The sequence below is a fragment of the Daktulosphaira vitifoliae genome, unplaced genomic scaffold (assembly GCF_025091365.1).
Source record: "Daktulosphaira vitifoliae isolate Bord-2020 unplaced genomic scaffold, ASM2509136v1 Scaffold_4, whole genome shotgun sequence".
Classification (NCBI taxonomy): Eukaryota; Metazoa; Arthropoda; class Insecta; order Hemiptera; family Phylloxeridae; genus Daktulosphaira; species Daktulosphaira vitifoliae.
The window spans coordinates 14,912,519-14,976,698 of NW_026099575.1; the positions used below are offsets into that span (position 1 = coordinate 14,912,519).

General features: G+C 25.3%; 4 protein-coding genes across 13 annotated transcripts; 2 read left to right on the top strand and 2 right to left on the bottom strand.

Moving 5' to 3' along the window:
- Window positions 1-1,922: 1,922 nt before the first annotated feature.
- LOC126904580 (serine/arginine repetitive matrix protein 1-like) lies at window positions 1,923-21,065 on the bottom strand. Of its 6 annotated transcripts, none has more exons than XR_007703776.1 (20): window positions 20,808-21,065; window positions 19,340-19,429; window positions 17,265-17,390; window positions 16,654-16,824; window positions 13,389-13,477; window positions 10,466-10,639; window positions 10,279-10,413; window positions 9,818-9,969; window positions 9,597-9,724; window positions 9,306-9,535; window positions 8,460-8,523; window positions 7,229-7,321; window positions 6,561-6,634; window positions 6,420-6,503; window positions 6,013-6,349; window positions 5,684-5,788; window positions 5,259-5,389; window positions 4,515-4,717; window positions 4,385-4,416; window positions 1,923-3,239 (listed from the first exon to the last, which is right to left on the bottom strand). XR_007703776.1 is itself a non-coding variant. In XM_050683713.1 (18 exons), the coding sequence occupies exons 1-17, from the start codon at window positions 20,814-20,816 to the stop codon at window positions 5,267-5,269; spliced, it is 2,184 nt and encodes a 727-aa protein (XP_050539670.1). In that variant the 5' UTR covers window positions 20,817-21,065; the 3' UTR covers window positions 1,923-3,239; window positions 5,259-5,266. The 6 variants fall into 6 exon arrangements, 2 of the variants coding, with proteins under 2 accessions (XP_050539670.1, XP_050539671.1); XR_007703775.1 differs by having other exon boundaries at window positions 4,385-4,445; XR_007703774.1 differs by having other exon boundaries at window positions 4,385-4,717.
- A 259-nt stretch (window positions 21,066-21,324) lies between these two features.
- LOC126904590 (peptide methionine sulfoxide reductase MsrB) lies at window positions 21,325-29,596 on the top strand. Of its 2 annotated transcripts, none has more exons than XM_050683731.1 (4): window positions 21,325-21,658; window positions 21,717-21,889; window positions 26,781-26,982; window positions 29,407-29,596. In XM_050683731.1, the coding sequence occupies exons 1-3, from the start codon at window positions 21,489-21,491 to the stop codon at window positions 26,960-26,962; spliced, it is 525 nt and encodes a 174-aa protein (XP_050539688.1). In that variant the 5' UTR covers window positions 21,325-21,488; the 3' UTR covers window positions 26,963-26,982; window positions 29,407-29,596. The 2 variants fall into 2 exon arrangements, with proteins under 2 accessions (XP_050539688.1, XP_050539689.1); XM_050683732.1 differs by having other exon boundaries at window positions 21,334-21,658; window positions 26,817-26,982.
- A 423-nt stretch (window positions 29,597-30,019) lies between these two features.
- LOC126904579 (E3 ubiquitin-protein ligase TRIP12) lies at window positions 30,020-56,808 on the bottom strand. Of its 4 annotated transcripts, none has more exons than XM_050683710.1 (34): window positions 56,669-56,808; window positions 56,224-56,326; window positions 56,035-56,151; window positions 55,280-55,373; window positions 55,137-55,191; window positions 53,805-53,960; window positions 53,625-53,733; window positions 52,850-53,076; window positions 52,618-52,785; window positions 50,423-50,610; window positions 44,639-44,827; window positions 44,263-44,547; window positions 44,023-44,193; window positions 43,469-43,705; window positions 43,007-43,209; window positions 42,198-42,345; window positions 41,758-42,031; window positions 38,828-38,969; window positions 38,577-38,761; window positions 37,765-37,913; window positions 36,945-37,178; window positions 36,640-36,828; window positions 35,768-35,950; window positions 35,395-35,586; window positions 35,034-35,233; window positions 34,645-34,766; window positions 34,398-34,585; window positions 33,655-33,764; window positions 32,288-32,558; window positions 31,979-32,224; window positions 31,716-31,904; window positions 31,507-31,647; window positions 30,691-31,012; window positions 30,020-30,307 (listed from the first exon to the last, which is right to left on the bottom strand). In XM_050683710.1, exons 2-34 carry the CDS (start codon window positions 56,274-56,276, stop codon window positions 30,111-30,113), a joined length of 5,934 nt encoding a protein of 1,977 aa, XP_050539667.1. In that variant the 5' UTR covers window positions 56,277-56,326; window positions 56,669-56,808; the 3' UTR covers window positions 30,020-30,110. The 4 variants fall into 4 exon arrangements, with proteins under 4 accessions (XP_050539667.1, XP_050539668.1, XP_050539665.1 ...); XM_050683711.1 differs by having other exon boundaries at window positions 38,828-38,963; window positions 41,758-42,034; XM_050683708.1 differs by having other exon boundaries at window positions 41,758-42,034.
- A 573-nt stretch (window positions 56,809-57,381) lies between these two features.
- Window positions 57,382-59,438, top strand: LOC126904587 (KAT8 regulatory NSL complex subunit 2). The gene is made up of 2 exons (XM_050683728.1): window positions 57,382-57,955; window positions 58,829-59,438. Exons 1-2 carry the CDS (start codon window positions 57,624-57,626, stop codon window positions 59,298-59,300), a joined length of 804 nt encoding a protein of 267 aa, XP_050539685.1. The 5' UTR covers window positions 57,382-57,623; the 3' UTR covers window positions 59,301-59,438.
- Window positions 59,439-64,180: the final 4,742 nt, after the last annotated feature.

Here is a 64,180-nt window from a genome sequence, read left to right on the forward strand (position 1 = left end):
AAACTATCTTACTTAGTTTCAAACTAGTATTTTTTCTTTCATTATATTTTGCAGTTTTCAATTTCATTGTTATGATTTTGCTATTTTGTCATAGTCCAATTTATTTACTATTTCTTTAATTGTTGACAAAAAATGTTTAAAATTTTTATCATCATCTATGTTTAATATCTGTTGTAAATTATCCAAATATCTATATTGCTTGGGTAAACATTTTTATAATTTTTGTTTAAATGTATAAATTATGAACAGTCCACTATGTAAAAATAAATCCCATTAGTATGTGGTTAAAATGTTTTACATATAAGTAAACGGATAATAGTTCTCTATCGTAAGTACTTTATTACTATTGAGTTGCACTTAATTTAACAGAATAAAATGAAATTGGTTTCCACTTACTCTCTTCTTCCTATTCTAAAACACCTACAGCAATATCTGATGCATCCATTCTCAATGCCTGTTTAGAATTACTTTTAAGATATGTCAACAAAGTTGCTTGAATTAATGAATCTTTACGCTTTTCAAATTAATGTAGTATAATTTCAAAGAAATTTTTTACTATCATTAATTTCCCTTTTGGTATAAAAATAAAGGTGCCTATATTTCTGAGTGATTTTGGTAGTGTCAATAAAAATTTATGATATCCAAAAATCTTTTGAACTCTAATTGTTCCTGGTTTTTGTAATCTATGACTTTCACTTTTTCTTTTAAAGGAGTTGTACCTTTACAGTTGATATAGTAACCAAAAAAATCCATTTCTTCAGCTCCTAAAACATTTATTTATATTTAATACTAATCCATGATTACTTAGGTATTCAAATTCTATATGTGTCTCATGTTTGTATCTTAGATTCTGTAGCAATTAGAATGTCATCCAGGTAAGTAAAGCAAAAATCTAATTCAAATATTACATCAAGGATAAATTTCTGAAAAGTTTGTGCAGTGTTTTTTAAACTGTATGGTGTATATACAAATTCAAATAAACCAAATGGTGTGATTACTGCAGTTTTTGGAATTCTGTTTCAGTTATTGGTATTTAATGATAGGCTTTTCTTAAATCAAATTTTGAAAACATATTTCTATTTATAGTAAATGTGTGAGGTATGATTTAGTGTTCTATAATAATCACAAAAATGCCACTCATTACTATTATTTTTATGCACCATATGTTGTAATGGACTGGCCCAAGCACTAATTGATGTCCTGCAAATTCCTTGTTCCATTATCAGTTCCAATTCTTTTTTTGCTGCCAACAACTTAGTTTGTGGAAATTTACGTTTACAAGTAACAGATGAACTATTGACTTCAATGCGGTGTCTAACATCATGGTCAGCATTATTTAATTTTGAAAATGGAGCTGTAACTGATTATTTTTTTAGTAAGTGCTTACGGGGTATATTGTATAGTTTTGATTCTAATTACTGGACTTTTATAGAAAAACGTTCTTTAGAAAGCATAGTAGTATTTACCAATATTCTAAAATGTTGAAGGAAGTCAGCACCTATTATTGGTTTTATTATTTCAGCTGTTGATACAGCCCAATTAAAAAGTCTATGGAAACCTAATTATAATGTTTTTGTACCATAGATCTTAATGTGTGAACCATTTGCTGCATACTATCTGTAATCACCAACTAATAGTTGTTTTTCTCTGTATGGTCGAAATTTCTGCTCCAATAACTATGAGAAATTGTGTTTTACTGACTGAATCTGATATATAAAGATGATATTTAGTTTACCATCTTCTTATACTTGGCGTTTTGTCTACACTAAGTACTTATGCAAATTTTTGCTTTTTCTTCGAATTTCGCATAATAAAAACACAATTGAATTTTTTGTTCTTCTTCGTCCGTTTCTAAACCTAAAATGTGTTTATAGTTTACTCAATCTATATTCTGACTATGTCTTTCAAATTTTTCAATTGNGTTCTTCTTCGTCCGTTTCTAAACCTAAAATGTGTTTATAGTTTACTCAATCTATATTCTGACTATGTCTTTCAAATTTTTCAATTGCCTTTTTGAGCTATTTGCTCTTCAAGTGTTAATTAATTTGTGTTGTTCTTGAAAATACAATTTTTATCAGTCACTAATACTGAGATGGAATAAGTTGGGTTTACTTCATTGATTTTGTCTGTCATTTCTGATAGATTGGAAATCTTTTCTAGTTGCAAGTATTGCTTGCATTTATTTAGGTTAACATTGACACTATAAACTTTTTAATAGATCTTAATTTAACCTTTTACTTCCCAACTTGTGTTTCTCTTAATAAGTTTTTTTATCTCCTAACATAAAATTACACAATAATGTTTTTAATTTAATTTTTCCCGATTCAGACAGTCTACTGATATGTAATTATTTTAGTCACAAGTACTCATTATTTGAATGTGGAATCATAATATTAGTGACATATGACAGTATATTTCTATCTAAAGATTTTACAATATAAATGAATTTTGATACCATCATACACTATTATAAATTGTGATTCTAACTGTAGATCTAACTTGGGATTTTGTGGACAAAAATGTGGTCCCGATAAATTAAGAACCATATGTGATGGTTTTTCATCTAGATTTTTGTTTGACATATTTTATAAATTTACTTCTGTCAAGAAGTCACTAGTTTTATGGCTTAATTATTTATTTCTTTATTACCATATAACAAATTATAACAAAATATAAATTAATAAAATATATCACAACACAATTTTTACTAAAAACTTTAAACTTATAGTAAATTACTAATAATATAATATAAGATGCCACCATAATTATAGTGAGTTCTAAGTAACTTTATTAAAAAACTTAAGGTGTAGATTACTAACTTAATTTTTTTTATGTGAATTAGTTTTATCAAAAAATCAAAAGTGAAATAATTTCAAATTTTGAAAGTGTTAAACAATGTGTTTATTTGATAAACAAATATCAAAATTTAATATTAGCTACAAGAATTTAATATGAAAAAATGTCTTTTAAAAAAGGCATATAAAAATATAAATTAAAATAATATCCATTTTTAATTAGAGTTTTTTTCAACACTAATTGTAAATTGTTCATTAAAGATATTGTTTCATATGAAACAATTTGTTTTAATAGTACAGTGATTATTATACATTTTGTAAAATATATTAAACTTTTGAATGAAGTCATAAATTTTGTTTATCATACGGATTATTATAATATAGATTTCAATAAATTATCATATAATCACGTATTATTACTTGAATAATTCATAGCTGATACATCTGTAACAAAATAAAGTATCAATTATTAAGATATATAAATAAATCTTAAAGCAAATTAAGAATTGAAAAATATAATATATAAAATATTATTAATAGTATTATAAGTTTCAAATATGTTTATTCTGGATAATGAACTCGCTGACAAACTAGCATCATCAGCAGCACAATCCCCTGAGATATAACACATAACATATAAAGATGTAACTCACACTCTCAAATCAAAATGTAAATCACTCTGCAAAAAACAAACATCCAACAACAAATTATGGTAAATCAAACTATCTACAGCTAAATGACCGGAATCCTAAATTATACTAGACACATACCAAGACACTAAAAATAATCAAAGTATGCATTTTCCACATTAGATTGACATATCCTTCTTAACTTATGTTTGATGAACCCGGAACTATTTATGATAAATGTCAATGCAAACTTTCAATTATCCATATTTTTCTCTAATGCCCTACTTACTAACATATCAGATATACTTCAATCATCAGAACAAGTACACTCAAAGACATCCTAACACTAGGACAAGAAACACAAATCATTAATTTTCTCAAGATTAATTAATTTAAATCAAACTAACTACTCCAAATACACAATACAATTAAATCTATGTACTATAAATACTTTGAAATCATTCAACGCTGTAAACTTTTCTTTTTCTGTCTTTTGTTATAACACAACACAATGTAAATTTTAAGAGGCTAAATAACTAGCATTTTAAGCCAATAAATAAATTTAAAAAAAATATACATATATATATATATATGAAATGAAGTGTGCTATTTAAGTAGTACAAATTTTAATAATTCTTTTATGTTTTTAAGCAATTATATAATAATAACTTAAATATCTTAATTTTAATATTATAAAAAGGGTAATAAAAAAATTTCATCATCATAGTAGATAGTATTTTTTCTTAGACTGATAAGTATAAGATTAGATTTTGAATGTATTTTTTAGTTAATTAATAAAATTTTATAAATATCATTTAGATATTTGTTATAATAGCTTTCACATTATAGTTATAGATAATTATGTTTAAACATAAATGGAAAACTTTTTTGTGCCTTAGTTTTTTTAATTACTATTAAAAAATATCAAAATATGTTGTATAAATAAAATAAATAAATTACCTTATGTTATAGACTTCCAGCAATGAATAGTTCTATATTTGTTTAAAATATAAATTTGCACCTTACAATAAATAATTTATGAACACAATAACATTGAATTGATACAAGCATTATGAGTTAAAATACAAACATTGAATAAATTTGTGATTGATGATATCCAGTTTTAATAGAAGTTGATAGTCAGAGTTTAGTAGATTTCAAATAAATTTTGATTGTAAGATAACAAATTTGATAGTGAATCAAAAACCACCAAATAGATTTTGTAATATATTTATAACACAAGCACAACTCCATTATCGTTTTGGTAGCATGAAGACTGGATAGAAGATTAACCTGCCAAATTCTCATTGGTAGAATTACAACAATTTAATTGCTTTTAAAGAAAATAATAGTTTGCCTATAGTAATATTAATAGAATATTATATTCATAGAAAAAGAACAATATAGGTTATAATAAAAAACACATAGCAAGAGTTTATTAGCTAAAAATTTTTTGTAGATAATTATTTTTATTGTTTTTTCCATTAATAAGATTAATTAATTAAAAATATTTATAATAGCAATCAATTTACATACAAGTCGTGAGAATCAAAGATTTCATCTTAGATCATTTTAATTATTTTTAATGTGTCACTAAATTAAGGATACAAATATTTACACAAAATTTTTTTAACCCATATAGTGCTACTTGTTTATTATTAAAAAAAATTGATTTCTGTATTGAATAGAAACTACAGATTATTAAAACGACCCAAAATGTACTTATATATAAAAAAAAAACATGCAAGTATAAATAGTAATGTAGCTAATTAATCATTGTTGAGTTTTCTGATAGCCCATAAATATTTCAAGTTTTTTTGGCCTGATAACTAACCTCTTATATTAATCGCTGCTGTTACTATTAACACTTCCATCTTGTTTTGTTTCATGTTTTCTTTTCATCGAGCGAAGAGCTTTTTCTCTTAAACGTTGTTCTAACTCATCTCCTGATTTGGCTTCTGAACCCTATATTAATAAAGGTAAATATAGTAATTTTCACCCTTCTTACATTTTATAGTAAAGTAATGTTTAAGAGAAAAGTCTGTAATATGAGCTACAATTTAATAGATTTTAACTTTCTGATAACACTATTAAAATTTTAATAAATGGTTGTAACAAAAAATAATTGTAACCCAACCAAAAAAATAATAAATATGATTGTCAAGTGTAAGTATTTTTTAAACTATATGTATCTTTTTTAAATATACCACAACATTTAATATTACACTAATTTAATTGGGTTAGTTTTAAAATAATTACACTATCTTCCATCTTTCGTTTTTTATGTTTTCTATGTTTCTTGTGTTTCTTGTGTTTTTTATGTTTTTTGTCTTTCTTCTTTTTTTTTTCTTCGCCATCAGATACCTGAAATGTAAAAATGATTAATTAATTTTATCCAAAAAAATGAAATATAAAAATATGAAATTAAAAAATAATTCTAATGAGGGTTTAATTAACATTTTTATAACAAATGAAAATTGAACATAAGTATAAAGTACATGAATTTAATGTTAAAATACACAGAAATATATTTTTTTATCAATATTAAACAGTTAAATTGTTATGTTCAAGTAACCTTACTAACTTACATTTTCAGAACTTGAACTAGATGATCTTCTTTTACGTTTCTTTTTCTTTTTAGAATCATCTTCATCAGATGAACAACTTTCCTTCGTTTTCTTTTTTTTGGCTTTGACTTTTTCATCTTCTGAACTTGAATCTTTTTTAAACTTTTTCTTGTGTTTTTTAACCGATTCATCAGATGAGCTAGATGTTTCATCTTTTATTTTGGGTTTTGGCTTTTCAATATCAGACACTAAAATTTCTGATTTTTTTGAACTTTTGGTATGAAGAGTCTTATCTAATTTATTTACTTGTTTGTTTTTATTGTTAACAGGTGATGATGATTTGCGTTTTGACAAACTCCTTAAATTATATTAAAAAACATTACTATACATAATCATATTTATTTAATAATTAAAAATATATTATTTACTGAGATTTTCTTTCAGTACTTCCTAAAGGAGATTGAATTCTCATTTTGTTGATACTTTTAGATTGTATTTCTTCTTTAGCGCTACTGCAAAAAAAATATAAATAAATCATAATAGATTATTAATTTAAATAGATGACTTACAGTTTTTCTTTAGTAGATTTATCAGCACTTTTTTTGAATGGCGAAGGTGTTCGGGACAAACTATCACGAGAAACCTCAAATTGAAGCAAAAAGATTTATTAGTAATTACTTATTTTATAAACAAAATAAAATAATATTCTATTTAACATGTAAAATAAATTATTTATTAAAACAGAATAATAAATATATTAACTTAACAAAATAACTTTTTTTACTATATTTATATTATACATTACCTATATTACTTCTGATTGTAAAATTTTTTTTTGTTACATTTAATTTATTACTTTTATAGCTATTCTTGTGAGTTTTATATAAACTTATACAATAAAGTAATGTTGGTTTTGTATTCAAAAGTATAGTAATTACTCTACGTTTTATTGTGACACAGCTCTCAATTAATTTGGAGCTGTATCACAACATGGTGTTGTGAGTTTTATTGCAATGTTGATAGCCCTGAAGCAATGCCTTACGGTAGTTCCAGGGCAGCCAACATTAGGTCGACTGTTAAAAAAAAAAGTATAGAAATTATTAAATTTTTTAAATTATACTCCAGGCTTTGTCAAAAAAAAAATTTTAATTTATTATTTTATTTGATTAAATAATTTATTTTATCTTAATTTTAACTTAATATCAAATATAAAATTGTTATAGGAGTATATGAATACCTTGATCTTGGATGAATCTTTTTTGATGGGCGAGATTGAGCTGGATTCTTTGATCATATGATCTTTACTGCGAGATCTTACAAAAGGTTTACGCTAAATTGTTAAAGCACAATATAAAAATTAAGTTAAGTTATAATGACTAAAATTAATTTAAATGTTCAAAAATACATTAAAGTCAATCTAGCATTGAAGTAGAATAACTAGTTTAAACGTATTACTTATATTTCATTAGCAATCAAAATTATACATAAATTCAATTTTTTATTATTAATTTATTCTTAATTATGTCTGTTTCAGCTATTAAATTTAGATAAAATTGTCTATTAACACATTAAAATTTTCAAATTATATATAGTCAAAGACTTAACTTCCAAAAGACGAAAAGAAATTCCCATTTGTTTTTTTAATACATACTTAAAAAAAAAAAGACTATCTTTGAGATTAATATATTATGTTTATTTTTACCAATAATTTTCTAAGTAATCAAACTACAGCAAATTTTGTTTGAGTTATATCATTTGATATTTATCTTTCTCTTATTTATCACAAACCAATTAATTAATCCAAAAAAGAAAAATAATATTGAGAATTTTTTATTTGATTTCTTTAAGGTACACGTTTTTCATAATTTTTCAATCATAAACAACGATGTCAACATTATATTTTCAAATGGCAATATATATAATTAACTAGTTTATTTAATTAATAATGATCTAATTAAGAAAATAACTAGTTGCTAACAAATTTTACCAGTATTTTTGATGTTATTAACATTTATATGCATAGATGGAAGGAGTATGACTAATGATAAAAATAGTAGCACTCACTCCTCACCGCCAATCATAACTTTAAATTATTAATAACTTTAGAAATACTGGTCAAAAGTTGTTATCAACCAGCCATTTTTTAACTAGATCATTAGTAAGATAATTATTAATAAGTAAACTAGTTAATTATGTACATTTCCATTTGAACAAATAAAATTGACAACCTTATATGGTAAAAAGAATGAACATAAAAAATACTTTACGATTGAAAATTGAAAACTTTATACATGGAATCATCACTGTAAACATTAAAAATGTTGACCATGTTTTGAAAAAAAATTACCACTTTGTAGTATATAGCATATAAAGTTTACTCATCATTTTAAGAAAAAAAAAATAGTATAGTAATTTAGCTCTATACATATGTAAATTACTTAAATAATTATAAAATAATATATATTTACTTTTGAATTTGAGTGGGACCGTCTACTAGGTGATCTTGATTTTCTTTCAAAACTTCTGGATCTCCTACAAAACAATAATAATAATTACCTTTTTGATTCATCCCTTATATCTTATAAGTCTCAATTTTATTTTTTTAAATGGCAACTTACATATTTAATTAGCCTATAAAATAAATAATGATATAATTAAAAAAAAATTGGTCAATAAAAATTTTTAGACCAGTATCTTGGAAGTAATTAACATTTTCAAATATAGATTAGAGTATGAAATGGATTATATTATTTTTATCATTTCCTATACCTACGTACTTTTTCTCGAATCTACATTTAAAAATAGCTAATTCAATATGTATGTTACCACTAAAGAAAATAAAAAGTTCATACCCTAACGCAGCAAGGGAAAAAGAAGTTTTCAAAATTAAATAACACAAAAAAGAACTTTCATAACGAATTTCTCATTTTATGAGAAATTGAGTGATTAAAAATAAAATAATCACTATATACAAATACAAAAAACAGTTTTAATGAGATTGTTGGTGTATTTACAAAAAATTAAGAAAATAAAACCAAACAAATCATAAGTTTTTTTTGGGATAGACCCTGTTTTATTTTATTTTATTATATTATTATATGCAGCTCAAACTGTACAGCTTAGTTTTATTAGCTAAAGATATAGGCTGAAGTCATAAAAAATATAATAAATTACAAATTTTTTAATTATTGTCAAAAGTCTAGTTATATTCAATGTATTTATTTAAAATATAAACAAAAAGTAACTCATTCAAATCCTACTTATTTAAAAACTATCAAGTTTTGAAAAAAAATTTTTTTTCTTAAAATAGGTACCTTCTTCGAGGAGATGATCGTTCTCTGTCTCTTTGTCTTCGTCTTTCACGTTCACGAAAAGCTCTTTCTCTTTCTCGACGTTCACGTTCTCTATCTCGTCGAATTCTTTCTCTATCACGACGTTCCCTTTCTCTGTAGTAACGATCCCGATTTCTTTCTTGATAACGATTTCTACTATATGCTTGTCTAGATTGATATTTTGAACGAGAATCTGATCGATCTCGTCGATCCTAAAAAAAAAAGTATATATATATAAATAAAGGTATTTTTTTCATCAATCTACAGACATACCCTTTTGTCATAGGATTTGTCTTTTTCTGATTCACTAGCTGAAGAATCATCTTTATTAGTGCGATACTGTCTCTTTTTTTGAACACTATTTTCTTTCTTTTGTATTTCAAAATTATCTTTTTTGTGAACTGAAATAATGGGTAATTATACATAGTATTTTCATAGAATAATAAAAATATTACAAAATGTTGAATAAAAAAAAATATTTTTTAACTAGGTACCAGGACTGCGTGAAGAGTTAGATCGAGATGAACTACGACTTGATGAAGAGGAATGATGTTTTCGTTCTTTACGAGGTATTGATTCTCTTGAAGAAGAACGATCTTTAATTTTGTTATTGGATTCCACTTTTTTGTCAACACTGGGTGATACCCTAATTAAATAATTGAAACATAATATTTTTTTATACAAATTTTTATGATACTATCTCATTAAGTTATCTTATATTAATATTTTAACAGTTATCATATAATTACACAAAATGATGGTTAAAAATAAAATTGGCACAGAAAAAACTAGTGGATAGTTTTTTGTTTCCAGCAACATGTGCCTATTTATAGCTGAAATTTTATATAATAAGTATTTAATAGGTAAATTATCCTACTCTTCCAATTTAGACTTTAAAGCCAAATTTTTTTAATAAGTTTGGTTTTATACAATTCAAACAATATGTTATACATACAAAGTTTTTGAATGTTTATCTGTTATGTTTTCTTCATTTAATTCTTTTCCATTGGGTGTACAGCTTCGACTCTTAGTATTTTTTGGTGAACTATGTCCATTACTTACAATATTCCCTTTAGATTTAGACCTGGAACTAAAAATTACATAATAAGAATAAATATATAATAATAAAATAAAATAATTACTCTCGCTTGTTTTTTTCTTTTGCTTTTTCAAGTTCTTTATCTTTAAATCTGTCTTTATCTCTTCTTTCACGGTGTCTATCTCGAGATCGACTTCTGCGATCTCGTGATCTACTTCTACGATCTCGTGACCTACTACGATGATCACGAGTTCGAGATCTACTACGACTTCTTCGTCTATAAAAAATAGAATGAAATAATTTACTACTGATGTAAATTTCATAAATTTTCATATCTTGATATGAAAATTCATAGAGATGAAAATAAAAATATTTTAAAGTTGGATCAAAGTGATTACATCAAAGATTTACTTCTAAGGCTAAACATGTATGATTGCAAGCCCTGTAAAACTCCACTTGAAGTAAACTTCAAAACTATCATTGAGAATTCAGAAAAAACCAGTAAGCCATATCGAGAAGCTGTTAGTTGCCTTATGTACTTAATGACCCATACACGACCAGATATAAGCTTCACAGTTAATATTTTCAGTCGCTATCAATCTGATGCAAGTTCATTGGTCTTTACTAAAAAGAGTACTTAGATATTTAAAGGGTACTAAAAAACTGTGTTTACATTATTCTCTTAAGAAACACTGTGATACAGTTATTGGATAATTGTGATTCTGACTTTGCTGGCGATACAGAACAAAGAAAATCAACAACCTGATATGTCTTACAACTTTTTGGATCAGCAATTGCCTGGGCAAGCCACAAACAATCCACAGTTGCATTGTTGATGACAGAGGCAGAGTATATAGCTTTGGCAATCTCAGTGAGTGAATGCTCATGGATAAGGGGCATATTAAATGAAATGAAAATATTGAATTTGATTATTCCAACTTCAATCCACAAAGACAATCAATCATGTATAACCGCTGCAAAAGAACCTCGGAAATACCAGAGACTCAAACACATAGACGTGAAATATTGTTTTGTTAGAGAAGCCTGTGATAATAATTCTATTCTTGTCAAATACATACCAACTACTGATCAAATTGGAGACATTTTTACAAAGTCTCTACCACCAAGTACTTTTCAAAATTTTGTTAACTTATTGGGTTTAGCTGAATAATTTAAATTATATATATATATTGTTAATTTTACTATTTATTTTGTTACTATAAATTTATATCCTCTATATTCTCTAGTTTAAAAGGAAGTGTTGTAATCAGTATAAACTGAGAGTATTTTATATTCTCCGGTAACACTGTTTAATGTTTTATTATCATTATTATATTTTTTTCTTTCATTTTTTTATTACAAAATTGTAATATGTAACGAATAACACTTATTAAGTTAAAAGAATCCTAATACATAGAGTAGGTATGGAATGCAGTCAGACTATACTTTCACCATTACCCCAATAAACACCTATCCATACTATATACCCATTTAATGCTTAAATCTTAATAATTACTTGTTCTAACATCTTTGTCTATCCCTCAACATTTTTTTTTGTAATAGCTATAAAATGGGCATTTTGAAATTTTGAAAAAAATTTTTTCAATTTTTTCTTAACGATAAATAATAAAAAAATATGCTCTTACTTAAAAAGGTAATAATTATTTAAAAAAAAAACTCAACAAAATGATAATTGTATTAAAAATATAAATTTTGTCAGTTAGATCTGAGAAATGCTGTATTTACAGGTGATTCTTTCATAATAAATTACCAATTTATTGAAAAATAAAAATATTATTGATCATTTATTTATTGACTTCTTTTAGTTTCATGTTTTTTTAATTTATTAACTATGAATATTTTTATGTTCAACCCTTTTATCTTATTAGTGTTAACATTATTTTTTCAACATGCATATTTAACCAGCTTATTTCTTAACGTTCATAATTAAGAAAATTATTGGTTGATATCAACTTTTTGAACATACTTCAGAAGCTGTTAATATTTTTATACTTAGGTGAAAGGCAACGAAATGTATAGTGATAAAAATAGAAGTATCTTCACGTCATCATCAGTAATTAGATTAAATTAAGGTTCATAATTAATGAATCACTCTGTAAATATAAAACATTAAAAATTCTTAGTCACATTCTTCCTATTAAGAAGAATATAAAAACATTAAAATTTGCGAAATATTTGTCCATAAAATTTTATCAACCAGTAATTTTTTTTATAATCATTTTCCTTTATATGAGCTAATTATATGTGCAAATTTCCAATAATACTCTAATAAAGTATAAGTGACGCATTAATAAATTATAATAATTGAAAAATATAAGACGTTAAAGAAGCCAAAAATAATTAACAAAATTATATTTATTATGTTATTGAGTAGGTTTGATCACCCTGTAATATAATAACTACTCAATAATATTATTAAGTATTATTTTGTTATTTCATAAAAATGTAACCCAAAGATTAAAAAAATATGACTATTCTTGAAAAGTATTTCTTATTAAATAGTTAGAAATCTAAATTACATAAATTTTAAGATAACTTCTCTTTTAAAACAAAACTGTATATACCTGTGATAATTTTTAATAGAGTTGAAAGATTTTTTGAAGTGATCCAAGTAAATTTTATAAATGCATAAAGCATCAAACCCTACTAAGCTTTGAACTTTATTCATTATTATAGCCACAAAACTAAACTTTTATAAGTAATTTTTATTTTTCATCATTAAATAAATTGTATTCAGTATTAAAACCTACATTCAAAATTTATGTTAACCAGTGTTATTATTAATAACAAACATTACCATTAGTATCAACTAATATTAAAATAATTCCTTAAGCAATTATTATAATTATTTTGACAAATTTTAATATTTAAAGAAAATTTGCCATCATTAAAAAAAAAAAAAAAAATTTTATTTACAAAATAATGACTAACCAAACAATTTATTTGATATCAGCTATTCTTAATTAAAATAAAGTTAAGTTTTATAAAATAATGTAAACATTTACCTTTCTCTATCTCTTTTTCGTTCTTTTTCCCTTTCTTCTTTGTCTTTTTCAAATTTTTTTAACATATCACCAACACGCTCTTGATCTTCCTAAAAATTGAAATTTATTTTCTTTAAAAGTGATAATATAATTTAACATTAAAAATTTCTCAGAACATTATTTAAAATTTTTATGTTTGATAATTCAAAGAAATTAGAGATAATATTAAATGAAAAAAATGATTTGATTAAAAAACATTGGAAATGAAATCTATTTTAACTTAAATGTTCATTGGTAAAATTTTAAAATGAAAATCTACACTTCTTTAAACACCAAATTAAAATAAAAAAAATTTAGAAGCAATTTTATTAGGTTTGTAGCTTTTTTTTCACAGTTTTCATTAGAATAATTTTTTTAACAACATGTCAAAAAAAACCCCAAACTGTATCCTAGGGCTGCCACTAGAAATATATTTTAAAATAGAAGCAGTAGAAAATATATATAAAAAAGAGATCATTTAAAAAATGAAAAACTATATACAATTACTTCAAGATAATCACATTATTATTTTATTTAGTGAAAAAAATTAAATTAGAAAATATAGGAACTTTTATATTGCTTAATCTTTAGCTTGGAAATAAAGTTCAAAATAATCTTAAAACTGCGTTAGTATAATATATATTATAATGTGGTAGCTCTTTAATAATCATTAGTAATAAAACTATAAAAAATTAACAAATAAATAAAAGTTAGTAACACACCAAATTGAATTTTATGAAATAGTCAAATAATTAAGAATACAATAAAGATTAATTAGAAACATTGAAAATGTAGTATAAGACAACAAAGAAAGATATTTAATTAACATAACAACTCTGACAATGTAATGTTAAAATTTTATAATAAAATAAAAACAATAATGCTTAAAATATATCCTTTATAAACAAATCTACTTTTCATAGGGTTAATATTTCTTTTTGATCAATTTTTCTTTGTAATTTTTCAACTTGTAACCTCATTTCACATTCATTTTTTTATTTTAACAATTTCCTCAAGAATGATTCACTCTGTATGTAATGTAGCTGTTCTAAGAATATTTTTATCAAGAATATCTTTAAATATTTTTTTCAAGGTATGTTTTAAAAATTTAGTAGAAAATTGGACTAAATTGTTAAGTTTTTTTAGTGATAAGAACAAGTTTTGGCTTGATATGGTACTGGGTCCAGTGGCGTGCCAAGGAATTTTAAATGGGGAGGGATGTCATAACTAATAAGTATTAATATAGCTAAATACATTTAATGATGGTGAGAGAATTAGAAAAGATTAATAAGGGGGCTTTAGAGGTCAAGCCTCATTAAAATATTTATTAATATTTTGTGTTTTGTATGATATGATGTAATGTTGTTATACAAATATACAATGTAATAATTACAACTTTATTCAATTATTGCTGTTAGGTACTCGATACTAGAAAAAAAACACAATGGGGAGAGATATGACCCCTAACCTCTCCCCATGGGCATGCCACTGACTGGGTCAATATATTTTTAATGTACAAGTGGGTATTTAATATTATTAATGACATGGATGTTTTATCATTAGTTAAAACTCTAGCTGAAAGTGAAAATATCATTCAAAATCTGCATTTCTATAAGAAAGTGATAGTATAAATTTAATTACTAAATTTGCTTAAGGAAATTTGTTGTAATTATATTGACCATCTAAACAAATAATTAGTTTCCAAAAAACATTGATTTGTTATACAGTGTTTTCAACTTTATTTCATAGAATAAAGTTTTCTTTTTTCAATTAATTTTTCTATTAAAATTCCATAAATAATATATTATAAATTTTAGTAATATTTTTGGTACTGCAATCTTTAGTATAATAAGTTAACTATGTAAATCTCTAATACCTTAAACATCAATTAATATTTTAAAATAAGTTTTTAACTAATTATTCTTTTTAAAATGTCGGTTTTTCTATTTCATGAACAGTAAATAAAACTTCTTTGTTTTGTCATTAGAAACAATATCTGCAATTGATAATTATTTGGTAAAATAGTTCATCACCATTAAATTTGTAAATCTTAAAGTAAAAATACAACTTTGAATGATATTTGAACTGATATCTTATGGCATTATACAAAATTAAAGTATGTTAAAAGATTACATATAGGGCCGTTAAACATAATATGTTTAATAATATTATTATTATCATTACTTATATTAAAATATGGTAACCAGTACTGTCAGCTTATAACAATATAAAAAATCTATATTAATTCATTGAATTAATATAGTTTTTGATGGTTTTATTAAGATTTCTATATACGAAAAATGGAATTAAAAATTTTTTTTGTATAATTATTATTATTAATGGAGTATATGTTGTACGACAATTTTATGGAAAATGGCTTATGACAAATTAATTGTTAATAGTGATTGTAAAGATAGATCATCTTTGTTAAGATAAAAAAAAATATTTCATGTTTTTTTGTTGGTAATTAATTTGCCCAAGTCAATAAACAAATTTATTATGATTTAATATGTATTAGGTGACATGTATTACTAAGTTATAATTTTTTTTACACTATGGTGATGTGAATTTTATCATAAATGGCCATCTAATTCAATAAGATGAATTTCATGACATTTAATAGAAAGTTGTAGATTAAACAGAGCAGATTTTCAAATATCGTAGATATAGACGAACAGAAGTTAATGTGAAGAGGTGATATAATAGAAGATATGTATGATGGCACTTGTACCAGGGTAAAAAAAAGCGTAAGAGGAGTAACAGAAGGTTTTCGGGTAAGAGTAAAAGTGCACCAAGGTTCTGCTTTAAGCCCTTACTTATTCTCTATAGTGATGGATGAAATTACTAGAGAAATACAAGGAGAGATGCCGTGGTGCATGTTGTTTGCTGACGATATAGTGTTAATAAGAGAAAACAGAGAGGAAATTAATCAAAGGCTAGAGGTATGGATCAGCTTTTGAGAAAAGGGTTTAAGAATAAATAGAGGTAAGACAATAGTGACAATAAAAGAGGACATTATAGGAGAGAAGGAAAAATTTAGGTATTTAGAATCAGTTTTGCAAAAGAACAATGATATTGACGATTACAAAATCATGGTGGATGGGGATTAACTAAATTCCATTTGAAAACAAAAGAGTGAATATTCTTGGGCCTCAGCAATATTTCTTTCCCCTTATTTTCACTTTTTAATAATATATATAGATTTCAATTTCATAACTAAAACTATAATAACCAAATTTACACTTACAATTTTTTTTTTCAGTTCTTCTTTTTTGAGTTCTATAAATTTTGGGGGAATACCAGAAGGAGATTCCTGAGCAGACAAAAGTAACTCCCATAAGTCAGTCATAAACACACGAGCATTTTTGCCATTAAGAAATCCAGTGAGATTTATTTGCATTTTCCTTGGATCAGGACACTAGAAAATCATAAAAAAACAAATTTGGGAAAATAGAAATTAATAATTAACAGTATTTGAATTTAGGTTATTAAGTAATATATGTTTAAAATCAAAGACAAAATTCTATTCAAAATCTATTATCATATTGTATGACACAGAAAATGTTTAATTTTTTGTTGTTATTTTAAACTTCTATATTAACAAAATGATTCAAACATTTAAATTAAAATGTTATAAATAAATCATATTTCAAGAATATTTTATCATAAACACTTTTTTTTTTATCAATTTTATTATTTTTAGAATCAATTATTATGTATAGATAAATTTTTTACTGATTAAATTAGATTCACTCTGTAAATATATATTCAAAGTCATACATGAACTTTTTGCATAATTAGCAACATACAATATTTGTTCAATAAAAAATAATTATTTAATAATAATAAAGTAATTACAGTATCAGCTTCCAATTGATTATTTACAAACTCTTCAACAACATCATCTTCCATACCAAGTAATTCTGTAATACGTTTACCAATCCATGGTTTGATTGTATCCAGTTTAACTTTGTTCATATCAACCTAAAGAAATTTAAATAAAAATTTAGTGATCAATACAACAAAAATATTATACAATATACTTAGGTTTTAAATAATATACTTTCAAAGATCATAAGTGTTTTCTGTAATATTTCATAAAAACAGCAAAAGTGTACATTTCACATTAATTGTATGTGAGATCATTATTTTAGAAAATTCAATGTTACAAATATATTACCATTATAAAATGAAATTAGTCAAATATTTAATTTTTTTTAATTTAATTTTAGAACAAATTATAATAATTTTAAATAAATTTTATAAAAATTATAAAAAAATATTAAACCCTACAATTTATAATTTATTAATTTTCAAGCTAAGTTAAGAATTAATTATGATTTGGCACATTAAAGAAATAAGTTATTAAAATTTGGTTAGAAATTAAATTTTAATAAAATAACTTTTATATAATAACTAAAAATGATGAGTACACTGATCGATACATAATAGTTTAATAATATAAAGGCACCTCAAGTGAACATCAATAAATAAAATTTGAATTTACTACTTCTTTAGTTTCATATCATCGTTTATCAGTAATATTACTACTATCAATAGTTAGAAAAATACTTATAAATTAACATATACATGAATTTTATTTTGGAAATGAGTGTAAGTTTTAGACATATCTCTACAAGTATCTCAATGAGGGAATTTTTTAATGATAAAACAATAAATAATTAAGCACGCCTTTGATAGTACCATGTAAAAGTGTACCACCTTGATCAAAAAGTTCCCGGAATAACCATCGTATGGGGCTCCCATTGTTCCGATTTGAGTTGTTTTTTTTATTAAGTTGGTACATCTGTTGTTAATATTCCCTCTAAATCTTAGCGCCAAAGCTTGACATTTGCAAAAGTTACGTAGCCAAGAGTACATCTATCTCTTTTGAACAAGAAATGTTGGTCAATAACCGCAAATTAACCATCAGATAAATAGCGGAAGACTTGAGCATTGCCTATGGATCCTTCCAAGACATTTTGGTTAATGATTTGGGTTTACGTCGTGTAGCAGCAAAGTTGGTGCCAAAAGACCTCAATTTCATGCAAAAAAGAGACCGTGTTGACGTCGCAAAAGACATGATTTGCGAGGCTGAATCCGATACCACATTCATCAAAAGGATCATTACTGGAGACGAGACGTGGGTTTATGAGTATGACACACAATCAAGACATCAGACAAGTGAATGGCGTTCACCAAATGAGCTGAGACTAAAAAAACCATGTCGTTTTCAGTCAAAAAAGAAGGCTATGCTTAATTCGAAGATTGGATCAAGCGCTGGCATAAGTGTGTTGCAGTCGATGGGGATTACTCTGAAGGGGACAGTATAGATTTAGATGAATAAACTGGTATTTTTAATTTTCTGAATAAATTCCGGGAACTTTTTGATCAAGGTGGTATATCTAGATTAGATTTTTTAGTAAATGGTCTATACTCTACATTAATACAAAATTTTTATTGTTGTATTATTATATATTATACTATTTTAGATATTGAGATATTAGTTAAATATTTTAGATATTTATTTAATCATCATTTGCGGTATTGAAAACTTTTAACTCTACATTAATACTAAAATATCTTCATAAAATAGATATTGTATCAAAATATCAATAACATTTTAGACCTCTACTATTTTTTTATCAAATTGAGAATTTTTTATTAAAAAAAAAAAAAAACTAAAATAAAAAAATTTTAAAAATGCAGATTACCAAATTTTTTATTTAATTTGTTTTTATACTCCTGAAAAAAAGCTAAAATGGACTCATTAGCTTTTGGTTAATTAATGTATTGAAAATTTCAGGTATAAGATATATTTCTTCAAAATTTAATTAAAAAGAACTTTTAAATAATACCATTATAACTACTTATCAAAATTACATAAAAATATATAAGGGCATAAATTATTCAATATTTTTAGGTTTACTTACTTTAGCATTTAATGATTCACTAAATTTCATCTGCTTCAACAACTTTTTTTCTTTGTCACTAAATCTAGTATCTTGATCTGCACTAGTACCCTGAATATTATAATAACCAAATATATAGTTATTCTTAAAATATTAAAAAACAATTTTTTAATAGAATACTTATAAAATTATACAATACTAATATACCAATTAGTAGTTGCCATTTCATATCTTAAAAAAATATTTCTTTTCAAAAGAAATTGGACATAATGATGAAATTTAGTTTTATCTATATATTTATTTTTATATTATTTTAGGTTACAATTAGTATTTTAAGGTTCAACAAAAAGAATTCTTAGTTTATTTACAAAGTTCAATCAGTAGGTTGAATTTATGGTGATAACATTAATTTGATCTTATATAAAAAAGGAAGCTCATTATATTTGTTTTTCGAGATGATATGGTGTATTAAAATGAAATTACTATTTTGTTACTTAACCAGGAGTCTAAATTTGAAATTTTGGCTGAATAAAATTACTGCAATATTACCTATTTTTGTTACTTTTATGTTAGTATTAATGAAAAACTACCAAAATTAACTTGTAAGACATTAAAAATATTTGAATAACTATGTTTTGTAATTAAATATACATTAAGAAAAATAATGATACCAATATATCTTATTTAAATTTGGCCATGAATAGAATGCAGATTTAAATATATATATATATATATATATAAGTTTATTTGAGCCATTTTAAAAAGATCAAAGTTCATGCAAATTTGTGGTTGGAATATGTAGTTGCATAAGTATACTATTTGTTTTATAGAGGAATAAACCTCACCCTCAACATTATTCCAATTAGATAACATAACTAAGAACGCAATTCTACAATACAAATTTTTATTGGCTGATGTTGTATTTGGAATAACTTAAAAAATATATATAGATACATATAAATCTAGACTCTAGCTATCAAATTGTTATAGCTTTGAGAAATTTTATTACAGTTGTTCATAGTATCTTACACTAGCTTGTGTTATTAAGAAAAAGATTAAGAGTTATAATAATTGAGTTAGATTTATTTCATCCTGTATACATATAATTTGGTTATCCATATAATACTTGATTACTCTATAACAATACCAGTTTATTAATATCATATTATGGATATTAATAATTTTCATATAGACATTAAGTTTTCTTTAAATATCCTAAAAAATATTTAGATATACAGCTCAAAAATTAATGCTGTTTAATACCTCTATAGCATAGAAATATATAAATTATTATTATACATATTTTAACATTAAAAACAAAATAAATTATAACATTCATTAAAATTGAACAAATTGTTGTACACTTTTATGTATTTCAGAATATCTCTGACGTTCCAACTCAGATTTCTGAATGTTTATCTATGAAGATAAAATTTTGGAAAATAAGATGAAACACTGTATGTGTATGGGTTAAAAATATTATACTTACAGTGTACATTTTGAATCTGTGAAAATTATGTTTTATCGCCTGATACAAAACAAAAACTTATAAAACTTGCAAATAATAAGTTAATGTTCATGGATTGAGAGCCATGGATCACAGGTCAACACTTGATTAAGAAAACAATCAAGCTTCTAAGTACTAAATTATAGTCTATGAACAATAATTCTAGTCAACGACACTAAATCAAACATGCAGTGTATTGGGCATATTGAAATTTTTGTTGTGTATAACCAACATTTGCCGTACGCGGTTGCGGTATGAAGCGCTTTATACAAGTGGGATCTTAACTAATACAGTACTAACAACATTGACATGCAATCAATAGTTTGATTTTCAAAAACGTAAAGCCTGCTAAATCCGAAATGAGACATAGATAATAAAGAAAAATTATTTAAATCTGTAGAATTATATGTGCTGTTTCAACCTCAGATTACCGTTATCAAACATTTTATTATTTTTAGATAGAAATTTATCATTTGAAAAGGGAAAGTTCTTAATACAAACATTTATATATATGTACAATTCTATATCTAAGCTTACAATATCATACATTCATTGATAAGTATTACTGTATGATACATATTATTTAACATTGAGAATTTATTTATAATTTCGATTTTAAAAAAATGAGATGTAACGTTGTGACCCACATTTTATTTAAAGGCTATGTTTAGCCGTGGTAAATTTTTGATAGATGTTAATTTTATTCGGCGCATAGGTTCTTACACATATACTATTTTAAGAACCATGTCCCAAGGAAATATTTCGAAAGAAGAATTAAAAAAACGATTATCTCCTATTCAATATCACGTTACTCAAGAAAAAGGAACTGAAAGGTAGTTATATGAATGTTTTAATGATTAAGAAGGTAATTTATCTTAATCATTAATTTAGAGCATTCACTGGCAAGTATAATAAAACTACGGATCCTGGTTTGTATACATGCGTTGTTTGTGATGAACCATTATTTACATCAGAGACTAAATTTGATTCTGGTTGTGGATGGCCTGCATTCAATGATGTAATTAATCAAGGCAAAGTAAAATTAACTTCAGATACATCAAATGGTATGTTGAATTTTTTATCAAATAAGCTTTTTTTATTTTGCTATTTATTGTATGTCTGTCTTGGTATTGGAAACGCTGCATTACTTAAAATATTTACTTATGAGCAAGCAACTTACTCTAAAACTGTAAGCAATTCTATTTAAAAATATATTTTTATCAATACTTACTACCTGTTAAATAATTTTTTCTGGCTTAACCTTTTTAGATGAATATTCGTAAGATAAAAAATCATTTTTCTTTTTATTGTTTACTAAATCTCAAGTTCTATAAATAAATTATTATGATTATTACACTTAACTATTAATACTCTTAACTCATAATTTAATTCAATTGTTATTAGTACTCTTAATATATTTCTCATGAGTATTAAAATAATAAAGTTAAGTTCTTATTCAAAATGATCGGTTTATCATAAACCATTTGATTATTTTCAAAATAAATGCAATATGAAACAAATTGTTGATTTCTTTAAATTACATATATTTCTTGATTCATCAATTAATAATAATTTTAAAGAATCAATCCTTATAACTTAAAGGAGTATCAACTTTATTTTTTTAAATGGCAACATATGTATTAAACTAGCTTATAAAATTGATTTTTATAAATTTTATATATTTTTATCATTAAACATCTCCCAGCCCCTCTTCGTCTCACCTTGGTATAAAAATAAGAATAATATCCAAAGTACTGGTCCAAAAGTTATTATCAACTAGTCATTTACTTAATTAAATAATTTTTTATCTTATACGATAGTTAAATATATGTTTATATTTAAAAAAATAGTTTATATTCCTTTATGTTATAAGGAATGATACTAAAGGGTAATTAAAAGTATTAAAATTATTAGTTGATAATTCAAAAAATATATGTAACTAAAAGAAATCAAAATTTTTGTGAATATTGTATTTATTTTGTAAGGAATCGAGTGGTTCATGATAAACCCCTGTATATTGTAAAGAATTTATGTTTCATGTTATTAACTATGAGCCAAACTATGATATCCAATTATAAATTAGCAAATCCACCAAATTTTATTCCCTCTGCTTTTAAAAATATAGTTACACTAATAGTGTACTATTATTTATTATTTATTGGTTGTTATCTAAAAATATATAGCTTTATAAACTTTAGGTAAAAAATTATTTGTTATTAAAAATAATAGTCAATTATTTAATATCAAAATAAAATTGAGTCCTTTTTATTTTTAAAACTATTAAACGTAGTAGAAGATAAGTTTTTTGTTTTAAACAAAACTTGTTCTTTTAGAAAATCTTCCTATATAGTAGCTCTTCCTGATTCTAGTTCTTTCTTCTAAAAAATAACTAGTTTTCTTTACGTTCGTTCAATTTTTTATTAAAAAAAATTTAAAAGACCCGTTATTTAAGACTTGGCAAGTTGATGATTTTTTTAAACTCGTTAAAATTAAGTTAATTTGAAAAAGTATTTAATAAAATTAATCCGTTATTTTTCAAATAAATTATATTCATAGTAGTATTCAAGTTATTTATTGAACGTTTACTTTAGACAATAACGTCGACAGGTATTAATTTGTTCTATTTATAGAATTTATTTACAAAAATACCTTTATGACCTATATATAAAATGTATAAAATTTAAATGTAGTAGACATTTTTTTAAAATATTTTTTTATAAATATAGTGTTTTTTAGTATTTGGAACATTATTTTAAAAATAGGTATTTAACAAAATATACCATACATACATACATACATACATGAATTAGTCATTTAATGAACAAAAAATAAATTAAGTTAAATTTGAGTTTACTTAAAATCAAAATATTTCTGTTCAGCTAATAAAAGTGGCTTTATTATATGTTTAAATTATAATAATTATTTGGTTACTTTTTAGAGTCTTTTAAAATTCTCGTTTGCTGTAAATGGGAAAAATCAGCCAAAAAATTATGATTTTTTAAATCATTAAATTTTGACATTTTTTTAAAATTTTATTTAAAACTGACATAAATTTTAAAAGAAAAATTACTGAAATTTTGAACTAACTTAAATTTTCTTATTTATCTATCAATAAATGTGTTGTAGGGTTGCTGCGTCGGTAAAATAAAGTCTTTCATGGTCGGGGTGACAAACTCTGGTTGTCAAAATTTTTTTTTCGTATTTTTTTTTTTTTTTAATCTTTTTGAGTTAAAAAAGATTCAAAATTCGATAAATTCTTCTCTTATTTAGATTAATTAACTTCACTGAATATCAAGGACCCCATCATTGTAGTTTCCCCATATAAGAAAGAATTTCTTAACTATTCTATTAAGTGGTTTTTTTTTGTGTTTGTCATTCTTTTTTTTCAGCTCTCACTTGATCAATTTTTTTAACGTTACGTCAAATGATCACAACTATTATCTAGTTAAAGGTATTATCTTTAAACATTTTATATATTTTTGTAAACATTAAAATGGTAACTTTTTTACAAAAAATAAACTTTTTCAACTTAACTTTTGAAAATGTTCCGGAAAGACTGACACTTTTATATATACCTTAAATTAAAGCTTATATAATATACTTTAATTTGAAAAAAAAATTTGACCTCTGGATTTGTCTTCATGGTAAAAATGACTACCGTATGCAAAAATATGCTATTTTTTTAAAAAAATTCTTGATATTATATTTTACATTTTTTAACATTATATTGCTGTAACTTTTTAAAAAATGCATGAATTAATTCTATTCTTTAATGATAAATACTTTATATATACCTCTCTCCTTTGACATACTTTTTTTTTTAATCGGAATATTTCCCCTTATACACGTGGTTGCAAACCTTTAAAAATGAGTATAGGAAGTAGAACTTTTTCAACTTAATTTTTGAATGTATTCCAAAAATACTTACACTTTTATATATACCTTAAATTAAATCTAATGTAATATACTTTATATTGAAAAAAAAAAATTGACCTCTAGACTTCATGATGAAAAAACAGTCACCGTATTCAAAAATATGCTGTATTTGTGTTAAAATTCTGGGTTTTATATGTTATTTTATTTTAAAATACATTACAAGGGGAGTAAATATATTTTCATAAATATTATATAAATCTAAATGACAAAACACAAAAAATTAAACTTATTTAAATTTTTTTTTGCATCTTTTAAGTTGAGAAAAATAACTTTGAAATTGGAATTATCTTAAATTGCCATTTTTTTGGTCGACGAACTGTTGTCGAGTCGGTAACACATGAGTCTTATGCGCTTGGAGGACGAGATTCAAACCTGCCAGTGGCTATACATATTTTCCTTTTTTAGTTAGAAAAAAATTTTCAACTCGTTTAAATTCAATAACTTCAATGATTATCAAGGACTCCATCAATGTAGTCTCCTCTAGTTAGAATAAATTACTTATTCATATTAAAATTATTATACTATGTGGTTTTTTTTGAGGCTGTCATTTTTTTCACAATTCTCACTTATATTTTAAAGTATTAACTGTCGAGTTAGGTTTGATATAATAATAGTAATGATAATAATGATATTTCAATTATAAAATTGAATAATTTTACTTTATTATTTTTTAACTCTATTTGTGTATGTATTACCAGTCATTAATATTTCACACAATTAAAATATCTGGTGAAAATTTGATGATGGAGAAATAATTTTAACGCCACTTATAGAACTTACAAAATTTACAATTAACGTATTATGGAAAATCTACAAACTACGTAATTTTCAACATTTTATTCTTATTTTTTGCATTTATTTTACTCAAAAATAAATACTACACACCATTGTAAGCAGCTTATTTTAAAGACTTAATTTTTCAGATATTTTGTATTTTAGATAATTATATTACCAGATATTTTAATTGTCTAAAGGTAAGTATTATGTAAATTTGAAAAAAAAATCGTTCAGTCATTTTTGTGTAATGAGATGATAAAGTTGGCTATTTTCAGCAAACCATGCATGTTCAAGTCCGTAAAACGATACAAAAAAAATTATAAATCGATTCAAATATGATATGGATTAAAAGAACATAACTAAAAGCTTCTGAAAAGAAAAAAAAAATTTTATTAAAATATTTTTTGACTTTCAAATTTTGCTATCAAAATACTGCGAAAGTTAAAAAATTTAAATCAAAATTTCGATGTTAAAAAAATTCAAAATTCATAAACTTAAGAATGAAATTGAAGTACTATTTAATATGAGAATAACAGTACTAGTTCCGCAGTGATAGCGTATTTGTTATAGGCTTAGTTGAAGTTATAGGCTCTAGAACATAAGGTGTTTTTTCATGTTTTTAATTATAAAAAATGCACTATCTGGAAAAAACAATAATTTTTTTTTATTGCTTTTATTAGTTCATTAAGGGCCATAGCGACCTCCCCCTAGGAGGAAGTTTTCTTAACCATTTATACTCCGGGACGGGTGGTTAGTCCGTCGCAATAGAAACAATAGAAACCCGTTTCCTCACTTATTGAACATTCTGTATATCTAGCAAACAAAAAAAAAACTAAAGTAATTTTTATGTCTGCTATTTTCATGTAATTACACAATGTAATTAAAACACATAATTTTTTTTTATGGTATTGAGGATTTTTGGCAAAAAGTTTTTGAACAAATAATTAGTTTAAATATAATAAAAGATTCAATATTAAATTGTAAGTTGTTCATGTTGGTTCGTGTAAAATTTCGTTTTTTTTTTTTGTTTTGCTTTTAAAATAACTAATTGTATTAAAAACTCCAATTATTTTGCTTAACTATTAAAAAATTGTAATTGTCTCTTTCAATTAAATATATTTTTTTTTCATTGAAAAAAATCTATTGATAATTATGCTATGCTATTATTTGGTGTTGCGGCGTTTCCTTGGTTCCTTGACTATACAATTAAATGCTGTTGCTACATCATGGTGGTGGATTCAGTTGGAGCAAATTTGCTGTTATTAATAAACAACCCAGGTATGATCAGAACGGAAGTACAATGTATCAATTGCAATGCACATTTGGGGCATGTTTTCAAAGATGGTCCTCCTCCAACTGGTCGTAGATTTTGTATTAATAGTGCATCTATGAACTTTCATCCACGAGCAATAGAAAAAGAATGATCCTGGTTCATTTTTACACGGTAATTTTATTTATTAATATTTTTACAAGTGTTTACTTTTTATCTTAACCTACTTTCCACAATATTATTGAACTATATTATAGTATCATCAAACTTATAAAACAATTTTTTTCACTGAATATTCCAAAATTGATCTCTATATTTTGTCAAAATAAGAGTTTTAATTACTGAGTGTATTAAGATATAAAAACTTTTGGGTAGAAACACTATTATATTATTATAATAAAAAAAAGTATGTAACATGAAATTCTGATATATCCTTATATTAGCTTCGATGCGAAGCTGAGAAGGTATTGGTTTTACTATGATGTATTTTTTTTTAAATTTTAAAATTTTTTTTTTTGTGTCTGTTACCACTTTTTCTCAGCTCTCACCGAACGGATTTCTTTCAACGATACGTCAAAAGATCACAAATCGTATCTAGTCGAAGACATTACCCTCAAAAATTGAAAAAATTTCTTTTAAAAAAGTACTTTTTTTTTTTTAATCGGAATATTTCCCCTTATACACGTGGTTGCAAACCTTTAAAAATGCGTATAGGAAGTAGAACTTTTTCAACTTAATTTTTGAATGTATTCCAAAAATACTTACACTTTTATATATATCTTAAATTAAAGCTAATGTAATATACTTTAATTTGAAAAAAAAAAATTTGACCTCTGGACTTGTCTTCGCGGTGAAAATGGCTAACAAATGCTATTTTTGTGTGAAAATTCTCGATTTTATATTTTTAACTTTATAATGCTATAACTTATTTAAAAGTGTATGGATCAACACAATTTTTTTATGAGAAATAATATTTTTAATAATCCCTTTTTTATTCGACATACTTTATCTTAATCAAGATATTAATAAGGAACTAGCACATCATGTAACTTTTGGAATAATACACCAATTCTTTTAAAATTAAACACAATCTAAAGATTTGCATCGAAGCGTTTATTTTTGATAGTGATTTTAATCACTGACAGATATCATTATACTTTATCCAACTATACCATGGCATCACTGTGCCGCGACCCCCCTGTGCTGGGTTTATATATATTATATTTTTTTTTAAAAGTTAATAGTATCAAACATTCTAAAATTTACAGAAAACAATTTGATGTTATTCACTCTTGAAATGTTATTAACTTAAGTTTTTAAATGGAAACATATACAGGGAGGTACATAAATTAAAATTTTTTTGTTATTCAAAATTTCAAAAAAGTTTTTTAGATCCTTTCTTACAAAAAAACATTAATGGGTCGATAACAATTTAGGATAAGTAATTATTGAGTCACAAGTAATCTAATACATAGAATGGGCATTTACAACTCGTACTATATTATATTTATAAAGCATACTCCACTGCTTGTAAATCTCTAGTACTCCTTCCAAAATTATTATTAATCCATTAAATTGTTTTGAACATTTCTAAAAAATAGTTCTTTTAAAATTTTGAAAAAAATTTTAATTTTAATTTTTTATTATTAAAAACAAATAACAAAGAATATGATTTTAACATAGTCTAAGGAATGCATAAATGATATGAAATAAATAGTAATACATAATTTGTAATAGATTTGTCAAAATAAGAACCACTTTGTATGTTTAACCAATTTACAAACTAGAAAATGACTGGTTGATAATAACTTATGAAATAATATTTTAAGTGATATTAGCCATTTTTATTATAGAGGAGCATTATGACTTTTTAATGCCTAGAAATAATAAAAAACCCAGCACAGGGGGGTCGTGGCACAGTGGTGACGTGCATTGTTGGGTCAAGTATAATGATACCTGACAGTGATTAAAATCACTATCATAAAAAACGCTTCGATGCAAATCTTTAGATAGTATTTAATTTTAAAAAAATGGTGGATTAAGATAAAGTATGTCGAATGAAAGAGGGATATAAATATTATTTCTCATAAAAAAATTGTATTGATCCATACACTTTTCAATAAGTTATAGCATTGTAAAGTTAAAAATGTAAAATATAAAATTGAGAATTTTCACACAAAAATAGCATTTGGTAGCCATTTTCACCATGAAAACAAAATAAAGTCCGAAATTTTTTTTTTTTCATGATAAAGTTTATTACATTATCTTTAATTTAAGATATATATTAAAGTGTCAGACCTACCGGAACACTTTCAAAAGTGAATTTGAAAAAGTTGTCATTTTAAATCCCCCCTGTGGACAGGAAAAGGGTCAGATTTATAAAAATGATTGTTTTATCACTTCTAATGATTAAGTTAACACAGCACTAGACCATCTTTCAAATTATTAAGACTTATATTGTCTTTCTTTGTTATTAATTTGCTCTCTAATACAAAATTAGGCAAATATGATAGTAATTTATAAATAAAATAAAAAAATATTTAAATTATTTTTTGTATTAGTTATTTATTTTTTATCAATATATTTATTTATTTACAGGAACCAATAGCTGAATTAATTATCTACTATTCTATCAGCAATGATTATGTTTCTCATATAATTGAAGTCACATTGAATTAACCAATACTATTTGCTTTACAATTAACTTTTATAAACAATAACAAAATAAATAGATGACACTTTTCTGTATTCTATTTGGAGAGTAAATACACTTATTAAATACTTGAAATTTGTTGCTTTTTAAATTCAGAATATTTATTCTTTTAATTTGTAGTATTTATATTAAGATAAATAAAAATAGAGATTTATTGGAATAATATATATATAAATATTTACATAATTGAGTTAGTCATAAAAATTACCCATATATCTAGGAGATCTTAAATTTCTTGAATTAAGAGAGAAAATTGTTTTTTCAAAATGTCTTTAGAACACACACATCATACATATACATATGTGTCTATGTATAAATATAAATATTTATGTATTACATATTTACATAGGACATTTTGAAGAAATTACTTTTCCAAATATAAACACACACACATATATATATATATATATATATAATCTTTTAAAATAAATATGTTAACGCATTAAAAATATTGCTTTTTATAATGAAATAAAATACGTTTGAAAAAGAAAAAAAATCTTTAAATCACAAGTAGAATATATTTGTGACAGATTTAAAAATTTAATCTGATGATAAATATGAAATTAAAATTTTACAATATGTGTCATGTTTATGACAAATGAAAGGAATGTTGTCCTTCAGAAGCAGCCAGTTGTAATTTCTCACGCATTATATCTATGCTAGAATAATCTGGTAATTTGAGGTAGTTGACACATGTCATTACTGATGGTAAATAATTGTCTGGATTATCGTTGTCTTCAAATATTCTACGTACAATTGTCAATGCTGGCGAGAGAGATTTAAATCCTAATTATAAAAGCATATTAAAAATTAATTTTTTTATGAAAAAGAAATGATCAATTCTGAAGTAGACAAAAGAGAAAAGTTTATAATGTTTAAAAAGAATTGATTACTTTTGACCAATATTATTTTAAATATTTTTAATTTTAGATAAAATGTTTCTAATTGAATCTTTATATACATGACAATATTATAAAAGTACTGTGTTCCATATATTTTAAAACACAGTACTTATAGACTATAAGTAAAGTAAAAGGTTTCCATTGTTGTTTTTTACAATTAACCTATTTCCTTATATAAACACCCAATAATATAGAGTGTAAATAATAGTCTATAAGATCATTTAATAAATCAATTTATACGATTATTATTTTCTTTTATAAAAATACCTCCAACGGGAAGACGTGGAGCGCCTGTAACAAATCTGAGGAAATCTCTCTGTTGCTGATGATTATATTCTGACAATATTTTAAAAAGGAAACTAATAGCTCTAGAGTTTGCTGTATAACCATGATCTAAACGACATGCTTCTGAAAGCATACGCATATCCCATTGTTTGTATGAGCTCGTGTGTCCACAAAATACTGCTTCCAATTCTTCAGGGTAAAATAATTGTGCCAGCTTTTTAAGAGAAAAAACACTTTCGAATCCTTCTTTAAGGCTTTCCATCTGTTTTGATACACCTTCACGCAAATACCAATGACATACTAACTGTAATAACAATAATAAAATCACTTAAATGGTTTTCATAAATATTTCTATAATAGTCTTTAAAGAAAATATTTTATTTAAATATAACATCTATTTTAGTTAAAAAATACTTGTACACCAAAAATCATGTAAGTTAAACTAACTATAAATTCCGAGTTATAAGTAAAAATTTAAGATAAATAACAAAAAAAATGTTAAATTTCTTTATTAAAAAAAAAACCACATATATTAATATTCTGCCTGGTTCATGAATTTAAGATATTGTCAATGAGCAATTAATAAGAATCCAAAGACCGAAATATCTAGGCTATTATGTAGAAATAAAAAAAAATGTTTACTATTTAGGCAATAACTGTTATTTGTAATTTTACACACATAATCATCGTCAAACACAATATAATTTTGACTATAAATTTTGGCACAATGGTACAAAAATAATAGCTGGTATTTATCAGCTGATATAACAATTAAATATTAAAAAATAGTTTTATTACTTGAATATATTTTTCTAAATTATCCATTGTAACATTGATATTTTGCCCATTTTTTCGTAGTTCTATAGATGGATGACCGGGTAATGTAAAATCGAGACCTAAATCTTCAATCAAGCAGTCATCTAAACGTATATTTTTTATCTACAAATATTAAACAATTTTTTTATTAAAACTCATTAAAATATTAATAAATACCACTTTAAAATTACCTTTTCTGTTTTTTGTTCTTCACTTAACTCATCATCATTTAAAATTGCTCTTTTTTGAAGTACAAGCAAATGAAGACGACATAATGTGTTAAAAACATCAGGAACTATATATATAAGATCACTCAGGGATAAATAGTTTTCATGACCCAATAACCATCGGTACATAGTTATGCTTAGTGGTAAATCTAACTATAAATTGATTATAAATTTAAATAAATATATACAAATATCTAATTTATATAAATATAAATATAAAATCTCACTAGTCTTGAGTCCATAATAGCTTTAGCCATAAATTTGCCTAAAAATTTAAATTTGGACTTAATTTTAACTTGATGTGGTAATTTTGTAGTTCTAGACAATGGATTAGGATACAATCCTTCAGGAGTAAATACATATGATTCAGATTCAGACTTAGAAATATTATTCCATAGTTCTAAATCTGCTTTTTGCATTTCTTTAGAAACTAATGCATAAAACTCTAAAGTAGGTCCTAATCCAGTTCCAACCTATAATCAAGTACATTAATATTACTCTTGCAATAATTTAATTTAAATATGTAGTTAAAATACCTCATCTTCATATTGTATTTCTAGTAATGCTCTTGAAGTAGCATTCTCAGAAATTACAGCTTCTGCTTGAGAGAGAATGTTAGATCTAGTAACTGAACGTTTTCGCCTATCAAGCCGTGGTGCCACACGCTCATGCATATCTCCATTATTACTACCTCCAGCACCTTGCAATTCAGAACTAGAATCTAATAATCGCTGCAAAGCACGATCACGATCAAATACTGTTGCATAAAACAGCAGTTGACGAGTTTCAAATGGTAACATAAAAGCACTAAAATTGGACACAAAAAAAATAGCAATTATTTATTAATAAAAAGTTATTCAATATATATATCTGTGATTAAATAATAATCAAATAAATGCATCTATCTACAAAAATGGAAAAATTTTTTTATAATTTATAAGAAGTTATTTTCAAATAACTACAAGAGAATTGCTAAATTATGATGTTAGCAACATAATTTAAGTTCCCACTGATAGAATAGTTCTTTTATAAGATATAACTCAGATATTAGTAGCAACATACGTAGATTGTTTACAGTAGTTATTTGAAAATAATTGAATTAAATTTTTTTATTTTTATTGTATAATGGTTTTTTTGGACCCAAGATATAAGGGTGTCACATGAGTTAGTTCTGAATCTCTTATAACACTTATTCCAATTATAATTTTGTTAAACATTTTTTATACAATTTTGGATTATATTAAAAACCTTCTTAAACTATATATAAAGCATGTGTTATTTTTTCACTAATAAAAATAAAATAGGTTTTTTTATATTTATTTCAAAATGTTGAAATACTCGTTTTTTAGCTGTATTCTTACAAAAATTTTTAATGGATCGATGATAATTAAATGAAAAGTCCTAATTGAGATATAAGTATATTAGTACATTTAGTGGGTATTTAAAGTGAGTAGATAACTCTACTCAAACTATACTGGTTAAATGTATGCTTCACCCTCATTTTATACCCACTATATTTATAAAAATGCTAATGATTTGATTATTGTTTGTCCTACAATGTTTTATTTTTATTTTTTTATTCGTTGACTTATCAGAGATAAGCAATAAAAATATGCTCTAAACATAGCATCAAAAGACAATAATTATTCTAAAAATAGTTTTCAACAAATTCATAATTGGATCAAAAATTCTAAGATATCAGGACTGCATGGAATATCTTATATATAAAATATATGCTATTTATTTTTAAAATATTTAAAGTAAATAAAACAATTACTTTTGAGAGATACTTTATTAAAACAAGATTAAATCCTAGTTATGTATTTTGAATGAAGTTAAATAACTGGTGTAATGGCCATAGATAGATATAATAAAATAGATATTTAAAATTATATTAACATACCATGCTGAAGCTACTTGTTGAAGCCATCCAGGCAAGTTTCCTGTCATGATAACTAATGGATCTTGAAGTTGCCTATTTGCTTTAGCTGATATTTTAACATTAATAAACTCCTAATCACAAAAAAATGTATTAAACAATGAAACAAATATAGTTGATAAATACATAACATCATTGCAGAAGTAATCAATAGAATATTTTATGGAGATTGCTTCTGATACAATAATGTAAATATGTTATACCACTTTCATGAAATTAAATTTGTTAAATACAATCTACTCGTAATTTAAACATCCAGTTATATTTAGTAATAATATTATTATGGCAATAAATTAGTATTACATAATTATAAATTTTTCAGAATTAAATACTCTTTAAGTCATATTAGTTCAGAAAATCTATCATATTGTCGCTGATTTTAAAAAAATCATGTATCTGACTTTTTTTTTAATTTTAGTATCATTGAATTCATATTTTTAAGAAGAATATAAGTTATATATATACTCCGATTTATTTTCCCCTAAAATACAAATTTAATGATAGTACATATATTTAAATTCAATGATGACACTTATTTTAAATTAATTTTACGAAAAAAAAAAAAAAAATTTTTTCATAGTATCAGTGTCATTTTACATTTTGTATTATAACAACTCATAATAAGATTGTAAAAATAAATAAATATATTAATTATTACTTAAAAGGTTATAAATTACATATGTACCTAAATTTAATAATATACATACATTAAATGGAATAATTGAGTTATTATGAAGTTGTGAAGGATATAGTGAAGTCCAATAACGATTTAAGGCATATAATACACGTAATAAACTAAGTACAGGCAATGAAGGGTCTTGAACTTGAACATATTCAGGTAATGAAAGTTGAAGGTAAGATTCAAGTGGAGATTTTATAGGTGTAACATTTCCTTCTAAATTAAAACAAAACATAATATTTTTGAAATTCTTAACTCAGAATGTGCTAACATACCTAACCACAATTCATCTTTTGCTTTTTTAGAAGTACTTTTATGTGTATTTGATCTTCCTTTTTTACTGGAACTACCAATAGTAGGTTTAGGTGATTGCACTTCAGTATCTTCTGGCATAGGTCTAAAAATATATCAAGTGAATTGAACCATTACCAAATATTTTTGAATGAGTTCTCAAAAAAATTTAATATTGTTAATAATAATACATGTAAAAAGGCTCCACTAGGACAAGAAGAAATTTAGCAAATACATTTATATACATTGTTATATAAAATTACTTTTGATGATGAGGGGAAAATACAATTAGCAACTTTAAAAACTTTATTCTAGTTATGCCTATAAACAATTATTAAGCTTATCAATTTAGATATTTAATAAAAGCTAATACCTATAATATATAGTATGCGTTTGAACCCATATTCCTGCAGATCCTAAAGGAAGTTCAGATTCATTATCAGTTTCCATGTCACTACTAGTAGAAAATTGGCGAATAGCTTGATACACAGTCATATTATAGGGAAGTACATTATTCCCTATAAGGAATTGTAACTTATGTCGTGTTGACCCTTGACCAATTACTACTGCTGCCTAAAATTAAGATTAATTATTTATTTAACTTTTTTTAAGTATCAGCTACAAGGATAACATTAAAATTACATGTAATTATTTAAATAGTTTTACATATTTTTAATTTATTATTCACACTATTTTAATAAATTTTTAGTTTGAAATACATAACAATATCTTACTAAAGTATCATCAATATCATCATCACTGTTATCATCATCTGACTTTAATTGATTATTTTCTCTTATATGTGCAAATCCTCGAACTACTAAATACCGCTCAATGGCTTGTACTAAAGCTAAAGGATCGATTTTAACAGTTCCACTTTTCCATTGTTTTAAATTACTGCACTCAGGATGCCTTTGCAACAAACACTGCAAATATATCAATAGAAACATAAGTAATTGTAATTTAAATAATGAGTTACAAATGCATAATAAAAAAAAATATTCAATACAGATTTAAAAAATTATTCAATGACTTTTTTTATAGCTTTTCAAAAAACAGGTATATTTTTTACATTATCTTATAGTTAAAGTATCTATAAATATTTACTTTAAGTTGATGTGTATTAAAAAACTTAAGGGCACTATTTCCAGCACCAGTTGATAAGTCATGCACTTTTACAGGAAATTGTTCCAATTGTGAAACACAACTTCCTAATTTTCCAATTAAAGCGGAAAATGGTCTGCTATTATTATTATTTGTATTATAGATAAAATGTTCATGACTTTGAAGCTAAAAATACAACATAATCATTAAATAATTATAACTAATTAAAAGGACATAATTTTCCAAGTGGTAATATTCGAAAATCACCAAAAAATGTTTTAGTTAAGCCAATTTATTTTTTGCAATTTATAAATGCATTATTAAGTTTTGATTCTATAGTTATCAGATTGCTGTTCAGATACTATTCACCAATAATAAATTAAATGTTTTCGAAGTAAATGTATTTTTAGTGTTAAAAAAAAGATAATACAATGCAAAAAAAATAAAGATAAAAATACTACAGATTTATCAAAGTAAAATAAAGATTCCTATTTTAATTCTTAGGATTTGTTAAACAATGAACATCAATAAATTATAACACATATTTTACTTTTTCTAACTTTTATCAATTAAAGTATTTATCTTAACTAATATTCTTAACAATATTAATATTAATTTAATAACATTAAATTTCTTTGAGTTAAGCTATGTTTTAAATTTATAAAAAATATTAACTCTTAAAAGCTATTCTTTGTATTAGAAAAAATCGATAACCTACATAACCCTCAGTAATAGAACCCGAGCCCTGGAATCTTTATATGATGAAATAGGCATAATAAACTGGCTGTTTTAGCCTAAATTAAAGATTTAATACTTATAAATAAATTATATGTATATAATTATATTTCCCATTTTTATTGAGAACTAACACTTACTGGAAAACCAGTGAAGACATGCAAAAATTTTCGTAATCTTTCATTTCTATGATCTAGTCCATAAGAATTTTCAGTCAAATAAATAGTAAGTGATTTTATCAAACCACTATGATTGACTTCAAAAGGTGATATATCTGAAGTAAGAACAATTTCTCGTAATTCTATTAAAGCATTTATATCTTCATTTCTCTAAAAAACAAATGATAATATAAGGTTATTTATTATTTAATTATAATAATTGATCAGACTTCATTGCATAAATTATCAAAATATTTCTTATTAAAAATTTAAAACATATATCTCACTTCATTCTGCAATTTGTTTATAGCTTTAGTAAGACGAACTAAAATAGTCTCAGACTGTCCATTATCACTATCCATTTCTTCATCAACTTCATTTTTATCATAAGTTTTTAAGAAATGTTGAGCTCTTTCTTTTACCCAAAATTTCGCCTTTTCACGATTTACAATACTAATATTTGATGCTGAGCTTGTAGGAATAGACCCACTACCGCAGGAATTTGAGTTTTTAGTTAATTCCTGTAAATAGAGTAAAATCAATTGATTTGAAAGAGTTTCATAATATAATACTGACACAGAGAATTGACAGCTGCTCATCAAACATGTATTGGAAATCCTAAGAAACACCATGCACTGTATAGATTTAAAACTAATGGCTCAAATCATTAGCAATAATTTTACATGCAGTGTTGAATCTAGGTATACTTCATTAAGGACTGGAGACCCTTTGGGGTGACAGTGATAATATAGCAATTTTTTTAATTTATCTTTATGTTAAGTTTAATATTGAGTTGAAAACAGTATTTTTTCTCATCAATTTTTTTTTTTTGCAGTATTTTTATCAAAATATAGGAAACAATTTTCTGGTTGTACTAATGCTAAGAGTCTCCAGAAAATTTTTTTAAGTTCAATACTGTTTACATACTGTCAATTGTCAATTAACATTTAAGATTTTTGTAAAATGAAACATTAAAACACACTAAGATTACTCTTTGAAAATTGTAATATTTATATACTTTAGAAATTTGAGTACCCAGTTTATATACTAAAACCAAACCATGTCAGTAATAAGCAGTAAAATTTTCAATCAAAATTTTTATTTTACCTTAGAAAATGCTCTCTCTGTACTTCTAAGAAAACGAGCTGGATTTAATGATGCTAAAAAACCTGAAGTTGACTTTAAATTTGAATTAGAAAAACGTGTTCTAGAAGATGATGAAACACTCCCAACTGCTCTTGAAGCTGTATTCCCACCTAGAAATTTTATTACATCACAAAATAACAAAGTTTTAGTTTTTCATATATTTACTAATATTTCAACAAAAATTTATTAATAGAATATTCCAACAATGTGTATCTCAATTTTCGTGAGTTTTCAATATTATCATAATACAAATTTGAATTATACAACAGGTGATATTATTTTCCTAATTTCAATAGAATGATGAGGCTTACAAAAAAATATGTATAAAAAAATATTAAGAAAAATGTATTTTATCATTATTGATAAAAATTTCATTTTGTTAAATTTTGAGATATGTACTAATGCAGTATAAGCGACAATATATAATATGTAAACAATTTTTTTTTTTTTGAGACTTTAGGTCATCAATCCTATTTATAACAAATTCAAAGCTTAAAAAGGAGAATAGGAATGATGAACTTTAATAGTAAATAATAAGTTATATTTATAGGTTTTCTGGTATATTAATAAAAAAATAAAAATGAGTGTAAACCTAAATAATATTTGTGGCCAATTCTAAATTAACCTTAATAAGGCTTATTTCTTTCATTTACTTTTTAAAAAATCATTATTAATAATTAATTAGTAATAATAAAATTTATTTTAACAATTATATAATGTTAAGAATACTTGTTAGACAATGGCCTTATATCCCAATTAAGAATGAGTAATACCTTTGGATATAAAAAACTCATGAAGTGTCATGGCCTGAGTGGAATTTGGAGAAAGGGCATTGCTACTACTACTACTGGCAGTTTGTATTTCATTAATGTCATCCTGATTTCCTTTTTTACGTGGAGCGTTTCCTGATTGTCTTTTATTATGTTTTTTATTACGTTTAAGTACATCAGAAAAGCGACTAAACAAATAAAATACATTATAAATAGTAATAATTATAACAATAATAATGTTTATGTTTCTATACTTGGCTGAACAACGTTGAGCTACTTGTGATAAAACAGTTGATTCAGATGTTTCATTTCCTACGTTTTCTGCACTACCAGTGTTAGATTGAATATCATTATTGTCATTGTCAAGAGGCATTGACCACATAGGAACAACTACATCTTTAAATAAAAATAATTAGATTTTGAAAAAATAATATATATTTTAACTTATCATTTTACTTTTCTTTTTTTGTATAAAGTAATTGTTAGGTTTACTCCTTATATCATACAATAATATTAACTTAATTTTTTTTAAACATCTTATTATATAAAAGAACAAGGAAAAAAATGCTTTTCTAGGAAAATTACATAGCATTTTCAAAATTTCTTTTGCTAACTAAGGCACTTAGTCGCGAGAGGCTAGGAAATTATTGATAAACGTCAAAAAAGCATGCGAGTTTTTTAAAATTTTTTACACAATAATTTGAAATTTTCACCAGACATGCCAAAATACATTTCTGAGATATCATAAAAGAAATTTTTTTTTCCACACACAATTTTTGAATAAAGTATTGGCTCATGCTCATTTATACGCATATGTATATTTTGACCCTTAATTTGTAAAAAATTAATTTTCTCTTCAATACATTTTTGATAAATGTTATAGTTGTTATACATGTATTGATTGGGTTAGATTATTAACTACTTTTGTTTGAACATACTTCATTAGCTTTGAGCTTTTTTTTTTGTCAATGTGCAGAGTTTTTATAAGGATACAAACGCTATCAATATTTTTAAGGCAAATATCTAAAAATATGGCTCTAAAAACATTTTTTTTTATTATTTATTTGATTTTTATTAAATAATTTCTGTAGCATTTTTTCCAAAGTAAAATACTTTAAAAATCTCCAGTGGCTGAACATTTATTGACACATAATCACTCTATTAAAACCATAAAACTAATTAAAAACGTAAATAATTACAAAGAACTTAATATCAGAGAAGCAATAGAAATGTTTAAAAATAAAAACAATTTAATTAATTGGGATCTTGGCCCACTGAAAAATTCATTATTAAACTTGTGTAAACTGGCAAAATGTGATAATATTACTTAGTGATAACGTCACTAGGTGATAAGGTCACTAGGGGTATATAAGGGAGTTTTTTCTAGTCGGGGTGTCAGTATGTGTTTAGCGTTGATAATGGTAACATTGTTTCCGAAATACGTATCCGCGACTTTTCATTAATTTTTTTGTGGCTTTTGAGTTTAATATTTTTAATATTTTTTAGTTTTTTTAAATTANACTAATTTCAAAAAAAATTAAATACTCTCTTAACATGATTTATGAATACTCCTTTGGTGAATACTTCAGTAAATAAACATCAACCTTATCCACCTAATATTAATTAAATTTATCAATCCATCGATTCATGAGATATCCTCTAATGACATGTTATACACCATATATTGTGATAATTTTTAGACCGTTTTTCTCTTACTTTTACAAGTATATAAACTTCTTTTTCACCTTCCTTTGATCCTAGCCTATCATATCTTTTAAACTTCGCCCTTACAGTAACCTTGGCTTATTTGCACAAATGTTTATCCTCCATCCAATTTTCTCTCCTTTTGCTTTTCTGCCATACTTTGGATTGCTTTTTCTTACTCACTAAGATCTTCTGAACTTCCTCATCACACCTTGTTCTTGGCTTCCTTTTTCATATACTGTCTTTAAAAACTTTTTTTCTTCTCCCACTTTCAATTTTTTACCACCAGATTCTCGATTCTTCTTCTATGTTCTTTCTGTTTTGTACACTCTCTTCTCACTATACCACAGCTCAATTACCATCAGTCTATGTTGTGTATTTATACTTACCTCTGGAATAACTTTAAAACTTTTCACTTGCTTTATGCTCTCTCTCTTCAACATAAAATAATCAATCTGTGATCGATTACTCTCACTCTTACAATTTATAATGTTCTTCCCTCTTTTTAACCATAGCATGATCATATGATACTGCAAAATCCAGGATTCTTTTTCCACCCTCATTCTTCCCACTAAAACTCCATGTACTCGTTTGTATCCTCTCCACTCTTTACCAATATGTCCTTTCACATCTTCACCTATCACCGCATCCTCATTACCCGGTATTCTTTACATCTCCTCATTTATCTCTCTCTAAAACACTTCTTTGTCTATTTTATTACATCTTATTTATGGTGCATAAGCACTTATTACATTCAATACTTTTTTTTTTCGAAAATTTATTTTTTGACCATAATTCTGTCAATTTTCCTATCTACTTCTACTACTTTACTTTTATCTCCTCATCCATTATTATTCCTATACCATTCTTTGAATTGATTTTACCTGAGAATATTATTTTATAACCCTCACTTATTTCTCTTGCTTTCTCTTTCTTCCACTTAGTTTCCTGCACACAACAAATATTAACTTTTCTCCTCTTTAATGCTTCTACTAATACTCTACTTTTACCTGTTATGTTCCAACATTTCACGTATCTATTCTTAATTTGTATCTATCCTTCTCCCTTATACACAAGTCCAGCCTAGAATTCCATGATGACCTCCCTCATAGTTGACACTAAAGTGTTAGGTCGGCCTGTACTGGTGAAACAGTTACCGTACAAGTTGTCCAGCTGGTATCAAACACTTATTCTTTAGGTTTTTCCATTTCAAAGTACCTCACTATTGTCCCCACATACAACCGAGGTGAGACAATTCGCCTAAGTTCTGTTCAGGAGTCCTCATACTTTTTGACAAAATTTTACACTGACTATTAACTAGACCAAAACAACCAATAATACAACTTCTGAACATTTTTTAAAATAAACCCATGGTAACTAACTAATGCTATACAAATATTTTTACCTTCAATTTATTAGAATAAATATTATCATTTAACTACTTTATTGTTAACATTTATTAAATAGATTTTGATTTTACCATTTTGATTACTTCTAGATGGACCAGGAAGACCTTCAACTCCAACATTGGAAGTAGATGGAGGTGAGAGCTTCACTAATGTTTGTATATCTGCTTCAGCTAATTGTTTAACTTGATGCATAACACCTTCTCTTATAAAATGAATTTCAAAAATGCGAGGCAATTTTTGCATTAAAATTTCAGCCATCTGCATAGCTCCAACAACTATCCTTAAATCTTGTGACGCCATCATACCAGCTATGTGACTAGCTACCATTTGTTTTTGAAAAACAACCTTCTAAATGAATACCAATTTGTATAATTGAATGTAAATTTTTACAATTTACTAAATAAATTTAATAACTTATATAAACTAAAAATTAATCAACGTTTTTCCATTAATAATTTTTTTTTTACAAGTTATGAGCAATGGAATTTCATTTTTTATTTATTATAGTTACCAAAAGTAATTCAGCTGGTGAATAGTATACCATACGTAATAAAGCTCGTAGACATTTATATCTTACTAATGGACCAGCTGAGCTATTATAGACTTCATAAAGTATACTAAATAATAAACGTACAAAAGCTCCAGCTAATACGTTCTCTCTGTAAAATTATAAATTATGGAATTATAAGTACAAATTACTTATTAATTTTTATTTAAGATAAAAGTTTTAAAATTTAGTAATGTATTATTGAATTGAATACATAATTAATACAATTAAAAAGGGCATTTATATAATTTTAATAAAAGCTAAAAAATTGTTTATTTTATAACTTAGTACCAAAAAAATTCAAAGTATATGAAACAAATAAATGTACTGTACTCGTGATTCATATATTAAAGTATTATTATTTCATTAATCATAATACTTAATATTATGTAACAGTAATGAAGTAGTTTTAAATACAAATATAATATATAACAAACAAATTAAGTGTTTTCTTATTTATTAGTAATATACTTTAAATATTTTAGAACAAGGACACAATTTTACTACTTTATATGATAACTAAGCTAATATAATTTTATAAATTAAATTAACTCATTTAATAGTAATAATTAAGGGTAAATGATTAATGAAAAAAAAGTTTGAAATTTAGAATTAGATTTTTTTAATAAGTGAAACACAATTTTCAAATAGTATTACAAATTTAATTATCACAAAATATCCAATTACTTCATCCTACATGTAAAATTTACAAATTATTTATAAGTATTAAAATTATGTAAGTAATATTTGCCATGTCTTTATTATTTATTTACCCAAATGATGTAACAGCTGCTTCCATGTCAGCTGCAGATCTTGTCTGGAGATTATTATTAAATGACGTGGGAACAGTTAAAACTTTACGCTGAATAGCTCTAGTTGTTCCAGTGTCTTCATTAATTTGTCTCATAGAATGAAGATCAATTGTATATGGTGCATGACTTAAAAGTACTTCATCTTCACCAGCTTGATGAGCCACCTAAAATAAATTATTATTTTTTAATTAGGGAAGTCATACTCAATAAGTATATACAAAATAAATTAATGATTTGTAAATTATAACAAAATAAATTTCCATTTTCATAATTTGTATATAAAATACACATTTTTGAAGATTTTTTTATATATATATATATATATATATAAAAACTACACATGTATATCTAACAACAAAAATCCTTTACTCTTGTTAAAAAATATGATTTCTAAAAAAATATATAAGATACATAATAATATACCTCAATAATACGAGAATCAAGTGATGTATATGAATGCCACATTGATCGGTCATCTCGCCATTGCCACTGAACCATTTGTTGGGATAATCCTGTACCTGGAATTGCACCATATATTCCTTGTCGATCTAAAAGACTATCAACTGAAAATAGTCCATCAGATGGTAAGCGTGGCATTAGTTCTCCAATGAGACATGTTACTTCATAAAGTTCCTGTGAACTTCTAGGAAGTAATTCAATCTAAAAAGTATTAAAAATTGACTTAAAATTTTCATTCAATATCAAAATAAAAATAAAAGAAATTGTCTTTAATACATTTGTAATTATTAATAATTCAGAATAAAAATTTAACAAAACTGATTTGCTATACACATCAAAAGGAATTTTTAAAAACACATTTTAGGATTTAGATATTTTTAGTATTATATATGACCCCTTAAAAACATTAGCATAGGCATTTTATTTGTATATTTTAAATAAAAGTTATATAAAGAATAATATAAGCAATAAAAGTATTTCTATTTTTATACGTTTTTTAATTAAAAAAACTTAATTACTTGAGATAACTCAGGAGAAGGTGAGCCTGTTAATAAATAGCTTAGTGTTTCAGCTATATTGTGTTTTAGTAGTGTTTGAGATAGTTCTGGACAATTAGTACACAAAGTTGACATCATTCTTAAAACCATAATAAAAGTACTTGTACTAATAATTGGTGGGGATGATATAACCTATTATGTGAAATAATTTTCATTACAATATATTACATATATACATTAATTATAAAATTAATTTATTACTAATTGTTGAAGATTGGTTAATAATTCATCACTAGCAATTTCTTTTAATCTACTAGAATCAGATTGGAAATTATCTACAAGACGACTAAAGGCTAAGCAAACACTTTCAACACTTTTTTTATCTTGTTGAGTAATCCGACTTGAAAGTAGAGGTAATGATTTTGCAACATAGTGAAATTCATCAGCATTCATATTTTGGCAACAATTTGCAGTTATAGCTAATGCTGCTCGCTGAGCATTTATACTAAAAAAGTCTATGTAGGTCAAACACGCAGCCACACCACTCTAAAAAATTATTATGATACATACAATCTTCTTTTTAATATGTGAATTTTTAAACTATAAAAATATAACAGAACTGAAAATTATAACTTACTGATTGAAGTATTGAGCGGCCATGTCTTCTTGAAAGCATTTCTAAAGCAGAAAGAGATTGTTCTGCAACATCCATACATTGAATTGCTTGTAGTTTATCTAACATAGCTGGAACAGCATCCAAAACAGCTGCTGAAGATCGTGGAAGAGCTTCCATCATGTATGTCAATGCACGGCATGCATGATTCATCTAAAAATTATAATCATGATAAAAATATAAATGAAATTCTCATTACATTAAATTCAAGTCAAGTTATATATAAGTAACTTGTATATTTAGATGCATAATATACAATACTAAGTTACACCAAAATGTTAAATATTATGAATTACATTAATTACTTACAGTAAAACACATAGGAAAATAAATAAATTAAATTAAGTGAATATAAATTGTCATACGTTGGTAGTATCATAACATAGACACAAAAAAAGTACACAAATTCATTAATACTTATAATGAAAAGATCAGCGTTTTTGGCTCTTCTCGAGTCCTCCTGTTAGATACATTGGTCAGTCCCAATTCCTCCAATTAATGAACAACTAAAGGGGTTAATTTTAGACCCGTTAGTACGGCCTAGCTTAAAAGTAGCAGACTGAAGGGTGGCTCCTAGTCGGCCACTAGCACAACTACCTTTTTACTATACCTACTAAAGGGCGGATAAGCCCAAAAACTAGCCAGCATGCACACTAAATGTTAAGATCAACTAAAGGACCAGCAGTTCAACCTTGACTCTAGTCGCATACACATACACACAATTTTAATAACATACTGGAAAAAAAATTATTTACACTAAGCGCCGGTTTTCGAATAGTTATCTTTATTTACAAAACGTAATAAACATAAAATCAAAATACAATGCAACACAATATAAATTTATATGTTCAAAATACAAAGTTTCACGCACCAAATGTAACTAGACGTTTCATAGTCAAAACGTCAATCCCCCATTACTTTTCTTATTTTTCTTTATATATTCTTTTTACCACCATTGTTAATTTGCTTTCCCTGCTTATTCCCTTTGTATGATATTACTATATTACTTAAGAATTTAAAAATTGCTTAATACTTTGTTAAAAACTTATACTATACTAATATCAAAGTTATTTAAGTTTTAACTTTTCAGCAATTTACTACAAAATAAAGCAATGAACATTTTTTTTATTAATGAAGATTAGAAACTAAACTTCGATTAAAAAATGCTTTGGCAACCAAAAGATATTTTATTGCTCCAGCGTTGAAATATTAATTAGTAATATGATCACATATAATAGGCATGTCAAAATATAAAAAAATAATTAGATATCCATATTACAACTAATAAAATACCACTTTCAAAAGGATATTAAAAATTTTTTTATTATACTTAAAAACAGTGTAAGTTAAATTTAAAAAAAACATCTTAGAAGTATAACTACCTGAATTCACTTTTTACAAAAATGTTATGATACCATCTTTTAAAGAATTGTACAATGTATATATTTTTTCATTATAATCTAAATTCTAAGACTAATATTTTAGGAATTATAAGTTAAAATTTAAATAATCTATAATCACAGTTTATGAAATTTATGAACTAATAAAATCATATTTTTTTTAGTGTAACTAATTCCAATGTTTTTTACTTAAAAAAATATTTAGAATGTTGTCTCCCACGCTTGGGGTATCCTTCACAAGATAACAGGTGTGACAATCCCACGGACCTCAGTCAGGTGGTGGTGCAGTCTGAAGGATGCTTAGGGTTGTCTCAGGTAAGTAGGTGTACACTAAGATCTTGACACTGAAGCACCACCATCACCACCTAGTTGGGCACTCCATTAATGGGGGTTGACATTGGGCCAACCACCAAACTCGTAAAACCAAAACAGGTTCCGAAACAAAACAAACCTCAGCCTTGGATGAACAGTAATAAATTGGAAAAATTGAGTTTAGAAACTTGAAACGTGCGCACGTTATATGCAACGGGCGCTTTGATGACAGTTGTTTCAGCAATAAAAAAGTACAGATTAGATATAGTGGCCATTCAAGAACCGAGATAGACAGGATCAGGAAGTATAAGGTCAAATAACCATACAGTGTTTTACAGTTGTGGCACAAATCACAAAGCTGGCGTAGGCTTCATAATCAAGAATGATATACTCCCATATGTTAAGAATTCTATAGCGTATAATGACAGACTGTGCTACATACAAGTTGAATGTAAATGGTTAAACATGACATTAGTAAATGGATATGCACCAACAGAGGAAAAAGGAAATAAAATTAAGGAAAAATTCTATAGACTTAGATATATGAATGAATACCAAAAATAATAATGGGAGACTTTAATGCAAAGATCAGGAAAGAGAGAGTTTTTGAACATACAATCGACGAAGAAAGCCTGCATCAAGTATCCAATGACAATGGGATAAGACTCATTACATTTGCAGGATCTTAGAATATGTGGATCAGTAGTACCTTTTTCCCACATAAGAGAATACACAAACAGACATGGATGTCCCCAAACGGAACCACAAAAAACCAGGTTGACAACGTAGCGACAGATAACATAATAAAATATTGGATCCGGGATGTAAGAAGTCACAGAGGGGTAGGAGCCCACTCAGACCATTTCCTAGTTAAAACGATACTCCAATTAAAACCACCAAGACAATGGACGTGGAAGCCTAGAGATAAAACAAAATTGAACATAGAAAAAATGAAGAAGGAGAGCATCATAAGAAAATACAAAGAAACAATGATGGCTAAGTTAAACACTGTAGAACAATCACAAGACATTCAAAAGAAATGGGAAAATCTAAGAACCATTATTAAAACAACAATGGAAGAAATAATTGGACTAAAACCCAGGAGAAGACAAAATAAATGGTTCAATGATAACTGCAAGAAGGCAATAGAAGACAGAGACAAAGCAAGACTCGAAGTATTGAGATCTAACACAGAAGAAAAAAGGCAAATATTAGCACAAAAACAGAGAGCATGCAAACAGATAATAAGAAGGGAAAAAAGAATTTGGGAAGAACAAAAAATAAAAACCATTGAAAAGGAATACCTGAATTCCTGTACCTTTTTTGGAATAACGAATGAGCTGACGAAAAAAAGTAAACCAAGAACCATGATAATGAAGGATAGCAATAACGTACTGATCACAGAAGAATTCAGAGAGGCGTTTAAACAGTTATTAGGAAAACCAGAGGATACAACCGAAGAGAGTATAACATACCTAACTGCAGAACCAGAGCATAAAATACTAAGTAAAGAAGAAATAGAAGTGGCCATTAAAATGCTTAAAAATAACAAGGCCCCAGGAGAAGACTCGATCATAGCTGAACTCCTGAAGAACGGTGGACAATAACTAAAGCAGGAAATATGTAACCTATTAAAAGAAGTATGGAAAACTGAAATGATTCCAACGAAATGGAACCTATCGATAATATGCCTCATATATAAAAAAGGGGACCTCATGGATGTAAAGAATTATAGGGGAATATCCTTACTTAACATTGCATACAAGATTCTATCGAACACTCTACTAAACTGATTAAGACCATACACCAATAACATCATAGGTGTGTATCAAAGTGGTTTCATGTCAGGCAAATTAACAATAGACCATATTTTCACGCTTAAAAAAGTAATAGAAAAGTTCAACAGGTCGTTACATTTAATTTTTATAGACTTTAAACAGGCATATGACTCTATACAAAGAGTAGAAATATGGAGATACTTAAAGCTGTTAGGAGTCTTCTCAAAACTAGTATCGATAATAAGAGTGAGTACGGAAGGTTTAAGATGTGCAGTCAAATTTAGTCACAAGAAATCAGAAGAATTCCAAACAACAACAGGATTAAAACAAGGTACAAATACGCCACAAGAGACTGAGTTGGCTTGGACATGTATTAAGGACTAAGTCAATATCAAATGCTGTATTAAGATGGATTCCTCAGGGAAGGAGGCTGAGTGGAAGACCAAAACAGAGATGGATGGACAAAAATAAAGAAAAAACTAAATCAACTTGGGATAGAATATTATTGAAGCAACTATAAACAGAGACAGATGAAAGGAGCAATAGGCCTTCTTAATGGCCTTTAAAGCTGGAAGAAGAAGAATGTTATGCCTCTCAGGTATAGAAATATATTATATCAAACAATTTAGTAATCCAACAATTGAATGAAAATAATACAATGATTCTTTTAATGCTAATCTCTTGATTTGAAATACTAATTATGCTGTGAAAATTATTTTAGATATTTTTTAGTTCTATATATGTATAAATATTATAATATTATATATTAATTATTTTTTTAATTCATCCTTTTAACCTTATAAGGGTATCAACTTTATTTTTTTAAATGGAAACATATATATTTAACAAGCTTATAAAATAAAAAATAATCTAGTTAAGAAAATGACTAGTCGATAACAACTTTTGGATTAATACTTTGGAAATTATTATTTAGAATATTTATAGATATATTTATGTCCCAAAAAAATGGAAATAATTGGCTGTATGATCAATTATGCGTGTTTCCACCTCTACTAAATAAATAGGGTCTAAGAAGTTATCATTCCTGTGATCCTTGCAGTTATAACGGTACTTAAAAAATTATAATCTCAAACCCCTAACTACTGCTTTGAAGGTAAACTATGCAACGAGAATGAAATATCAGCACATAACTGAAGAAATAAATATTCTAAATAATAGCTTTCAAATTACTGGTCCAAGAGTTGTTATTGACCAATCATTTTCTCAACTAGATTATTTTCTATTTTATATGCTTGTTTAATATGTATGATGTCATTTAAAAAAATAGACAACCTTAAAAGGTGTAAGGGATGAATTAAAAAAGTGATTAATAACTGATAAATCTATAAATATTTAAATATTAAAATATTTTATTTTAAATATATGAACAAATTTTTTGTGTATCTTAACAATGATTATAAACTTTTTACTAGTACTCAAGATTGATAGGACTAAAATAGTAGTAGACATTTAACAGTCCCCAATTGCTCTATTTTATTGTAATTAATAAATGATAAATCCAGAGATACATACAATCAAAAGTTACCAAAAATAATTTCCTTAACATAATCATAATTATAAAAGAAATCAAGTGGCTAGTGTTAGAAGAATCACCTTATATACTCAAAAATAAGTTAAACGCACTTACTACAAAAAAAGACTTATTTTCACTAAATGGATTTTGAAATATTTGTCACACTTACTAACTAAAATTTTTAATAATTCATTTTATTTTACTTTAATTTTTCTATTTTTAGAGCACTTGTCAGATGCTTGTTATAAACCCACTCTTTTTGTAAGAATACATAGAAAAAAATTTCTACTTAGAAATTAAATTAAATTACTTAGTAACAACATTTTAATATTATAACTCAAGAGTATAATAATTATTTAAAAATTAAATTTTAAGAATATCAATAAAAAAATAAAGCATCAAGTTATTTAGTTTATCAAAAAGTTCTAACAAAAAACCAATAATAATAATAACTATATTCATTAAGCAATAAATTGAGTTGATCACCATAAACAATAGAACTTTTTTCTTTACTTTTTAAAAACTATGTATACCATTACATTATACTGGAATAAATATATTATAATTTTGTATCCAAACAAAAAAAAAAATGAATAAACAAAGAAGTAGATCATTTTTAATGTTAAAATAAATTTCTTAATAAATTTATAATTTTAAATATTAAAATAAAATATTATTTCTCAGAGTTTCATAAGGATAAAAAGTTTTTATAAATTTAAATTACCATGTCAAAATTATGTTCCATAGAAAGCAAAACAACTAGAGCAGAAACAACAGGTTTTACTGGGAATCCTGTTAATGTATCTTCATTGCCCATTACTAGCATTTGACACATTTCAATTACTGCTTGAAGTTGTTGCCCTTCATCACCTGTTGCTTGCATACCTTGTAGCAATTGTTGAGCTTTTGATGCTAAAAACAATCAAACATTATAAAGTGTTACTTGTTCTCTGTAAAGTTCTAATTCAACCAACCAGGTGGTTATTATCACGTCCATTATACAAAATGCATCAAATAAACATTTTGTGTACATGGATAGTTTTATTATTTTAACTCTTACTTATACTATATATTTATTAATTAATTAAACAAGATTATTATAACACTATGTATACTATTGGCTTTGTTTTTACAATAAAATTTATCATGAGTTTTCGATTTTTTGGTGGTCGGTGAATAAAAAACAATTCATGTCTTCAAATTACTATATATAATTATATGATTTAATTCATGTGTATTAAATATAATTATTAAAAATTTTAAAAGCACGTGTTTATGTTACTAGGCTTATATATATTTTTACATCTTCAAAAGTCACTTGCAACACTCACCATTTTTTTAATAGGTTCTTTAGTAAAAAAAAAAAAGTAAAAACAAATCCCATAAGGATGAAATAGATTTTATATCAAAACATAATGAGGAATTAAAATGTTACTTGGATAAGTGTGAGAACATACCTTTTAAATGAGAACACTGTTAAAAAAGTAGCAATTATTTCACTAATTTAAGTAATAATATAAATTAAAATTAAAATATTTTGGTTATTAAAAAATTTTAAAAATCTTTTCTCTAGAAAACACATATTTATATAATCCTATAAATCAAAATTATTGAAGCTTGAAAGGGACGGTGTGGCCAAGTCTGTAATGCTTGATCACGAACAGCTCAGTTTACTGATTGACAGATCAATTCAGTAACTTGAGTTGTCATTCCTCTCACAAATAATGGATTATCCAGCAATCCAGAAGTATCCATTATTAAGAAATCTTCTTTCATGAAAACCACATGGTCCTCAATAGACCATAAAAAAAGGGGAAAAAATTGAAGCTCTACTATATTTACTACATACATTAATAATTTTATATTATAAAATTATTTATATTATTTGATTACAAAAAAAAATATAGTCATTCTTATTACTGAAAAGTTTGTTGTTTAGAGCTTTCTTTGCAAACATGTTATAATATTCTAACCCTATCAATTGATAACTAAATTAAGATAAATTTTAAGTTATATTTAGTAAATTTTTATGAAGAGGAGAATATCATGAACATGAGTAATTTCTTCAAAAATAGTTACAATAAAAATATTTAACTATAATTGGATAGCTCTAACAAATAAGATATATTTCTTCTCTTTATTCTATAAAAATAAGCATCTATATATATTTATATACATGTATAATTATTTAAGTAACATGACATAACAGTGGTACTGATGAGGATGTAGAACATAGGATTAAGTACCCGCACTTAAAGTGAAGTGAAAAGAGCATTTGATGTATCAGGCGATAAGAGAATTCCAATATGGTTAATAGGTGAGTTCTATAAGACTTTAGTGAGACCAGCTATGATGTATGGTTCAGTGTTGGGCGGTTGACAAGAGAGTAGAGCAGAGATGAGAATGCTTAGATCGATGAGCGGAGTAACTAGTGAAGATAGGATAAGGAACAAACATATAAGAGGGAATATAGGTGTAGCGTCAATCGTGGATAAAATGAGAGAAAATAGACTTAAATGCTTTGGTCATGTTATGAGGAGAAAGAAATTGGAAGCTATAAGAACAGTAATGGAATGAATGTTGAAGGAATAAGAGGTAGAGGAAGACCAAAAAAGAGATAGAGGGATGCTATTGAATGCGATTTGAGGACAGCTGACGTGAGCGTAGATGATGTGGGAGATCGTGTCAATGGAAATTTAGGATAAGGATGGCTGACCTCAAATATTTGGGATTAAGGCGAGGAAAAAGAAGAAGAAATGTATATTTATCTAATAATAATGCCTAAAAGAACAATCTAAAAAAAATATTTGAATTATTTTTTAAAAAACAAATAAAGAAAAATATAAATCAATAAGCATTAGATTTTCTAAAAATATCTTTTCTTTCAATCTATGATAAAAACTAATTTATTTTTCTTACTTGTTGATGCAGCACCCATTGATCGATTAAACAAGTGATGCATTCGAGGTGCTAAGGCACCAAATAAATGTGGAGGTAAACCTCTAGATTCTAATAAAGCTTGCAAACGACCAACTTCACCTTCTTCTTCACTATCGTGACTAGCATTGCTACTCCAAGCTGATGGCCCTAGAAAAATTTTTTAATGTATTAACTTTTTTACATAAAATTTTATTTTTAAATAAATAGTTACAATTTGCACCCCCTACAGCTGACTGAGTCCCAGATGATGATGGATTAGAATTAATTATAGTAGATGAGGAAGTTGCTAAATCTGGAACATTAGTATGAACTGAACTGGATGTAGATGGAATAATATTCAAATTGTCATTTCCTTCAGTTAATCCATCATTTTCAATTACTCCTTCCATAGCTACTTCAAAAGCTTCTCTTTCACCCGCTTTGGTATTACCGCGGCGACTAAAAATAAAATTTATTGAATAGAAATCAGTAAATTTAAAAATAAAAACTATTTTTTTTAGTCAATATTTCAATTGTTACAAACAATGAGAATATAAACCAGTTTCCTTAATTACTAAACACCCAATAAATATAAGGTTCCTATCCATATATATACCATCATGTATATATTTATCAAATTAAACTAGAATATTATTTGGTTATTAGTGAATTATATTTTAGGTTATAATCTTTAAAAGAAAAAAAAAATTGTAATGATGTTAAAGAATGATGTGAAAACTTAATTTATATTTATTAATTCAAATATTATTGTTAATTTTCACTATTAATACTTCAATTATAATAAAAATTTTTAGTACATTTAAAAAAAAATAGTGTAATGAAAAGTGAAATTTTCTAAAGGGGCCAATAACTGAGTGTATGCAACCAGTTAAAACTTTACAATAAGATGGATTTTTAATTAGTTTTTTACCATCATAATATTATTAAAATGTTGAAATTTATCAAATTAAAGAACTATGATAAAAAAAAATATTATATTTCAATACTTGTTGCTAGCACAAGACCCCGTTGTTGGTCTTCCCCTTTTTCTACGCAAGGGTAAAGACGCCTGTACAGTGCTATCCTCCCTTATCTTACTTTGACTTGATGACGCACCTAAAAAAATGAATTCAATAAAAATATATATAATATTATAACTGTAATATTATTAGTAATAATATTCTTACCCAGTGTAGAAATTTCTAACTTTTGACGTTTATTAGGCGAAGGCTCAGTTTCTTGAGCTACAGTTTCAGTATCTAAACTGCCTTCAATAGTTGGTATTGACACTTTTGACCTACTGCGCAAAGGATACCTATTCTCAGTAGGTTCTTTTAAATTTTCTAAAAAACAAAATGAACTGTAATAAATTTTAATATGGAATACTCTTGTACTAGTATTGAAAAATAATTTTTCATATTGTAACATAATATAATTATATTATTTTAACAACATACATAAAATGTCATATTGTAACTATACTGATAAATGTAATAAAACTGCTTTGACTTTGTTTAGATAATAGATACAAAAATAAAATAATTACCTAATAAAACTAAATAAATAATTATACACAGGGAATGTTGTACATTTGTCAATAATAAAAAATTATAGAATTACAGTTTTTTCAAACCCCACTATTTATATTTTTATGGTATAAAAATTAACTATAAATATGAGCGCAATAAAATAATTTAATATATGTTAAATATTATTAAAATATCTAATTTCATTTTTGTTTTATTATTATTGAACCATATTAACTCATTAATGTAGAGCAGAAAAAACGTTCTATACTCTTTTTTTGGTTAAAAAATACATTAAAATAAATAACTTAGATTAATTTTAGAAATTTAATATATTACCAGTTTTTAAAGAAATAGTTATTTTTGATTTATGACCTTCTGAATCAACAGCAACAAAAGAAGAACGACTACATTGGTACACAATAAATAAAATAAAAGTTAAACCCAAAAAGTTAATGAAAAAAAGAAATAAAACTATACTTTTTTTGTGACTTTGTTGCACTAGACCTAGTTTGATATATAGTAATTTGAGAAGATTCTAAATTCTTATAATTGCTCGATCCTAATTCTTTTTTATCCATAAAGAAACAAAATCCAGATAAATTAAAATAATACGAATAAATATTAAAAATGATTGGTGAAATTTGGAAACACATAATTAAATTAATATCAAACTTATGTTAGTAATTGTACTTAAAAAAAGTTTTTACAATAACAAATCTAAAATATTTCAAATAATTGTTTCAAAATCTATCTGAAGAAAAAATTATATGAATTTAAAACAAATATATTTTGAACTAAGACACGCTTTAAATACAAATATCCATCTCAAAAATAACATGTAATTTTTTATGATTATGGTTTTATTTTTTAATTTTAAAATTTATATTTTATTTACAAATAGGATAAGGTACGTAACTTAAAATAATCCATCATTCAAAACAATATACATTTTCTTATAATTATACAATACTTATATAATAAATTACTCACTTGAAACGGACAATTTTGATGATGATGACTTTCTATTAGGTTCTGCTTCTTTATTCTAAAATAATAAAACATAATACATTGAATATAGTATTCAAAAATTTTAACGTATTGAGCCAAAAAAAAACTTTTAATTGATAACTCACAGAAGATGAATCAAGTTGACTGGTTCGTGTTATTCTAGAACTTGATTTTCTATTTCTTTTATTTTGAATTGAAACTGTACTCTCATTAACAGGACTAATAAATTAAATAAAAAAAAAATTCTAATATAATTTAAAGCTTTAAGAATTTCACGTCATAAGATTATGACTTGAAAATATTTATTTTCTAGTTATAACTGAATTGAATACTTAATTTGTTTTTTTATTGAATTTTATAATAATATATTTTTTTAATGTTGAGCCTATGTGTGGTTAAAAATTAAAATTTTATTTCATTGACTAAGGTAGAATTTTGAAAAATATATATTTTTAATAATATAGCTACTCTTATAGCAGTAATTTTCTTCAGACTTTTTAGTCTTATATTTGATATGTTGTAGTCTTTTTTAGGTTCTGAAAAATAGGCTTTTGTTTTCCTATTAAATCTAATATTTTATTCAAAATTCTAAATACTATTTAAAATATTAATAAATTATTTATAAAGTATTAAACTTGATTGCTAAAATGTGATAAATGAACAAATTTCAATTGCTGTTAACATCGTTTTAAAATTTGAACCCTTAATATATGAAAAATTGTTGATGAAGACAACAATATTACATGAACTTGTTCAAATTTATTTCAAAATTATAAATATTTAATGTTGGATGACCAATAGAATTTTTTTTTAATAAAATTTACAATGAAAAATTTGGACAATAACAAAGAAGTTAAAAAATATTAAAAATCTAACTTACATTGATACTGTACTTTCATAAACTGATACAAATTCTCCTTGATTATTTAAATTCTTTTTACTTTTTCTTATATTACTTCTAGATCTAGATCTATTGTTTTCTTCAATAATTCCCCTCCTAATATAATAAATTTACAAATAATTCAAATTATTACTAATAATTATTAAAGAAAAAAATTATATATATAACCTGGTACTGATAGATGACGCGTTACCAAACGCGGAACTAGCTTGTTCGGCCATAGACTTCACTTCCAGACAATTTAATCATGCCATAATCAAATTGATTATACCTAAGACAGTTGATAAAATTCAATAGTCATACCAATTGTAGTAATAAAAATAAAAATAAATTGTTTATTTATAGAAAAATATACTTAAATAAATCAAAACTTCATATTTTAACACAACATAATTAACCATAAGTAAACTCTATAATGAAATAAGTATTCATGTACTAAAAGTTAACATTAATACAACTTTCATCGATAATTCACCAAATTATAACAACAGATAACTAATCTCTTGTTCAACCACACACCACAAAACAAAAGTTATAGTGATAGGAATTTGTATAAAAAATTTTTTTTAAAGTTCTCGATGATCATAATTTCTTATGAAACATTTCACTGTACCTTGAGTGATATGAAAAGCCATTCAGTCAATGATTTTTAATAAACAAAATGAGCCACTCGTCTGTCATCAAAAGCCAAAACAAGAATACTTAGCACAGACCGTAGACCAACGTAGTCAAGAAAGACAATGGAAAAAAAGATTGATTCAACAGCTGTTAAATCATATGAGTTAGCGCGTGCGCAAACTGTTATTGGGCGGATATTACTACTTCCTCAATTTCAAAGTTTAATTCAAGCGTACTACAATGAAATGTAGTTAAATGCCCACTTAACTGTGATATTTTATAGAACTGTAACAATGTTAAGTATTTAATAAAATGTTCGATTAAATACATTTCAGACTATTCTAAATTTTTAACTTAATGTTGGTATAATCATTAAATAAAAATTAAAGGCAAGATATTTACCAATTTACCAATTACCTATATTTTCAACCTTATCAGAACTGATGTATAAACTGCCTATCATGGAGGAGAAATTGAATTACCATAATTTACAATAAGCAATTTTAATTTAACTATTGTTTTTAAATTTAATTTTGTGAAATTATTTTTTTATTGGTTTTAAATAAATTAAAGATTACTATAAATAATATTTAAAACATTTTATGTTAACTTATCTAGTTCGAGGATCCAAAATTTAGCAGTTTGGATACTTACCGTTAAGTTGTTATAATTGTAGGCTACTATATTATCAACGTAATCAACAATGTGTTATGTTTTTATCTTGTAAGACGCCTGAAATATAGCCGACTTTACGAATTAAACTTTGATTATCAGAAGTGAAACTGATATATTTACGCGTTTTAAATCTTAGGTTGTTCTCTTTATATTATTTTGTATTTAAAAAGTTCAACAATGCACTTTTAATTAAAATATAAGTTGTTAATAATTAATAAAATCAGATAATTAATAAAATCAGAATAAAATACTTAAAATACCAACATTAGTTCATAATGGAAGGAAAAAAACAAATTGATTTTAAAAAAGACTTTGGTCACTATGCGACCAAATATAAAAGTTTAAATCCATTCAATGAAATAGACTCTAAAAAATTACTTAAAGATAGACTTAAACAAAATTTAGAAGATGCTAAGCCGATTGATGAAGAAGAAGAATCAAAAACTGTTACTATTGACTTTATTAAACAAGTTCCGCAGCTAGAAGATGTAGAATTAACTAAATCAGACTCATTATGTAATATTCCTAAATTGTCAGAAAAAGAAGCAGTAAGAAGAGTACGCAATAAATTTATAAAACTACAGCTTTTATATGCCCAAGAATACAGGTTAGTACTTGTCAATTTCAAATAATACTTTTTTAATATTTAGTAAAGGGTTAGTCTGGCCTATTGGATATAAATGTATGTATTGACGTACAGTGTGCCAGGTTTAATCACCAATGTTCCAATAAAATTTTTCTTGTGATTGGTGGTGTCTGGTCTAAGCTAACTATAATACTCATTCTATCCATCATTGGCCTAGCTAAGTACTATCTTTAACTCCATAACACGGGAATAAAGGCAACTATCCTCTGTATCATGTTAAGTATGGAAAATAGAAGGATGTCAAATTGATCATTTTTTTTTAAATATTTAATAATGAATTTATTAAATTAAAATTTTTACTGTTTATTAAAATATATTTTGCCCTACTTTTCTTATCCTTAATTGGTTAATGTTTTAGTTAAGGGTTTAATTTGCAAATGACCAGACAATATTTGAAAATTACTTTATTTGCTTGCTTTCAAAAATCCTAGGCAAGTCATTAAAATTAATATCTTTTGATTTGGAAAAAAAAATATCCATCTGGCGTTTTTATATACATAGATGAATAATAAATGGCTTTGACATTATCACTAGAAACCATATTTAAATATTTTTAGTATTTGTAGACTTGCAATAGCAAAAAATATCTTTACAACTTTTTACATCAATAAAAAGTACTATCATATTGTGCAGAAGGCAATAAATAAATATTGATCTGAACCTTCTGCTTTAGTATATACTAGTTAATTTTAATACACTGATGTCAAGTCAATCAAAAAGTTGATAACTAAAATAAAAAGTATTTTTATTTGATAACTGATTTTAGAAGTGTTTTATAAACTAATTACTGTTTTATGATAGTTGAAATCTTATTTGAAAGTTTTTATTTTTCAGGTATTTGTTGTTCAAATATCGTGTTAAAAGACGAGAATATCTATTAAATAAAAAAAGAGACTTAGAAACTTATGGATTACTAGGTAAATCTAAATGGTCAAATGAAGAAGAGTATTCCAAACTTCGCAAACTCAAACTATTAGAACATTATCAGAAAATGTCTATTGGTCAAGAAGCGGTAGTATTTAAAACTGCCATGGACAGAAAAATTAGAGCAACAGCATTATTAGGAAATAAAGGGAAAGCCTATCATCCACACTGTTCATTTGTAGAAATGGGTATAAAATGTACTGGTAAAATGTTACCAAAAAGTAAATTTTGTAGAAAACATATACTTAAAGATCCTAAACAAGTCTTATTTAGAGCATGTGGTATTCTTCAAAGTGATAACAAATGTCAAGAACCAATAGTAGACTTTGATGGTAAATTAACATGTGTACTACATGAAAAATTACCTATGCTTCGTGATTAGGTTAAATATAATGATTATTATTCAAGAATTAGAAGTATTAATGTTATTTAATGTAAATACTTTTTAAGTTACAAAATGTGTATTTTAGTAAATAATTTGCTTTTTTTATTTTTGTGCTGTTTTTTATAAAATAAAAATGTATTAAAACAATATCAAATTTCTGTTGAAAAAAATCAATTCGTCTAAAATATTACCTTACTTACATTTAGTTATCTGTCTTGATGTTATAAAATTATGCTATTAAATATCTTACTGTGCCCTTGTAATAAATAATTATCAAATAATAATGTAATTGCTACCATGACATAAAATTAGGTGTCAGAGTTGTTTCTAGAATATATTTCTGGAGGAGTCCAAAATACAGACGGTACTTTAATACAGAGGTAGAGGATTGAATATATATATATATATATATACAGTCTTCACTGTAAAGTTATAATCTAACTAGTACCAAATTTAACTTCTCCAGTTTTTTTAAATGTTTACATATCTTAAAAGTTTTACATAGAAAAATATTTTTTTTAATAGACACTTAACATTTATTTCACCTACTTCTACTATACTTTACTTTTAGAAATTAAACAAGAAGTTTTGGAAATCTTTTTAATTATTAAAATTTAATTCAAAAGTGAAGTCTATTTTAACAGAGATGAGAATGCTTAGATCGATGAGCGGAGTAACTAGTGAAGATAGGATAAGATGAGAGAAAATAGACTTAAATGCTTTGGTCATGTTATAAGGAGAAAGAAATTGGAAGCTATAAGAACAGTAATGGAATAAATGTTGAAGGCAGTAGAAGAAGACTAAAAATGAGATATAGGGATGTTATTGAATGTGATATGAGGTTGGCTGATGTAAGCGTAGATGATGTGGGAGATTGTGTCAAGTGGAAGTTTAGAATAAAGATGGCTGACCCTAAGTAGTTGAGATTAAGGCGAGGAAAATGAAGAAGAAATGTATATTTATCTAATAATAAAGCCTAAAAGAACAATCTAAAAACAATATTTTAATTATTTTTCAAAAACACAAATAAAGAAAAGTATAAATCAATAAACATTAAATTTTCTTTCAATCTATAATAAAAACTAATTTATTTTTCTTACTTGTGATGCAGCACTCATTGATGCATTCGAGGTGCTAAGGCACCAAATAAATGTGGAGATAAACCTTTCGATATATGACAGAAAAAAGAAGAAGGAAAAGTTCCTAGTTTAATAAAATTATTATTATTTTAAGAGTAAATGGAGTTTAGAGATTTAGTTTAGAAAGAGGAAGATAAAAAAAGAAATAAAGAGATGGGATAGTCTTGAAAAAATGGTTTTAGTACCATTGTAAATGCAGATTTTGGAAATTCAATGTTAAAGCTTCTTAGCATAGGCGCAAGCAGAGAGATGCTTTGATTAGATACATAGCACACGCTGGCACCCTATAGCATTTCCCCATTCTTATAAAGAATAATTATATAATTTCTTACATAGATTAAATTCTTTTTTTTTTTTCATGAAATATCTTAATAAAAAATTTTGGAGGATTTAAAAGATTTTTAAAATCGTTAAATTTTGACAGTTTTTAAACTTTTTTTTTTAAATTGCCATAACTTATTAAAAAATGAACAAACCAAAATAATTTAGTTTTATATTGAAACCGTATATATTTCTCTTTCATTTGATAGAAATTTTTTGAATATCTGACCCTTTATCTGCCTACAGTGGAGACTCATAATAGCAAATTCTGCACAAAAATTTTAATTTTCCAACTTATGTTTTAAAAATGTTCCGGAAATATTCCGAACTTCAATCATATGTTAAAATAAAGCTAATGTTATGTATTATAAGTACAAAAAGAACAATTTGTCCCGATGACTAATCTTTGTGAAAATGGTTTCCGTACATAAAAAAACCTGCAATTTTGGTGTTAAAATTTACAATTTCATATTTTGTTTTTTCAACTTTAAATTACTGTAATTTTTTGAAAAATGTATAGATAAATACAAATTTTTAGAGAATTACAATTTCAGAGAAGGTATTTTACTGTTATATTGTCTTGAGATAAATATATGTATGTTGAATTAATATAAAATAAAAAATGTAGTCAATTATCGTCAACATAATTACTAAGATCAAGGTAAAAATTTAAAACGTTTTATGAAAACAAAATTTATATCCATCAAAATTAAAGGTTTAGATTTTTCACTTAAAATATACTATATTAATTAAAAATTTTATAGAGACAACAATTTGCTGTCCATTAAAAATATCATTATTACAGTGTTGAGAAGGAACTGGTTCCAAAAGGAACGGATTCCTGGAACGAGTTCTTTTTGAAGGAACGATGCTAGGAACTGCTTCCTTTAAAATAAAGGAACGAGGAAAATGAACAAATTCCATTTTTTAAGGAATGTGAACGGAAATTACAGTTCCTAAAAATTTTTATAAACATATTTTAGTGTAGTTTTCTTTGTATCTAGACATTAAAATATTAAGGTATTTTTAGTTGACTTTTGACAATGGAAGTCCTCTATATACCCAGTCAAAATCGTAGGCTGTTTAAATAAATCAATTAACTATAAATAGAGTTATTATCACATGTAGGTATACAGTAAATATTTAATATATGTGTACATATATTAAATAATGTACCAAATATTATCGTCGTTTCTTGTTAACTAATTTATGTTAAAGTTTTGGGTTTTTCTGATTTATTATTTCTAACTTATATGTAGACAATAGACATTGGTCGCGTTGACACAAGTCGTTAGCATTTACTACCTGCTTATAAATATAATTTTCGAATACTTTTAGATAAGGAATACTACAAATTTGTTTTGTATTCGACTGCTGATGAAAATCATTGATGACCGTTATCATGATCTCATTGCCACAATTTTTTAAATAACTTGGTTACATAAAAGGAACGAAGAGTGGAACGAGTTCTTATTTTGGAGGAACTGGATCTGGAACAAGTTCCTTCTTAATATAAAGAACTAGGATCTGGAACGAGTTCATATTTTAGAAAATGAACGGGGAACGGAACGAGTTCCATTTAAAAAGGAACTTTCCCAACACTGCATTATTATAATAAATAGTTTTACTTAATTATTAGTCTTGTCACACAAAATGCAATAGAAATCAAAATTTTTGTTATCATTTAGTCTTTACTCATCAGCTATAGTATAGCTGATATAGATAGCTGCTATACAATCAGTTACTACTTGACGACAACACGTAGTGCATGACACTCATTCAATTCTGCTATGATGTTTTATATACTTTTGGCAATATAAACATATGTTGGCCATGTCGCCTGAAATTTCTAGTAATAAACTTTTTAATTCGTTTCTATAAGTGTTAGGGTTGAACTTCTTGTTCAACTTCTTGTTTAGTGCTATAAATAGCACTAAAAACAAAAAAATATGCAAATTACCATTTCAATACAAAGTTCTTTTAATAATAATTTTTTTAAACATAAATATTCAAAACAGCTTATATCTTACAGTTGAATATTTTTTTTTATTTTATAGTATACATTATTAATGTTGAATGTATTAATTTTAAATGAATTTATATTATTTAACTATAGAATTACACTGAATAATAATATGTTTTTTTACATTTTCCTATTTAAATGATTTACGGTTATTTGACAATAGGGTTTTATATGTTGAGAATGACCTTTCTACGTCAACAGACGTCAAGGGTGCATATTTAAAAATGCTAAGTCGTTACAACTTAAATCTTCAGAAAGACCAGATAAATTTCCTTCACTAGATGTTTCTTCACTAGTTAGAACTTTTGATATTTTTATTAATGCCGCGAGACCAACATTTTTTTCCAATATTTTATTAAACTTATTTTAAATAGCGTTTTCTTTTGGATCACTCAGATTTTCCAATGATTTTTGGGTATCCTTAACAATTTTAATTGAATCTCATAATGGTCATGTTGTTATTGTAATTTTTCAATAGCTAAGGTTAAGGTAGCAAAGTTACACTTAATATACGTTAAGTTGTTTTCTAGTTCAAGTTTTATGATAAAATCTTTGGCGTCTTTAATACTAACAGCATCACATTTGTCGTCTCATCGATACTGATCCAAAATTATTGTCTGAAATAGTTTTCCTTATATCGTCCATAGTATCGTCATAAATTTCGTCTACATATCCTTTTCGCAACGCGGATTCGTTCGGAATTTCATTTTTTGTATACATTTCCAAAAATCTTTTTAATTTTCGATTTTCTATTTTATTTAAAGGAATGTTAGCGTAAATAAGACTCACGCAAATCTTTGAACTTTTTGTCGGATTAACTTTAATTTCGCAAATTTTACAAAACAATACACTTGCATCGATTAAAAATATATTAGGACCTAATACATCAACATAAAATTGTAGAAAATTAACTATAAATTAATTAAAATTAATAATTAACTAATAACTGTTTTGCGTTGATTGGAATACAGACTGATGACTGAATGTGTCTATTAAAAAACATGACACATTCAAGACGCTCAATCCCTGTTTATACCGTTCATGGCACATTATAAAAGGTCTGAACACCCTGTTTTTCTAATCACCCGCTTGTTTCTTTTCTCACGTTTTTTTTTTCAATACAATTTTGGTTATTTCAGATATATATATATAATCTAGCTAAAAATAATAAATAAAACTATAAATTAGCAAAATAGCACAAATAACTGTAAACATGCAAATTTAGCAAAATAAAATTTCGTACATATATACATCTGTATATGACATCTGTAAAATGTGAAATAAAATAAAATCTTATTTTGAATGCTTTAAGAGATACCAATAAAAATATGCATTTGCTAAAACTTGGAATAAGCATTAACTTGTTTGGTATGTTTTTGGCTTTACATTGAACC

Coding starts and splice junctions, on each gene's coding strand:
- LOC126904587 (XM_050683728.1), top strand. CDS start 57,624: ATGGAAGGAAAAAAACAAATTGATTTTAAAAAAGACTTTGGTCACTAT. Junction 57,956..58,828: donor TTATATGCCCAAGAATACAG/GTTAGTACTTGT, acceptor TTTATTTTTCAG/GTATTTGTTGTTCAAATATC.
- LOC126904579 (XM_050683708.1), bottom strand. CDS start 56,276: ATGGCCGAACAAGCTAGTTCCGCGTTTGGTAACGCGTCATCTATCAGT. Junction 56,152..56,223: donor GCGTCATCTATCAGTACCAG/GTTATATATATA, acceptor TTATTATATTAG/GAGGGGAATTATTGAAGAAA. Junction 31,013..31,506: donor ATTTAGAAAAATATATTCAA/GTAATAAAACTA, acceptor TTGTTATTACAG/TTAGTATGTCATTGGTATTT.
- LOC126904590 (XM_050683731.1), top strand. CDS start 21,489: ATGTTTAGCCGTGGTAAATTTTTGATAGATGTTAATTTTATTCGGCGC. Junction 21,659..21,716: donor CAAGAAAAAGGAACTGAAAG/GTAGTTATATGA, acceptor TCATTAATTTAG/AGCATTCACTGGCAAGTATA. Junction 21,890..26,780: donor AACTTCAGATACATCAAATG/GTATGTTGAATT, acceptor TGGTGGATTCAG/TTGGAGCAAATTTGCTGTTA.
- LOC126904580 (XM_050683713.1), bottom strand. Junction 17,391..19,339: donor GTGAATCATTAAATGCTAAA/GTAAGTAAACCT, acceptor AAATTTCTTTAG/GTTGATATGAACAAAGTTAA. Junction 10,640..13,388: donor CGAAAAAGAGATAGAGAAAG/GTAAATGTTTAC, acceptor TATTTTTTATAG/ACGAAGAAGTCGTAGTAGAT.